The following is a 72,089-nucleotide window of genomic DNA, read 5'->3' on the forward strand; positions in this document are numbered from 1 at the left end:
ATAATACTGTTCTATTTTTTCAGGATCGTGACTAGGGGTCAGCTAAGCAAAGGCTTGCACTACTTTTAATTTGTATTTCCTACTAAGCTACATTACGACGACTACTACCCTCTCAGCAATGCTCCAGAATTCATTAATGTCTGCTACCTCATTATGAATTCGAAATCCTAGCCCATGTTCTGTCATACCTGGGAGACTTGTAGCCGAATAGGTGGCCGATAGATTCACGGCTACGATACTTCAGCGTAAATAAGAGGGACAAAGAAAGTAAGTGCATAATACAGCGTTTGTGTTCTGCACTTCATTTCTTTGTGTCGTGTGTTTTTGCTGAAGTATCATAACCAAAAATCCAACACTCCAAGTAGCTTAATTAGCACTCTTGATTCTAGGTGGCCGTTAGTTAGGACTGCGTAATCCTCACTTTTCAACTAGCAACAGTCGCCCCTCAGTTAGCACTTCATAGGGTACGACACCGCCTCTGCGCCATTAACTAGAGGGTGGCAGGTCTTGTTGTGAAACTTAATAAGAGGTACAAATTGAAGGTAGTACAAATTTACGCCCCTACATCCAGCCATGATGACCAGGAAGTCGAAAGCTTTTATGAAGACGTGGAATCGGCGATGGGTAAAGTCAAAACAAAATACACTATACTGATGGGCGACTTCAATGCCAGGGTAGGCAAGAAGCAGGCTGGAGACAAGTCAGTGGGGGAATATGGCATAGGCTCTAGGAATAGCAGATGAGAGTTATTAGTAGAGTTTGCAGAACAGAATAATATGCGGATAATGAATACCTTTTTCTGCAAGCGGGTTAGGCGAAAGTGGACGTGGAGGAGCCCGAATGGTGAGACTAGAAATGAGATCGACTTCATACTCTGCGCGAACCCTGGCATCATACAAGATGTAGACGTGCTCGGCAAGGTGCGCTGCAGTGACCATAGGATGGTAAGAACTCGAATTAGCCTTGACTTGAGGAGGGAACGGAAGAAACTGGTACATAAGAAGCCAATCAATGAGTTAGCGGTAAGAGGGAAACTAGAGGAATTCCGGATCAAGCTACAGAACAGGTATTCGGCTTTAACCCAGGAAGAGGACCATAGTGTTGATGCAATGAACGACAGTCTTATGGGCATCATTAAGGAGTGCGCAATAGAATTCGGTGGTAATGCCGTTAAACCGGAAACCAGTAAGCTATCGCAGGAGACGAAAGATCTGATCAAGAAACGCCAATGTATGAACGCCTCTAACCCTACAGCTAGAATAGAACTGGCAGAACTCAACAATAGACCATATTCACACTATCAATCAGGTGATAGAGAAATGTGCGGAATATAACCAACCCTTATATATAGCCTTCATTGATTACGAAAAAGCATTTGATTCAGTCGAATCCTCAGCAGTCATGAAGGCACTACGGAATCAGGGTGTAGATGAGCCATATGTAAAGATACTGGAATATATCTATAGCGGTTCCACAGCCACCGTAGTCCTCCACAAAGAAAGCAACAAAATCCCAATAAAGAAAGGCGTCAGACAGGGAGATACGATCTCTCCAATGCTATTCACAGCATGTTTACAGGAGGTATTCAGAGACCTGGAGTGGGAAGAATTGGGGATAAAAGTTGATGGAGAATACCTTAGCAACTTGCGATTCGCTGATGATATTGCCTTGCTTAGTAACTCAGGAGACCAATTGCAATGCATGCTCACTGACCTGGAGAGGCAAAGCAGAAGGGTGGGTTTGAAAATTAATCTACCGAAAACTAAATTAGTGTTTAACAGTCTCGGAAGAGAACAGCTGTTTACGATAGGTAGCGAGGCACTGGAAGTGGTAAGGGAATACATCTACTTAGGGCAGGTAGTTACCACGGATCCGGATCATGAGACTGAAATAACCAGAAGAATAAAAATGGGCTGGTGTGCGTTTGGCAGACATTCTCAAATCATGAACTGCAGGTTGCCACTATCCCTCAAGAGGAAAGTTTGAATAAAGGGAAAATCAGACATCCACCAGTTTGTAGCAATTGCTACAAAGGAAACCCAAGCGGGTTCCCCGAAAGGAAGGCCTCAAAGTTGAAGAAAAATTTGTCCTGGTACTGGACTCGAACCCGGGACCACCGCCTTTCCGGGGCAGCCGCTCTACCATCTGAGCTAACCAGGCGGCTAGCAGATGGCAGAGCGAAGTCGAATTTGTCGACAACACGAAGCAAAGGCAAGTGTTTGACGTAGTAGTTCCGCGGAAACCCGCAAGGTGGAGAGAAGTAATGAATAAAGGGAAAATCAGACATCCACCCGTTCGTAGCAATTGCTACGAACGGGTGGATGTCTGATTTTCCCTACAAAGGTTTCCTTTGTAGCAATTGCTACGAACGGGTGGATGTCTGATTTTCCCTTTATTCATTACTTCTCTCCACCTTGCGGGTTTCCGCAGATCTACTACGTCAAGAGGAAAGCTTATAACAGCTGTGTCTTACCAGTACTCACGTATGGGGCAGAAACCTGGCGGCTTACGAAAAGGATTTTGCTGAAATTGAAGACGACGCAACGAGCTATGGAAAGAAGAATGATAGGTGTAACGTTAAGGGATAAGAAAAGAGCAGATTCGGTGAGGGAACAAACATGGGTAAATGACAGCTTAGTTGAAATCAAGAAAAAGAAATGGGCATGGGCCGGACATGTAATGAGGAGCGAAGATAACCGATGGTCATTAAGAGTTACGGACTGGATTCCAAGGGAAGGGAAGCGTAGTAGGGGGCGACAGAAAGTTAGGTGGGCGGGTGACATTAAGACGTTTGCAGGGACAACATGGCCACAATTAGTACATGACCGGGGTAGTTGGAGAAGTATGGGAGAGGCCTTTGCCCTGCAGTGGGCGTAACTAGGCTGATGATAATGATGATGATGAATCCTCACCAGTACTTCTAACCTACTAAGGCGAATAATATCTCAGGCAATGCCTCATAATTCTTCCAACAGCCCTGATATGTTAGCCTCAATTGAGAGGGCTCGCGTGCTAAACGTTGCCAGGTTCAACTTCCAGTAGCGGCCTGTCTGGAATCAGAGATTCTTAGCCCCCTCTGCCGCGCCACAGATCGAACCACCACATCCGCTAATGCTGGGCTGCCGCTGGGGATCTGCAGTGCTATTAAATCCACTGAATATTATCTGAAGTGCGATTCACTGCAAGCTTAGAATAAGTATTCAAGCTATTAGACTGGGAAGGCTTAGCAGTGACGATCAACGTCGAACATGTCAACAACCTTTGCTTTGCGGATGAAAACGTCCTGTTCCGCAACACTAAGGGTGAATTGCAACAAAAGATTATGTACCTCAACCGAGAAAGTATAAAAGTAGGGTTGAGGATTAGCATGCAAAAGACAGATAATGTTTATAACCCTGTGAAGGGAACAAGAGTTTATAGTCGCGAGTCAGCCTCTAGAGACTGCATAGAGGTACGTTTGTCTAGCTTAATTACATAAATGGGACTCCGAACATGAACGTTACAAAATAATAAAGCTGGGTTAGATTACATACGGCAGACATTACCTCATTCTGAGTGTTAGCTTGCTAATGTCTTGAAAGGTGTACAATCATTGCATTTTACCGATGCTAACGTACGGGACAGGAACTTCGACGTTAACAATGAAACCCGAGAACAAGTTAAGGATCGTGCAAGAAGCGATGGAACGAAAAGTGCTAGCGCTAATGTTACAAGAGGCTAAGAGAGCAATGTGTATCAGAGAGAAAACGGCTAGCGCCGATATCCTAATGCACACTAATTGAAAAAAAAAATAGAGCTGTGTAGGCCATGTAGTAAGTAGGGCAGATAACTCGTGGGCCAACAGAGTTACAGAATGTGTGCCAAAGGAAGGCGAGCACAGCTGATGACGGCTTGAAATTCGGTGGGCTGATGAGATAAAAGAATTCGCAGAAGCAAGTCAGAGTCAGCTAGTGCAAAACAAAGGTAATTAGAGATCACTGAGGGAAGCCTTCGTGTTTCATTGCACATAAACATTGACTGATGACGACAATGATCATTATGACGGCAATGACATCAGCAGGGACGTGAAAACTCTCTCGCTGTGCAGGCGAGAAGGCTGGGTGGTGTCGTAACGTACGCACATCTTGAAATCAAAATCAAGCTTGTTGTTACTCAGCACCTTTATCCTCTGTAACGCGCAGCGTTCCTTGTTGCTGGGACCTGGGGAAAACCGCCCGGTTTGGGCCAATGGAAACCTCTAAAAATTTTGCGTAGGTGATATGGTGGCATTAACATTTTGAGTGGCCTTTGCTATATCAACAAGACAACTTCAGTTCATTTGATCGGCCGACATCTAATGGAGCCTGAACATGCGGAAACAAATATTTAGATGCCGTGCTTGCCAGTATAAAATGCGTTTCGTTATTAGAATTTGTTATTGAAAACAAAGTTATTTGAATACAGTGGCCGATATTTGGTCAAAATTCAATCAGTAAATGTCAAAATTACCAGTGTAAAATCATTTGCGAGAAATAATTTACATGTTATTGCGTACGTGCTAGTATGGATCTCAAGACAGTGGGCGAGAGGAAAATCAAATGCTCAGAAAATGAAGGGGCTGGATGACGCAGGAACATTGAAAATGGTGGCTCCAAATACAGTCGCACGAGTTCTTTTACACAGAATGAAAGAGCTGTATCAAGCAGTGCGCACAACGACGTTGTGTGGACAACCGTCACCATACAAAAAAGATAATCCAAATTGAAACGGTCGATAAGTACACGGTTATCGTGTCTAATAACGTGCGGTGGCCGTGCTGTGTTAGACGGTTTGTCTGTAAATAGTACATTCAGGTTACGCGTGGGAGCCTGTTCAGAGACGCGAGAAACTTAGTCGAGAAGACCGAAATGGAATGTCGTTCTACCGTGCCAAAGCTTAGCGCGATGTGCTCTATTGCGCAAAACCGCGAAGTGGAGGAACAAATCTGCCAACTCACAGGTTGCACCGGAAGAAAGAGGCAAACCTCAGTGTGCAATTCTTATTCTTTGTGGTTGCATGTGTTTGCGCTGTAAACAGTTTTCATGTCAAGTATGCACCAACTCGCCCAGAAAGAAGTTTTAATGACAGTGAACAGACAGTGGCAATACAGGGCTAGGAAATACCTCGAGTAAGAGAACATAAATACCTTGGTATATGGATAAACGAAGGCAATAGATATACGGAAAAACAGGAAAAAACAATAACAGTAAAGGGGAAGAGAAATGTAGCCATTATGAAGCATAGAGCGCTACGGGGACGCAATAGGTACGACGTGCTCCGATGAATGTGGAAAGGTGTAATGATGCCAGGACTTACTTTTGGAGATGCGGTTTGCTTTAAATCAGGGGTACAATCAGGACTCGATGGGAACCAAAGGTCAGTGGGGTGCCTCGCATTGGGCGTTCACGGGAAGACTACAAATGAAGCTGTTTAGGGTGATATGAACTGGACTAGTTTTGAAGTGAAGGAAGCTCGCAGTAAAATTGATTATGAATAACCGTTAAAGAATATGGAAGAAAGTAAATAGGCTGGGAGAACGTTGAGGTATTTGTACAAGAAAACATTGATTCACAGTGCAGGAAGAACAACTAGGAAGCTTACCAGCACGTATGCGGCATGTAGGGTGGGCAACACAGCAACAAAGGACGTCAAGCGGAAAGTCAGAGAGGCTGAGATAATCTCATGGGTGGCGGCAATGGAAAAGAAACCTGTCGTGAGTAACTACTTAAGAGGAAAAAACGAAATCAGGAAATAAACAGTTCATGATAACTCAAAGGGAAGCTCATTACTTTTCGAAGCGAGATCGGGATGTCTTAGAACATGCACCTATAAAGCGAGATATAAGAAGAAAGAAGAAGAATGTGCTTGCTGCGGTAAAGCTAGGGAAACTATGGAGCATGTTTTATTAGAATGTGGAGACGTCTACCCAGCGGTTCACTTAGGCACCTCTGGCCTGCTCGAAGCCCTTGGGTTCAGCAAGAGCAGTGGAAAAGTAAACGTGTCCGCAATAGGGATTAGTAAGAGGCAATTGGAGGATTGGTGGAATAAAAGTAGGGACATGACAAAATACGGAGATGTACAAAAGCAAATTCTCAAGATAGCATCAGAAAATTTGGTTGTGGGAGTCCATAGTGTTTTCTTTTTTTTTTTTCTTGTTTAACCTAGGTTGGACATTAGGCAGTATAATAGCAAGAGCTTGGTGGCGCAACCCGCCGCCTCGTTCCAAAGGGGACGCTTATAACATCCACCCATCCATTCATCCATCCAATGACACGCAAAGCCATCTAGCGGAGGTGCCGCTTCACGGCGCAGCGTGTCAGGATGAATTTGTGAGAGAGGAGACCGGAACAAGAGCTTGGTAGCAAAACCGACAGCCCTGTTCCAAAAGAGACGCTTAGAGCATCCATGCATCAATCCATCCATGCAGGCAGTGCGCGATAGGACAAGTTAGGCGCCCTGCAGCCTGTAATTCTTGCTGCACCGCTGCCTCCCGCCTACTCCTCCCATATAAGATTGTTCGAGTGTATACTTGCATCAATGACACGACTTTGACTTCACCGAGCACCGGATAAAGTGTGAAATGTTTTGTTTTGTCATGGAGGGCAGCACACCCCCTGTGAGGCAAGTTGGTGTAAAAGGGGTGCATTAAAGAAAGGCACATAATTAGTGGCAAAGGTTGGCGCTGAGGGGGCTTATTTAAATGCGGCGATTCCCCCAGTGGCACAAAGCGGGTTGCCCACGTTGGCGTCAAACAGCTTTATTGAAGAATGGCACATGCACAGCGGCACAAGTTGGTATCAAAAATTTTCATTGAAATACCGCAAATACACAGTATTACATACTAAATGAGCGAACTTGGTCCAACTGTTGTTTTTGAACGCTGCCCTCTGAACACAGCTAACGATGCTCCACCCTAACACCACAGACTCGCCAGTGACACAAGTTGGCGGCGAAACTGTCAAAGCCATGTAACATAAGGGACATGGAAGCATACCAGAATATGTGCGAATTATATTAAGAGCGCAACATACATAATAATTTGCTGCAATGGTAATATTTTTCAAACCGCAATACAGCATCTTCAGGTCCCCTAAGCACAAGCGCAGGTAGGCGCTTGCTGTAGTAATTTTACTGTTGCAGCGAAACGCTCTCATGACTGGCTATGCTACAATTGCCTGGGTGTATTGCAACGTCCCAACATTTGTGGTACAACCGCGCCTCTTAACGAACAACGCTAGATGAAATGGGATGTGGTGTCGGTTTCCTAGTCATAAGGAAGTTTTTTTTTTCTGTCACACTCTGTTTCCTGGCACTTCAGCAAGGCGCGCAGTGTGTTCACCAGCGGAGCGTGTTTGGCTGGCTTAAGTGACAAATTGCTCCCCGGATGCGTGGTTATGTCGGTTCAGAAGAACGCGAATACCATGTCCTCGCGCGTTATGAAGGATATAGGGAATTCAAACAAATGGCAGAGGACGGGATGCTAGAATTGATTTTAAAGTCTCAAAGGTCATGTTAAACTCCGGAGGCCACAGGAACGGTGGAGGGCGAGAGCATTGGAAATGTTACACCTACCCTAGAGAAAACAAAGAAAACGCCGCTAATACAACACATTTAAAAAAAACGAAGGTATTTGTGATTGAGCAGATGAGGAAGTTACAGGAGATCAAGGACGTTGTCGGGGTATGGCTGATTATGGCGATGCTAATAACGCGATAGTTCTTCCTAATGGCTGTTATGCAAATCGGCTATTCTTTGTGACTAAATGCAAGTGCTCGCGAGACACGTGAAGACTTTATCTAGCCGCTCTAAATGCTAAGAGAAGCTAGTGGACAATATGACTATTTCTTCCAGCTAGTAAAGCATGTCTTTATTTAGGACGACGAAGTACCACCTCAGTCATTCTATTTAAAGCTATCACGATCACAGGTGAACACGAGTGCGGGAGCGATACAAAGCAGCTGCAACACCCTACGGCCCTTTGTAAGTTAACATGATGCCTTTTTGACCTTGTGTCAACAAGGCCTAAAAGGCATCGTGTTAAATTACAAAGGGTCGTGGGGGGTTGCAACTGCTGTGTATCGCTCCCGCACTCGTATTTACGAGTCATGGAGACTCGCTTCACGCCTTACGTGAATACGTCGCCGATCAGCGGCAGCGGATAGGGGTTTTGGCGGGTAATATTTATTGCGGGTTAGTCAATGCAAACGCGCACTGAGCAACCTTTTTAAAGGAACGGTTTCTTCGCCTAGCTTCCGCGGGCATAGCGTTGGTGCTGCTGGGCCTGGCACCAGACTGTAGCTGGTTCAATGTGTATCTGGGCGGATATATTTGAGGTTGTATAAGATAAGGTAAGAGAAGCCCGTAGCAAAATTAGTTTTGAAAAAGACTCAGTAACATGCATGAAAATAAATGGGCAGCTGATGTGCGCAAGTTTCTGTATTGTAAAGCATGGACACTAAATTAAGGAAGAGGTCAAGAAATTTGGCAGCAAGTACAGGGTAAATGATACTGTAGGAGTCATCAGAAAGGAAGTGAGCGAAATAGAGGCAGTTAATTGGATGCAGAGGCTGAAAACAAAAAGCACCATCAAGATTTACCAGAATAAGAGAAAAGAAATTAGAAGCGAAAACCTGTGCTATAACACAGTGCCTTGCCCAAGCCGGTTGCCTAAGAATGAAATCCTACCGGAGTAAATATTCGAAACTAGATGAGGCATGTGTATGCTGCAGCAAAAATCCGGAGGCCACTCAGCATATTCTAACATAATGCGAAGGGATTCATCCAGCGAGAACTTTAGTAAACGAAGACCTTCGAGAAGCGCTTGGGTTTAAAGTGGACGCTAGCGTCAACCGTTCAGCAGTCCAGGAAAATAACAGTCCTTTATTAAATTGGTGGAAAGAAAGCAGGGCAGAAAAGAGACATAGAAAACGCATGCAAGAACTCTTGATGAAAAGCATGTATAGCATGCTTGATTAGATCGAGCAGGCTAGGTGATTAGTTGTCACCGCCCCGTTTCAAACGGGGTGCCAACAAATCATCACCATCATCAATGCTTGGCATAAAGTCAGTTATGATCGCAACACACACTGTGCGACAGATGCAACAGGCAGCACCCCCAAGCGTGACGCACAGATACATCGCGTGCACCAAAAGTAGTCACGCGCGCGCGCTGCGTATGTGCAGCACACATCCACATTGTTACAGCATCTCCGCCAAGTGCGCGTTACTTATTGAACTAACTGAATTTTTCAAAGTAAATTGTGTGGGAAAATTCGTAAGGTACGACTTACACAGAAGCTGAGGACAATATAGCTTCAGACTGTGATTAGAATGTACGAGAAACAATTCTGTTACGCAGAAACTAAAAGACAAATGACATTTCGAGCTGCCGCTAGAGGTCTGTCTGCGTGACCGCAGCCGCTAGGCGGCGGTACTAATTTTGGGTGAGCCCAAGCCCACGAAAACTGCCGACCGACAATTTGCAGGAGTTAGAAGCCCCCCCCCTAATGCCCTCTCCCGAGGGATGGAGCGGAGAGATCCGAGTGCATTGACACCGCCCCATTCTGAGCCCCACCTTACTCAGGAAAGCATTCTCCTTGATTGAAACCGACTGGGTTTTTTATCACCTTCTAGCTTATTCTTGTTTTCACATAGGCACTTATGGAAGAAGAATAAAACATTAAAATCGTGAGCCATTTAGGGTCGTAGAAATTATACTTACATATCCAGGGCACACCTCGGCAAAATGAACTGGCTTGTGAGCCTTACTCTTCGACAATGCGAGCCTGGGAGAAATAGAAAAAAATAGTCATTCTATCTATTGCGGATAGCCGAAAAATATGCATTGTTGCTGCTATTCAGGATGCACAACGTTCCATAAAACTTCAAAGGCACTAGGGTAAAATGCGCAAATTAATAGCTAAAGAAACACCTTCCTCAGAAATTTGATGCGGTTTTGAGTATGCTATTTCACACAACAAAGACACCAAGGAGTGCACTCGAAACATTCTAGAGTAATTATATTACGTGCCATTCGAAAGATTGCACAAAAGAAATATGAGACGACAAACCATGGCGCGTCTGCTCTCATATGCTGAAGCCCGCACATGAACATAACCAGCTTTGTTCATAAGTTCAGCAGTAACATATTGTTAGCTTAATTTCCTTTTGTCCGAACTCACAACAGGACTGAATGAATTCATTAGAAATTCCAGCTGTTTCTACAACACTTCGGAACTATCTCTGAAGTCCCCATACATATTTTCCTGCGCAATATTAAAAAGGTAATGTGGAATACGGAGTTACGCATACAATAAGGTAACATTTCTATCTTACGATGCATAAAAATTTTGATTGCCATTACATGCCTCCAATTAAATTAAAAATTAAATTATGTGGTTTACGTGCCAAAGCCACATTCTGAATATGAGGCACGACGTAGTGGAGGACTCCTGAAATTTCAACCACCTGGGGTTCTTTAACGTGCTCCTAAATCTAACCAAATGGGTGTTTTCGCCCCCATCGAAATGCGGCCGCCGTGGCCGGGATTCGATCACGCGACCTCGTGCTCAGCAGCTCAACATTATAGCCACTGAACAACCACGGCGAGTGCTCCGCCAACTGAGTATACGAGGCGTTGTATAGATAGAAAATATATTTAATCGTATTCATTCATCGGACGGCGTAAAACACAGCTTTTTACTGATAAAAGTCTTCTTGACATATTGCCACGTGGTGGTGACGGTGTAGAAAACAGTAGCAATACTGTGAAAGACAAAACTAACTTATATTGGGCTAACCTGTACCCAACAAACACAGGCTATACTTATAGCGGAAATATAGCGGCGAATACAGTCGGCGATCGTCGAAAATCTGATCAGCGGGTCAAGCGCGTCGGCTTTCATATATCAGTCGTCGAATGTTCCAGAGTTGTTGCTGGGATCCGCGTGCCTTCCGCAAAGTTCTACGTTATTCGCGTCGCGCACACATGTAATTAGATTACACAAGGTTCGGTCACAGACAGCGGATGGAAGCATCGATAACATTCCAGAAACTTCCTATACATGCAGGCGCGTTCTGCGCTACGTGATAACATTTAGGCTGTGAAACGTGGTCACCCGAGAAAGATAAACATGTACACGTGTCACTACCCCCCTCTTAAAAAGCATCGACTCGATGCTGCGAACGAAAGTAATAAACAAACATATACGTAGGAAAGAAACAACAAACTAAGGAAGTTGGTCAGCGTTCGTAGAAGGGCTGGAGACGCACCACGTGGACCCATTCAGATCGTGCGCGGCGCCGATGTGAATGCGGAATGCCGTCTGGCACGACCTCATAGTCCATTGCGCCGATACGTCGAATCACCTTGTAGGGTCCGAAATAGCGTCGCAATATTTTTCCACTGAGTCGTCGTCGGCGTATCGGAGTCCAAACCCAAACACGGTCACCGGGCTGGTACTCGACATAGCGTCGTCGGGAGTTGTAGTGTCGGCTGTCGGTGCGCTGTTGGTTCTTGATCCGTAGGTGGGTGAGCTGTCGAGCTTCTTCGGCGCACGGGAGATAGGTAGCGACGTCAACATTCGCTTCGTCAGTGACGTGTGGCAGCATGGCGTCGAGCTTCATTGTCGGGTTCCTGCCATAAACCAACTTGAACGGCATGATCTGTGTTGTTTGCTGCACCTCCGTGTTGTAAGCGAAGGTTACATACAGCAGGACCGCGTCCCACGTCTTGTGCTTGACGTCGACGTACATTGCTAGCATGTCGGCGAAGGTCTTGTTTAGGCGCTCCTTGAGATCATTCGTTTGCGGATGGTAAGCAGTTGTCCTCCTGTGGCTTGTCTGGCTGTATTACAGTATGGATTGGGTAACCTCTGCTGTAAAGGCCGTTCCTCTGTCGGTGATGAGGACTTCTGGGGCAGGATGTCGCAGCAGGATGTTCTCGACGAAAAATTTTGCCACTTCCGCTGCGCTTCCTTTCGGTAGAGCTTTAGTTTCAGCGAAGCGAGTAAGATAGTCGGTTGCCACGACGATCCACTTATTCGGGATGTTGACGTCGGAAACAGCCCCAACAAATTCATCCCGATCTGCTGGAATAGTCGGCAAGGAGGTTCAATCGGCAGTTGTAATCCTGCTGGCCTTGTCGGTGCTGTCTTGCGTCAGTGGCAGTCTCGGCATGTCTTGACGTAACGGGCAATGTCGACGGTCAGACGTGGCCAATTGGTTGCTTTCTATATGGAGGACAACGGTGGTTGTGGAGTCGCTATAGATATATTTCACTATTTTTAGATATGGCTCGTCTACACCCAGATTCCATAATGGCTGCATGACTGCTTAGGTTTCTACTGAATGAAACGCTTTCTCGTAATCAACGAGAGTTATATATAAGGGTCGGCAATCTTCCGCACATTTCTCTCTCACCTGATTGATAGTGTGAATATGGTCTATTGTTGAGTAGCCTTTACGAAATCCTGTCTGCTCCTTTTGTTGACAGAAGTCTAAGTGCTCCTTATTTTATTTGCATTTACCTTAGTAAATACTTTGTAGGCAGTGGGAGCTGATCGGTCTATAATTTTTCAAGTCCTTGGCGTCTGCTTTCTTGTGGATTAAGATTATGTTGGCGTTCTTGTACACTCGAAGTCATGAGGCATTGCGTATAGAGGGTGGCCAGTTTTTCTAGAACAATCTGCCCCACATCCTTCAACAAATCTGCTGTTACCTGACCCTCCCCAGCTGTCTACCCCCTTTGCATAGCTCCCAAGGCTTTCTTTACTTCTTGCGGCGTTACTTGTGGAATGTCGAATTCCTCTAGACTATTCTTTCTTCCATTAATTTCGTTGGTGCCACTGGTACTGTATAAATCTCTGTAGAACTGCTCAGCCACTTGAACTGTTTCATCCATAGTAGTAATGACATTGCCGGCTTTGTCTCTTAACTCATACATCTGATTATTGCCTTTTCCTAGTTTCTTGTTCACTGCTTTTAGGCTTCCTCCGTTCTTGTGAGCATGTTCAATTCTATCCATTTTATACTTGCTTATGTCAGCTGTCTTATGCTTGTTGATTAACTTGGAAAGTTCTGCCAGCTCTATTCTAGCTTTAGAGTTAGAGGCTTTCATACATTGGCGTTTCTTTATCAGAACTTTCGTCTCCTGCGGTAGCTTACTTGTATCCTGTCCATCAGAATCGTTTTATACTAAAGGCTATGAACATGTAGCAGCAAGGCAGAGTGTGAAGCGTTTGTTTCGCGAAAAGCAGTTGTAATTGCATTTGCCAATTAGAAGTCAATTGTCTGTCCATCTGAGTACAAATACTGCTGATAATGGTAACGAATGAAGTCCTAGTCAGCTGCTTTTTCTTCCTTTTCAAACAAAACAGAAGGTATTTGCAAGCAAGCAGAGGACATTATCATACTAGTGTGAACATTTCTCCAGTTACTCCCTTATAGTGTCTAGTCACACAAGTGTATTTTTTTCTTTAAAGCAACAATAAAGCTAGCCAGTTATTTAGGTTATGGTGAATTGCTATTTCTTAGGCGTGAATCTGTAGGTGTGTTTTGTGCATGCTACGCAGCAAAACCAAATGCAACTTGACAACAATAACACAAAGCGGAAGCGTTGTATAAGACGATCATACAAGGGGAAGACATGCAAATGGAGTATGTTCAATGTTGTGAGTCCTGTGTGTCATTTCAAGCAATATATACGAAATGTGAGTTTTCCATGAATGCGCAACTCTGCTAGTTTAGTGCACATAATATTACACTGGCATTACCATTTACATAATATCTTAATATCTTCAACACCATTTGTACCTTTTGATACGACGTAGTGTAAAGCTGTAACATTTCGCATGGAATAATGATACTGAAATGGAGGCATACAAAACAAGGCCACAGTGAAAATGAGAACGATGGCGTTCGTTCATTTTGTCCTTATTGTGTTTCCGTTCTATGTGCATTCCTCTCTTTACCATATTCTGTGCGCTTGATGTGGTCCCAGTTTTTTCATTGGTATAGTACCGTTATGAACTGTAAGCATAATTACGGCGGGAATTTTACAAAGTTTTCATTATACTGTTTTTCATTTGAGAAATACGTGCATGAATAACAGTAAACAGTTCTTTCAAAACAAAATAGGACATTTAATGCGATTATCATTCCTAGGGTAATTCGCCCTCATTTCAGGGGCTAGCTTTCCATCTGTCTGTTCATGTCTGTCCCGCAGTTAACTCGGGTCAATGGGAAGTCACTGGGATGCCAACATAGGTTAACACGTATGGGCCACTGAGGATGTGCCGCTCTATAATGAACCTCTTAGTCGCCAACTTATCTCACTGGGTACGTGTCCCTCTTCTAGCATGTGCTTGTGTGCCTCTCCTACATGGTAGCAAAGAGATGTGCCACTCTTCAGTGAAACTTTCAGTGAAACTCTGATGCCAACTGTTCACAGGGCATGTGTCCCTCTTCAATGAACCAATTTGTCGCCACCTTGGTACACAGTGTATACGCTTCCGAAGACGAGCCTCATAGAGCACGAACTCTTGTCGGGGTACAAAGCCAGTCTCCTTTACTAAGGCGATAGCCTTAGATTGCTCACGGGTCAAAAAATGCGCTGTCTGGCGTTATGGAAGGAAGATTAAAGCGAACCAACTTGGACATAAGAGTGAACCCGCCATCTCTCCATGTTGGATTCTAACTGACATGGTGAAACTGAGAGCAAACCCACAACCTTTGAAGGACGTCGAACCCACAATATTTGGTGCTAATTAAGGTGAAATCACTTAAAGCATTCGAACACGCGACCAAACTTGGGGATATGGGTGAACCGGCCATATTTCTAAGCTGGATTCCTACTGACAGCACTAAGGTCGTGCGTCGACCTCACTACCTTTGGTGATAATTAGGGCAAAGTTACTTAGGGTACAAGTAATTAAGATATGGTTGATTAAGACACTCGAACCAATGATCTTGGTGGAAGGAAACAAGTAATAGGAAGTGACAAGTTATTTTCATGAAAACGTCAAGTAATGTTGTGTATCTCTCATCATCTCGCAGGCTTTTACCTTCATCCTCTTTAGCGTATGCTAAACCGACAGTCAACTTTCCCTGCTGTTGCTTGAGTGAATTCGTCTTGCTCGGTGGAAGAGCAGCACCACAGTGTCGTGCAACTGTACAGTGTGACGGGAAGTTAAATAGCAGCACGAAGTACTTGAAGGTGATCTTATCATAAGAAACCCAGAACAAAGACACCAAACACTACATAGGGGAACTTGCATGTGCCTAATAATTCAATTAAAGCAATAATAAATCTACGAGAATGAAAGTGAAAAAAAGACTAACTGGCTGGAGGTGGGGTACGAACTCACACCTTCGCATTACGCGTGAGATGCTCTTACCGATTGAGTTACCGCGGCGCCATTGATAGGAAAATGATGCAGAGAAGCACTAGAACAGGAGTTTGTTCGGATCGTAGAGCAACAGTGACAAACGCAGCACCAGAAACTATGGTCACTGTTGCAGCAACAGCACTGTTGAACAGACGTCAAGAATAGGCGAGTTGTCAGAGCTTTTTGACATGCTGAGCGACCGTAGAAACAGGTGAGCAATCGGCAGCGTCCAGCTGGTAAGGAAGAGCCGTATCAAAGGTGGTAGTGCGCTGGCGGCCGTCAAATAGAAAGAATAGTGAGAATCTGGTAGGGGGGCTTGAGAGAAAGCGTTTCATGCGTATGTGATTACTAAGGCGATGATCCGAGCTGGAGTGGTCTGACGCAACTTACGTAGATCATGTCACTAAGAGTTCTGTTGAAATGTTCTGTTAAACCATTGGTCTGTGGATGATAAGCGGCAGTGGTGCGGTAATTTGGCATGGGGATAGGAGAGACTGCAGGACCTCCGAGAGGAATACGAGACCCCGATCGCTCAGCAGTTCCCGAGGAGCGTGATGGCGGAAAATACTGGTGTTTAGAATGAACGAGGTGACATCTTTTGCTGTTGCGGCAAGTGAGGTGGTGGGTACAGCTTATCGTATGAAATGACTTACTACGACGAAATTGCATCCATTGCCAGCGCCAGTAGACGGAAGAGGTCTCTCTAAATCAATGCCGAGACGGTCAAATGGGGTGGCTGGGCAGCAAAGTGGGTCGACAGGTGCAGTGGAGAGATGCGAGACATATTTGCGTTTTTGTATTGGCGGACGAAGTTGTACATCGCGCACAAGTAGTATCGTAGGTGAAACCATGCATAAGTCTGCGACACTCCGGCGCGACTGCACTGGGGTCACAGTGAAAAGCGGAGCATAAATGATTTCTGAGCTGGCGGGGCCCTACTAAGAGTCATGTGCTGCCGTCATTGTGGTAGTTCGGGCGCTATGAAATCCGTCAGGGTTGGCGAAATGATGCTCCGGCCGACGTAAGGCTCGAGGTGCCGAAACTGCCGGAGGGTTTGCGAAACATCTAATATCATGACCATTCACGGGTCATTTCGCTGCTCCGAGGCCATGTCTAGGATGGGAAGTGGTGAAATATCATCATTGTAGGTAGAAGTACGGGCGTCAGAACTAACTAACAGGGCATCGGCATCAGAGTGTCTGTGTCAGGAGCGGTTTCCGACGTGGATGTCATATTCACGGGTTCAGACGGCCCACCGAATGAGGCAGCCCAGTGGTTGATTGAGGTTAGACAACCATCAAAGAGCGTGATGATCGGTCACCACGTCTAAGAGTCGACCGTAGATATATGGGCGCAATTTTTGATGAGTGTATAGGATGACGGGGCATTCTTTTTTTTTTGTTACCTGGCAGTTCGCCTCAGCTTTTCTGAGGGCACGACTGGCTTACGCGACCACGCATTCGGCATTAGTGCTCTTACGCTGTTTGAGCTCGGCACCAAGGCCGCCACCACGGTCGTCATTGTGAAATTCTGTAGGTGTGCTTGGATCAAAATGACGCAAGATTGGTGGAAACGTAAGTAGTAGGTGAAGAGTCGTAAATGCATCAACAGAGGTTTCTGACCCATTAGAAAGTTCATTGTTGCCTTGGAGAAGTTGGTTTAAGGGTGCAATCACAGTACTGACATTTACAAGGGCTCGTTGAAAATAGCAACACAGGCAATGAAGCTGTGTGGAGCTTTCAATTTAGTGGGCTTCGGTAATTCGGATACGGCACAAAGTTTAGGAAAACAGTTATTAATACATTCTTTGGAGACAACGTGGCCTAATACAGTCAGCTTTAGTGCTGAAAATATGCAATTTCCAAGTTAATCTGGACACCAGCATTCCGAGGACAGGTCAAAAGTTGATATTGTGGCGCCTACCAACGCCGCTACGCGCGCACACTAAAGGTCGGTGCTCTCGGTGGGTACTCCAAGATTTGACAAAAATAAAGTTTGGGTGAACGTACTCTGAGCGCGAGCACGGCACGTGCTAGTCCGTCCTAAGGGCCTGCTATGATGGTCATTTTTTTCTGGCGCTCCATTGCAATCACTTGGTTCACTACGTTAGTGAGTTAGAACTACGACATGACCGACCCCCAGCAGCCTACCGGCGTTGGGCTACCTTCCGCTTAACGGTGCCTCTCGCCCACAGGACATCCCAACTCCACAGCCCACTTTCTAAGACAAGGACCCACAGGTTTCTTCACCCAGGTCGAAGCCTTCTTAGATCTACACCACATCATTTCGGAGACTTCTCGGTATCGCCACTTACTTGCCAACATGGCTTCTGAGGTTGTTCACGAGGCGGAAGACGTCATCGTGGCCCTTTGCAGGATGCTCCGCACCCGCAACTGAAGCGGTGTATTTTGGACCGCACCACGGCGTCTGAGATTGCACGCCTCCGACACCTATTTACCTCCGAGGAGCATGGAGATCCCTGCCCTTTCCAGTTGCTCAACAGCATGCGACGGCTCTTGGGCTCAAGCCATCTCGACGTGGAGGTTGCGCTTTTGAAAGAGCTCTTCCTGCCGCGCTTGCCGCAGTCCACCAGCTTTGCTTTGGTCGCTGCAGGAGACTTGACCATTGGCCACCTCGTCCAGCTCGCTCATCGAGTGCACGACGCGACTTCTCCTGTCGCCGCTCTCTCTTCAACACCAGAGACCTTTACCACTTAGGTTCCTGGATCGACTCCCTTCGGACGTCGTCTCAGGGCCAGCGCAGCTCGCTCACGCCCCAGCAGCCGCCCTTTTTGCGAACCGTCTCCACTCGCGCAGGCCTCGAGCGTCACCTATGTGGTGGTATCTTCGAACTTTTTAGCACCACATCCACCAGTGCTATTTCACATACCGGTGGGAGCAAAATGCAATGTGAGATCACTTACGGTGGCATGTGACTTCCTCTTACAACCCGGCCATTTCCGGGCTGCGTTTGCTTGCGGACACTGATGCTGAAGTCAGAGTACTGCCGCTCTCCAAGCGCGACCGCGCTTTTAAGTATCCAGGCCCTACGTTCCTCGTGGCGAACTCCACCTCCAACGCCACGTATGGTCTACGGTCCGTCACTCTCGACCATCGCCTGCGGCGCACGTTCCAGCAGGTCGTCATCGTTGCCGACTTTAATCAGCCTATCCTCGGCTCTCAATTCCTGATCCATTTCGACCTCAACGGCAGTGCGCACCAGCGTCACCTGATTCTCAGCATGACGGGACTGTCCATCCCTCTAGTTCTGTCGGCTATCGTTCCCACTGGCATCCACACGCTGATCCCCCCACGCCCGTAGTCCCGCATCTTCTAATACTTTCCTGAGGCGATGAATCCCTGCAATTTAGATCAGCCACCCTAGCACAGCGTAACCCTCCACATTGTCACACGTGCTCCACCCATCGAAGCTAGTCCGCAGCGCCTCTACGGTGAGCGTCTGGCAATTGCTAAACGGGGATTCTAGCACATGTTCCAGCCGTGTATAATTCGCCCTTCTTCCAGCAGTTGGGCTTCCCAACTTTATCTCGTGCCCGAGAAATAACTTGGTAATGGCTGTTGGTGCGGCTACTACCGGGTACTCAACACTCACTTTCCACGAGAGCAATCCACTTCGGCACATTCAAGATATCACACACCACTTGGAAGGATGTAAATACTTAGTAAAGTGGAACTTGTCAAGGTTTATCACCAAATCCCCGTTGAGCCCTCTGCTATCAAAATGACGGCTATTACTACACCTTTCGGCCTGTTTGAGTATGTGTGCAATGCTGCTCAAGTGTTCTAAAGATTGATGGCTGAAGTAACGAACGCGTGCCGGCTCTATTTGCCTAAATCAACGACATTCTCTTCACGAGTCGCAATCGACAAGATCATGAGCGTTGCCTCCGGGAACTCTTTCAACGCCTTCTACAATTAGGTCTGCTTCAACTCCCAGAAATGCGTCTTTGAATCTCCCGAGCTTGGGTTCCTGGGTCTCCCGCAGCTCAAGGTGCTTTGAGGGCTGCTAAACAAGCCGTCACCGATTCTGTGCTCCTCAACCACCCGAGAACTAACGTGCCTACTTTCATGATAGTGGATGATTCCAGTGCCGCCATCGGCGCTATTTTCCAGCAGCAAATCGACTCCGAGTGGCGTCCATTCTGCGGCTTCTATAGAAGCTCCAACCTGCCGAGACTCGCTACAACGTTTCTGGCTGCGAGTTGCTCGCTATCTGCTCCGCTATCCAGCACTTCATGCACTTCTTGGAGGGCCAGCTATTTCATATTCTGACGGATCACAAGGCTCTGGTGTATCTCTTCCGTACAGACTATTCCATGTACGTCGCACCAGCACTTCGCCAACTGGCCTATACATCGGAGTTCACAACGGATATGTGGCACATAAAAGCCGCCGTAAACGAGGCAGCTTATGCACTCTCCCGCGTCACTTTCCTCGGCACTTCTACAATAACTGTGCACTGGGAACCTCTAGTTTTTGCGCAGATAGAAGACCCTGAGCTTCAAGCGCTGCCGTGACTATCCTCATTCCTTCCGTCTACAAATAGTTCCTAACCCGTTTGCGCCTGGTTTACTCTGGTGTGACATGTCAGCGCCTACAACTCGCTCCTTTCCGCGTGCCTTCAGTCGTGTGTTGTTCTAACCCCATCACAACTGACATCTTAGCATCCGAGCCATGCAGCGCCTCGTTACACAGCGCTACGTCTGGCCAAACATTAACACCGATGTTCCCCAGTTCGCATGTTCCGGCCTCGCGGGCATGATCGTCAAATGACCCACCACAAGAAGACTCCCACAGATTCTTTCTTGCCACGTGGTTGTCAATTTCACCACGTCCATCTTGGTCGGGCCACTTTCTACCTAACACTACTGCCGGTAGGTTCTAGCAATGATTGACGGCTTCAGCCGTTGGCGCAAAGCCGTGGCCATTCCGGACATCACTGCGGAGCTTTCGCCCAGGCCTTCATTTCAGTATGGGTTTTCCGCTTCAGCTGCCCCGGCATCATCCCCACTGATCGCGACCGGTAATTTCACTGTACCCTCTCATCAACCCTAAACGCCTGCTTGGCGCTAAACACTGCCGTACCACTGAATATTATCCCTGTGCCCACGGCAAAGTTGAGTGGCTCTTCCGCCAGCTTAAGGCAGACCTAACTACGCGCCTGGATCGGGAGCACTGGGTCGATAACCTTGGTATGGTTCTTCTCAGCCTATGCGTTGTCCTTCGTTGCGGTCTGGGCTGTTCTCCCGCTTAAGTCGTCTATAATGCACCCCTTGCGACTTCCTGAAGACTTGTTCTTTCCTTCGTACCCTCGCCTCAGCCGCAGCAGTACGTTCAATGCCTACAAGGCTGTATTGAGCAATGGCACCCCGCCCCGCCTCGATCTTCGGAACACAGCATCTTACTGCGTCCGTACCTTGAGATTTCGACCCACGTTTACCCTAGACGAGACGTTTTAAAGGCACCTCTTATACCCTCCTACGATAGACCATACCATGTCCTCCACAACACGCCGATGTCCACTAACATCGTATTGAATGGTCTCGAAGAGGCAGACTCATGAGAGCGCATAAAACCGGCCTACCTCGAGACGCCTTCTACGAGGCTTCCCGCGGATGCGGCCTGCGTATCCTAGGACCTGCATCTCACAAAAAACAGCACCTTCTTCACTTCATCGACGACTCCATTTCGCTGTTCCGTCTTGATAAGAGGCTATGTAGCGCCCACCGACGCCACTATGCGCGGATGCTAAAGATCACTATTTTCGGTCGTCACTACAAAAGATCACGAAAATAAAGTTTGGCGGCGTGTCCTCACCACGCGAGCACGGCACGGGCTAGCCCGCTCAATGTGCCTGCTACGCTTGTCCTCTGGTTCTGGCACTACACCAAATGTAAATTACGAAGATGGTTCGGAAAATCTGGAGAAACGAAGACACCGTTATCGAGGTAGCCGAGACAAGTATGGTACTTCAGGCCGCGCAGGATGCCGTTGATCATGTGTTCAAAGGTAGAGAGCGCGTTGGAGAGACCAAATGGCAACGCAGTGAATTCGTACTAGCAGTCTGCTGTTACAAAAGCGGCTTTTGAAGAGTCAGAATCAGCCATGGGTACGCACCAGTAGCCAGAGCACAGAGATAAGGAGGAAAGAGCTCCGCTCCTTGCAAACAGTGAAGTGCGTCGTCTGTACGTGGCAATGGTTATACATCCTTTCGGGTAATCTTGTTTAACCTTCGATAATCAACCCCAAATAGTATGCTACGGTCTTCTTTAACTAAGACGACTGGTGGTGACCAGGGTATACTATAAGACTGGATGACATCGCGTTTGAGCATATTGACACGTGAACTCGTTTATCTTTTACGGGTGAGCGCTTTCATAAGAAATGTTATCGCTCCGCAGAGGACGAGCCTACATGTATCGGAAGTTTCTAGAAATTTATCGATGCTTCTATCCGCTGTCTGTTGTCGCCGAACCTTGTGTAACCTGATTGCATGTATGTGCGACGCGAATAGTGTAGAACTTTGTGGAAGGCACGCGGGTCCCAGCGATTGCTCTGCAACATTCAATGACTGATGTATAAAAGACGACGCGCTAGACCCGCTTATAAGATTTTCGACGATTGCCGACTGTGTTCGCCGCTATCATTGTGCTTTAAGTGCAGCCTGTCTTTTTGTCGACGTCTTCGCCGGAAATCTCGACGATCACCTTAAGCGGCTTGCGACAGTATTAGAGGCCATCAAGTCATCGGAGCTTATTTTATAGCCAAAAAAGTGCCGCTTCGCTTACGATGAGCTTCTGTTCTTAGGCCACGTCATCAGCAAAGCTGGACCCGCCCCGAGCCGCAGAAGACAGCTGCCATCACAAAGTTCCCGCAGCCCATCGACAAGAAGGCAGTGCGTAGAATCCTTGGCAGTGCGTAGAATCCTTGGATAGCAGGGTTTGCTATCGTCCACCCAATAATTGCACAAATTTTGCTGCCCATTTACATGATGCCATTGATACTATTATTGCACGTCATCCTAACGCTTTCATTTTTCTCCTGGGAGACCAACTTTCCCAACATTTCCTGGTCTTCTGAGCCCCCGGCTTTGAAACCGTTTTCATCAGAAAGCTTTGACTTTATTAATCTTTGCTCGGTATTTTCTCTTTATCAGCTTGTCTCTCAACCTACTAGGCTATCGCACAATACGGCAAATACGCTTGACCTTATACTAACGAAGTGTCCTGATATGGTCTCTGATTTATGGTATCTGCCAGGCATTAGCGATCATTTAACGCTCTCTTTTGAAGTAAAATATTGTCAGCCGATAAACCGGAGAGTCAAAAAGTCCCTTCGTAATTACAGTAAAGCCAACTTTGAAGCTATTAATAACAAACTGTCTACGTTTCTCAACGTTTTCTTAGATGATTTTGAAAGCCGTACTACCGAAACTAACTGGAATATGTTTACAAGAAAAGTACATGAACTAATCGACAAGCACGTACCTATGCGCACTATTTCTTCGCATACAACAGCACTTTGGTATAACTCGAATGTAAAACGACTTCGTAACAAAAAAAAGCGGCTCTATCGCTCTGCCAAGCATTCCCCCTCCGAGCAGCGGTGGGATGCATATGTGAAAGCGAATAATGTTTATGTCTCCGCACTGAAATGTTCTCGTAATAATTCCCTACAAAATACTCTGCCAACAACGCTCAGTAATGACCCAAAAAAGTTTTGGCGAACCATTCACCCCGACCGCAATAGCGAAATCACGTTACTTGACTCTTCTGGTGATGCGAATCCAGTTGCCGACTGCTCTGTGGTATTAAATGATGTATTTTGCCGTAGTTTTGTTATAACCTCGTCTACAACACTTCCCAACGTGCAGTGTTTTGATTCTCTAACAATGGATCCAGTAATTATACAACGCCTTGGCATCGAAAAAATTATCGAATCATTGAAAGAGTTCTCAAGCCCAGGAATTGACCTTATCAACCCGAAATTCTTAAAAAGTACCAAAATATATTCTAGTATTATGCTATCCAAAATATTCCAACAATCAATTGATGAATCCACACTGCCATCCGACTGGAAAGTCGGAAAGCTGGTTCCAGTTCATAAATCTGGAAGTAAAAATTCACCCCTAAACTACCGCCCGATTTCACTAACTAGTATCCTATGTAAAATCCTCGAACATGTTCTTTACACAAACATTGTTAATTTCCTTGATGCCAACTCGTTCTTTTCGAAGGCTCAACATGGTTTCCGCCGATCTCTTTCCTGCGAAACACAGTTGGCTTCCTTTACACACAAGCTACATACAATTCTTGATCGTCGTTCTATAGCTGACTGTGTCTTCCTAGATTTCGCAAAAGCCTTTGAAAAAGTTTGCCACAGTTTACTTCTCTTTAAATTAAGCAAATTGAACATTGATAGGAAGCATCTCTCCTGGATCGAATATTTTCTAATCGGACGCTCACAATTCGTGTCTGCTAACGCTTATGATTCCCCGTTGAAGCCTGTTCATTCTGGCGTGCCCCAAGGCTCAGTGCTCGGCCCTCTCCTGTTTCTCATTTATATTAATGACTTGCCGCAATGCGTGACCTCTAACATTCACTTATTCGCCGACGATTGTGTAGTCTTCCGAGAAATTATTGACCAAAATGATGTTATGATCCTTCAAAACGATATCAACTGTATATCTAACTGGTGTAAAGTCTGGCTGATGGAACTCAACACTACAAAATGTAAGGTATTACGCATCTCCCGTACAACTTCTTGCCCATTTCCTACTTCCTTGAGAATTCCGATCTCGAATCCGTAACATCCTATTGCTACTTGGGTGTGCACATAACTTCCTCTCTTTCTTGGTCTCTTCATAATAGCAAAATAATTAGCAATGCAAACCGCTCGTTAGGTTACCTCCGGCGCAATTTTTCATCTGCTCCTGTTTCTTTAAAACTCCTCTTTTACAAATCTTTAGTCCGAAGTAAACTCGAATATGCGTCTTCAATCTGGTACCCCAGCACTGCTATATTAACCTCTGCCCTCGAGCTTGTCCAAAATAACTCTGTCCGCTTCATTCTAGGAAACTACAGTCGTACTGCCAGTATCACTTTAATGAAAGAGTCCCTACAGCTTGCGTCACTCGCCTGCCGCCGCAAGTTTTCCCGCCTATGTCTCTTCCACAAGATATACTACAGTCCCGCCCTACGCAACGACCTTATTCTTCCTCCATCATACATTTCCCCTCGTTTCGATCATGCACAAAAGGTGGGAATGATGTCGTGCTTAACGCAAACATGTTATCAATCATTTGCACACCGCACCTCACAGGACTGGAACCACCTTCCTAGAGCAGTCACGTCCACTGTTCAATATTCCCAGTTCCATAATGTTTGAAACACAAGTGTATTGCAATGTAACTATCCAACTATGTAATTATATTTGTTATTGCTCAATTGCTTGAATTTTTGTTGCTTCCCGCAATTATCTCATCGTTTTAGCTAACATTGTATTAGCAGAAGAAAAACCTGTATAGTGTCTTTTTCCGTATGTTCCACTCCCCTCTGTAATGCCACTGGACCTGAGGGTAATACTAATAAATGTGTGCCTACTACAGGCGCTTTGTCAAGAATTTTTCACGCACCGCAGAGCCGCTAACACACCTAACCAAATGTGATGTCGAGTTCAAGTGGCAAACGCTGCAGGCCGACGCATTTCAAGAACTCAAACGATGCATGCAGTCGCCGCCGGTACTTGCACACTTCTACAAAGACGCCGATACCGAAATCCACATTGACGCCAGTAGCCTAGGCCTCGATGCGGTCCTAGTCCAGAGGAAAGACGGACTTGAACGGGTGATATCTTGTGCTAGCCGGTCACTGTCAAAAGCGGAAGGCAATTATTCTACGACTGAAAAGGAATGCCTCGTTATCATTTGGGCTACAGCAAAAATCCGCCCTTACTTATATGGCAGGCCATTCAATGTCGTCAGCGACCATCACGCGTTGTGTTGGCTAGCCAACTTAAAGGAACCTTCAGGAGGGCTGGCGCGGCGGAGCCTCAGACTGCAAGAATATGACGTCATGGTAATCTACAAGTCCGGACGAAAACACTCTGACGCCGACTGCCTATCACGCGCCCGCCTCGATCCCCCGCCGCAAGACCACGAGGACGACGAGGCCTTCCTTGGAATAATAAGCGCGGAAGATTTCACTAAACACCATCGAGCAGACTTGGAGCTAAAAGGCCTCGTCGAGTACTTGGAAGGGAACACCGAAGTTGTCCTAAAGGCATTTAAGCGCGGATTATCTTCGTTCACGCTACAAAGAACATACTCGTGAAGAACTTCTCACCAGTGCGCGCCAACTACCTTCTTCTTGTTCCATTAGCGCTGCGTCCAGATGTACTGCGCGCCCTACACGACGATTCAACCGCTGGGCACCTCGGATTCTCCCGGACGCTGTCCAGGATACAGGAAATATATTACTGGCCGCGTCTGACCGCCGACGTCTCCCTTTACGGCAAGACATGCCGAGACTGTCAGCGACGGAAGACACCCCCGACAAGGCCAGCAGGATTACGGTAGCCGATTGAACCTCCCTGCCGGCCATTTCAGCAGAACGGGATGGATTTGTTTGGACCGTTTCCGACGTCAACATTTGGAAATAAGTGGATCGTCATGGCGACGGACTATGTCACCCGCTTCGGCGAAGCTAAAGCTCTACCGAAAGGAAGTGCAGCCGAAGTGGCGAAATTTCTCGTCGAAAACACCCTGCTGGGACATGGTGCCCCAGAAGTCCTCATCACAGACAGAGGAACGGCCTTTACAGCAGAACTCACCCAAGCCATTCCGCAATACAGCCAGACAAGCCACAGCAGGATCACTGCCTACCACCCACAGACAAATGGTCTCACGGAACGCGTTAACTAAACCCTCGCCGACACGCTAGCAATGTACGTCGACGACGAGCACAATACGTGGGACGCGGTCCTGCCCTACGTAACCTTTGCTTACAACACGACGGTGCAAGAAACAACACAGCCCACGCCGTTCAAGCTGGTTTGCGGCAGCAATCCGACGACTACTCTTGACGCCACGCTGCCGCACGTGTGCAACGAAGAGAATCTTGACGTCGCCACCTTTCTCCAGCGCGCCCACGAAGCCCGACAGCTCGCCCGCCTGCGTATCAATAACTAGCAGAGGTCCGACAGCCGACACTACAGCATTCGACCACGTTACATCGAGTACCAGCCCGGCGACCGTGTTTGGGTTTGGACCCTTTACACCGGCGAGGACTTAGCGAGAAACTTACGGCGCTATTTCGGACCATAGGAGGTGATCCGACGCATTGGCGCACTCGACTGTGAGGTCGTGCCAGAGGGCATTACGCTATCACAGCGGTGACGCTCACGACCTGAAGTAGTTCATGTCGTGCGACTTAAGCCGTTCCACCAGCGCTAATGAACTTGCGGGGCTTCGCATAGCTCAACTTTGGACTTTTCAGAACTGTGTCGCCTTGGACCTTGTTTTTTTGTTGTTTTGTTGCTTTGTTTATTAAGTGTCCTTTTGTGTTTCACTCTTCTGTTATGTTTGTACCATCGGGACGATGCCTTTTGAGAGGGGGGAATTAACACGTGAAGTCGTTTATCTTTTACGGGTGAGCGCTTTTATAAGAAATGTTATCGCTCAACGCAGGACGCGCCTACATGTATCGGAAGTTTCTAGAATGTTATCGATGCTTCTATCCGCTGTCTGTTGTCGCAGAACCTTGTGTAATCTGATTGCATGTATGTGCGACGCGAATAGCGTAGAACTTTGTGGAAGGCACGCAGGTCGCAGCGATTACTCTTGAACATTCGACTAATGATATATAAAAGTGGATGTGCTTGACCCGCTGATCAAATTTTCGACGATCGCCGACTGTGTTCGCCACTATCGTTGTGCTTTAAGTGTAGCCTGTCTTTGTGGCCACAGGTTCGCCCAATAAAAGTTAGTTTTGTCTTTCACAGTATTGGTACTGCGTTCTTTAACGTCACTACCACGTGGAAATATCGTTCTACTGGTCATCGCCTGCGTGTCTGTCGTTCGTCGATACTAGGTAGCTTGCTGCCGAATGGGTGCTTGGCTCCCAATGTCGATAGTGTGCGAAGGAGACCTTGTACGGCCGAGTGACGTTGCTTAACAGTACAAAGAGCAAGCTATCCCTTGTGTCAAGTCAAGAACTTCCTCTCGATTCGTCCTCGTAAGGTCAGTGGCAATACCTGGCGTAAGATAACGCGGTAGTGGCTGAGGAGACGATGGGCTGGAGAGCGGCAAGATAAGAGGAGGCGTCCGTTGTTTCAAAGATTAAGGTGAAGCGGATAGCTCTGCTCTTTCCATTATTTCAAAAAAAAATTGTAAAGAAATTGGTTCAGCCAATGGGTTTGAAACGCACATGAGCTGAGGGCCACTTTTCAATTTCAGGACGGCGAACGGCAGTGGTAGTGATCGGCGGTGAACCAAGAGTTCATAAGAGCAGAAGAGCAAGCAGGTATAACGGTGTCTTCTGAAATGGTGATTTTGCGAAGAGGGCTCTTGTCATTGATAACATCTTTCGAAAACGGAAGGAGCCAGATTTCGGCGCGGGCATAGTCGATGATAGCATGATGTGCGGAGAGAAAATTCCTACCTAATGTGCCGCCTTGAAAACATAATGGGAACACAGTGAATTCGATGGCATGCAAAACCTCCTGAATCACGACACGAATAATGGAAACGCCGGATGGTTCGACGTGCAGCGTGTTCGCAGTCCGAAGGAAAAGTCCAGAAAGCGCTGTCATCATTTTTGCAATTTAGCGACAAATACAGGCATCTGTCGCTCAAGTCTATGGCCGGTGTCGGCAAGTGCAACAATCAATGTTCCTTCTATCGCGACTTGAATAACGTTTTTCGGGGAACAACAGTCAGGCCTTATAATTTTCTCTGACACTGTAATTTTTGCTTCTAGAACTGCAATTTTTACTTTTCATAGTGCAGAGGGATCCGCCTACCTTGCATGGAAGAGAGGGAGCGGCAGTGAGGAGAAAGTGAACGGCGAGCACAGAATGCGGTCTGGCTGGTAGGAGGAGATTAAAGCTATCCGAATAATTGCGGCTTCGTTGGAAGCGTGGCGCATATGGCCGCACGTTCTTGGAGATATTCGGTGTAAGTAGACGACGAGAACTGGCCACGTGTCCAACCTGGCCACAATAAAAACAAATCGGATGGTTGTCTTCCGTGTGCCAATGGTCTTGGGGGTGTGCGTACTGGACCATTGGTCTGGTGGGAGCAGATACTGGCGGGCGCATAGGCGTGCGAATGGGACCGTAGGTCTGCGGGGCAGGTTTCGTACCGACTTCGGCGAATGTCAGGGGAGAGGGAATCGGAGCCTGCTGCAAAGAAGGCTAAATATGGTAGGCTCCCTGTTCCTTGGTGACATATTGGAGAGAGGACGCCAATGGAGAGAAAATTCTACTAGCCGGGTGTAAGCGGTATCAGAGAAAGCTGACGAGCAACCTCTTCACGGATGAACTCCTTGATCTGTAGCAGAAGCGAAATGTTATCCGGGGCCACAGGCAAGCTCCGCATTGAAGTGGCCTGTAGAGGAGATTGGCGAGTGGCTACGCGTTGTTTGCATAGTTCATCGAAGGTTTGGCAGAGACGAATAAGTGGAGAAACTGCTGCCGGATTTTTAGCCACAAGCATCTGGAAGACCGCATCGTCTTCAATGCCTTTTAGGATAAGCCTCATCTTCTCGGCATCAGCCATTATGATGTCAACGCGGTAACAGCGGTAAAGAAGATATCCTTTATAACCTCTAGCTGTCGCCTTGCACTATTGCTTACGACCGCGCAAACCTTCAGCGCGAAGCTTGGGAACGGCGGGGGGACGGAATACCTCCATAACGTTAGTTCTAAAGGCCACCCACGCCGTCAGATCGCTTTAGTGGTCAAACCATCACACGCTGGCCAAACCGCTAAAACACCTAATTAAGTTTTTTGGTGCCGTCCCAGTGGTTGTCCATGCTCACCCGGTCGTAGTCAGCGAGCCAGTCTTCTACGTCATGGTCTTCTACACAGCTGAGGATGGGTCGGTCGCGTTGACGTTACGGGCCAGGGCAGACCACGGTAGTCACCGTGGCAGCGGGTTGAGGTTGAGGATGTGGTGTTTTTTGTTCCGGCATACAGGAGACGGGTTGTAGTGTCCGATTACAAAGTTGCATATTTCCTGTTGTACCCGGCACCTCCACCAATTTGTAGAGCAGCAGCAACAAACGCAGCGCAAGCAGTTAAAGCGCAGAGAGCGAACTGAGTACGAGCCACACGATGGGACAATGGGGCTTTTCAGCATGCCGATCTTTTTCCTCACAAAGTAAACAACTTCCTTTGAGGTCACTTTTTATGGCCATTACGACAAACAACGGGTTCCAGTCACTGACACTATATCTCGGAACTCGTGGATAACCCGCGAAATTATTCATTTAAAGCGGAAAATTAACCGTGAGAGGCAGAAGTCAAACAAAGATCATAATAAAATTTCGGCGCTAAGCTCTATATTGCGCACAAATATGGCTGCTGTTAAAACAAATTACTATGACGTGACATTAACAAATTTTATGAAGCACGATCCGCACCATTTTTGGTGCCATTTGTCGCATAATAACGAAGGTCCAAGTGTCATTGTCACTAATGGCGAACTTGTGTCGGACAACTCGCGTATGGCAGTATGTTTTAATGATTTTTTTTTTCAATCTGTCTTTACTGACACTTCTGCAGATGATCTTTCTCCCCTCTCTCCTGAATCCCCGTACACATCACCAATGCCTAATATTCAGGTTTCGCATGAAGGCATTGTAGCTCTTTTGCTTAAAATTAACGATAAGAAATCTGTAGGTCCAGACGGCATACCATATGCCTTTCTGCGCAGATATGCGGAATGGGTAGCTCACTATCTAGAAATCATTTTTAATTCTTCGCTGAAGCAAAAACGGGTCCCAGATGACTGGCTGGTCGCAAAAGTGGTTCCGGTCCACAAGTCTGGTGAAAGGCAACATATTGGAAACTATCGGCCAATTTCACTCACGTGTGTATGCTGCAAGCTACTTGAACACAGTTTCAAAGTCAATCTACACCTACCTTGAAGACAACAAAGCTTTTTTTCCTAACCAGCACGGGTTTGGACAGCACCTTTCGACTGTTACACAGTTAATAGAAACGATCAATGATTTTTCAGCTTCCTCGAACAATAGAAAGCAGGTCGACGCTATATTTTTAGATTACTCGAAGGCTTTCGATCTGGTCGTACTTAATGAATTAATTAAAAAACTGACGTAAATGAATATAAATTATGATGTTGTTAAGTGGATCCGCTCATATCTTACAGATCGGACACAATACGTTGAAATAAAGGGTAACAAATATAACCAATTAAATATAACCTCACGTGTTCCACAGGGATCCGTTTTAGGACCACTTCTTTTTCTAGTTTACATAAATGATATTGCTCTTAACATAAGTAACGACATAACCATCCGGTTGTTTGCAGACGATTGTTTATTATATCGTGAAATCAATAACCAAAACGATCAGGCGTCACTTAGTCAAGCCCTTAAAGCTGTAGAAATCTGGGCCGCAAAAAGTAAAATGAAAATTAATGAATCTAAATCAGTCATGCTCAGAGTTACAAACAAAACAAACATGTTTTTGAGTGTAATTATGAGATGAACTAAACAATTCTAACCGAAGCTGAAACGATATAATACCTAGGTTTAATAATTTCGAAAGACTTAAGTTGGCAATCACACATAGACAGAATTTGTGGAGCTGCAGAAAAAAAAGTTATGGTTCCTTCGCCGAAAATTAAAGCTAGCAACTACACCCATCAAACTACTTAGATATTTAACTTACATTAGACCAACGTTAGAGTATGCCAGTGTCATTTGGGATCCGTTTCAATCAGTATTAATAAACCGCATTGAGAAGATACAGAGAAAATCTGCAAGGTTCATTCTTTCCCGGTATTATCGTACTGACTCTGTTTCCGAAATGCTTCGGTTGCTTTATTTGCCTCCACTGGCTCAACGGCGGAAGTTGGCTAGACTTAAAGTTCTTTTTTTGTTATCAAAAGGCCACTTCAATATTGAAACCACACCCTATCTTGCTCCCAGGCAGGCTAGAAACGTCAGATCAAGCAATCATTGCATGTTCTCAATTCCAAAAGCATATCTGGACATGTACGCTTATTCATTTTTTTCCGCGATCGATTAAGGAATGGAACAGTTTGCCGGCGTCTGTTTTGCAGTCGAGTAGCATTAAAATCTTTGAGGAACGCGTTAAAAACCTTTTATGAAATTGAATCTTAGTGGTGCCATGCAAACATTGTCACACTATTCTAGAAATACATACAATAGTCTTTCTTTTATGCTGCTTCCAATATCACTGTCACAATGTTAGAAACATGTATTTCTTAGCCAAACTATTCTATTTGTATTTCGTTATTTGTTTTGCATTGTATTTCCAACATTCATTGCTTTCTGTCCTATTTACGTTTGTAAAGTGTTTACATTTTTTACGCGATGTGCAAACCTGCTGTACCCACCCTGTTACGGCCAAGACTGCCTACAGTATTTGAAAATAAATAAAAATAAATAAAATCTCGCTGCGCACGAATCTGCACTCATGGTCGTGTAGCCTTTGCTCTGCTACACGGAACTACTGAAACAGAGTATAGAAACTATGGAACAGGAACTCACCTCACTGATGCATTGTGGAGTTCTACTAGCTTTTTAACCAATTGTCCTTCTTCAACCTGCCAAAAAGTTCAGAAACTTGTTTAGAAAGGTTACCTTCTCTATTGGGTTCACAAGATGCAATTTTCCTCATATGGCTGCCGTAAGTCAAATTTTGTGCAATCTAACGCTAGCGTTTCTTCCTACACACGGTAATAAGTGCCGCTACAGCATGCTGCACTTGCGAGCCTTTCACGCACATTGTGCATCCATTTAAAAGCAAAGAAACATCATAGACGCAGGCTGCATTGAGAACCGATAAGTGTACTCACTTGGAGCGAATGGATGAACTGAGTGTATTTTATATATTTATCCCAATTTCATTTCTGTGGCATAACATACGTGCGGTTAGCATTATTGTGGTTTACCATGCTTGTCAACCTGCAAACTCAGGTTGACAACTATGGTAAATTCGAAATAATCTACATGAGAGCAGCAGCAGCAGCAGCAGCAGCAAAGTTTGAACAGCTGACTGACTACGTTGCATATCTCGCCTGCTTCAGGATTTTGTCTATACCAACTTGTTCGAGGGAAGCGGCGCCTTTGCCCTTTTTCACCATAAGAAAACTTCAAACGTTAGAGTCGACAAACGACAAGCAGAACTTTTTCTCGAAAAGCACTTTTCGTTAACATTGACGCAACATTCGTAAAATCGCAACACGGTCGCAAATTTGTAAAGTTTACAGAAAATTCCAGAGCTGTATGGAGTTTTCTACCAAAGCATTGTACTAGCTTCCTCACTCATTCAAGTTGTGCCTGGAACAGGACATCGCTGGCATGAGAGGTTTTTAACTAAATTGCTTACAGGCTGACAAACTCACAGACATTGTCTAGGGCCTCACGGAAAATCCTAAACTGCTTCCCAAAGTCGGGGGCCGCTATGCAATATGTATACCATGTGCCCCATAATAAAAGAACGTGGAAGTACTAGCAGGCACATGGCCTTACAAGAACTACACAGCAGCTATAGCCATAGGTATAGTTCCGATTACCCGTATGTGCTTACGAAAATCTACAGGCAAACACGCATGCACACACACATACACCGAACGTTTTTGATGAAGACGAATAGGTGTGAATCCCGTGTCATTAACTATTAATCACTCATTGTTCTTGTTCGCGCAGTGATCCAATACCAGAAGTAGCTGACGCTCAACAAAAAAGTGCCTGCAGCGACTTGAACACCATCCTGTTCCCGTGAGTTAAAATAAATTGCGAGAGTGAATTGTACGCACAAGTGAAAGTGCAGCAACACAATTGATTCAAAGCCATGAGTGAGATCCTCTGAAAAAGGTTTTTCTTCATTTTTACGAAAATTGCTACAGAAATTCTGCGAGTTGCCTACGAATGCGTCAGCTTTGTTAGGCTCAGCCATTACTTCATGTTTGCTTACTTATGTTGCTAGCTTCTGCATGTCTATCCATCGCTCGTTCAGGAGCCATATAATCATTGCGGATTAGTACAGAATTATCACAATTTATGTAGCATTTGTTGTTGCTTATCATGTCTATCCTGCTAGATCATATCGAAACGTTCCAAGCACAGTTGCAATCCATGCAATCACAGCGATTATAATCTCCGTTGCTGCGTTCTGTACAATGCTTTATTCTGACTCAGACAACCTGCATTTCTTTTCTGGAGGCTGGAAACCTGTTTCTCCTATTTGAATGTCTCGTTGCTCCTGGGTAGCCGTAGCTGAAGAAACAGTTGACGAGCCCTTCAAGGCGATCGTATAAAGTGAGCCTAGCTGCTATCACGATGCTATTTTTTGCAAACCACATCAATCAGATACACTTATGAATTTATACTTTATTATTGCATCTAATGGCCCCCTTTAGGTGACGGCGACGTGACCAGACTTTTTTTTTAACGATTCTAAAGCTACCGATTATCTACATTTACATTATTATAAAGAATAATGTCTTAGCTTGACCAATTACCATCAATTTCTTGATCCCACGGGACTGCATTAGCTTTAACCCTTCACTCGAAGTTTAGTGGCCTTCTCTTCCCGTTTGCGCCGATGTAATGCGTGAAGCATTTTCATTATAAAAAAAGCAGATGCGAATTTATTCATGCCGTCATTTTTATGCTGAGTTTTTCTTTTTTCGTCATGTCGAAGAAATCTGTACCCTGTACAGGTTTTTTATTGCGAGTTTCACGCACTGTGTACATAATTTATCGCCTACGTTGCTTGTGTGGCTGTGTATTTGTCAACCTAACTCCGCCTACGTTTCGTTTATTATTTTTGTTCTAGTTTTATGGTTTTCTGCACTACCGTGCGTCACCATGTAAAGGGTGTGCGAACCTTAGTCAAGCCACTACGGCTTTTTGTCGGGCCATCCCTGTCAAAGAAAAAAATTTACTTTGAATGATTGCTTTACTGATTGACTTTTTTATCTTCTCGCGTTCATGCAGTATATTCCTCAGTTGCTTTTCGGACTTTACATTCTTCGAAAGGCTACTTCCCCCTCAATCGCAAAAAAAATCTTCACGAAGATTTATTAACGATGCTGTTCCCGCCATTATTTTATCGCTCAGTTGACAACTTATTGCCAGGACATGATATACATGCAATAGTTCATGAAGGGCCTCATTCTTTCTCAAGAAACACTTGGGTTTTAACAAGTTATACATTGAAACTTTAACTTTACATCGTCGCTCCATTAAAAGAATATTCTTGTGTCATCTTCTGACGATTGTCTTTGCAACACGCCTGACTATACCGACCACCGCTTGATAAAATGTAAAAATGCCTCATAATTACGTGCTGTTCTTCGTGAAAATTTGGAGAAACAGCTTGATATATAATTTCGACATCTTGTTGCGCAGTGTGAAGATGTACCAATGGACGTGTCAAAAGGTTGTATAGCTTTAGTGAAGCTCGTACGTAAGACTGAAATGCAGAGCGAAAAATTTCCTCAACAGTAACTTTCATTAAGCTAATTACGTTATGAAATGACGCTGACACTCAAGACATGCGAAAGCTGGATTCTTGTTCGGTTTCAATTACGTATTTACCTTCTCCATTCTGGGCATAGTATGATAGAGTTGCTTCGTGTGGCGCTAATTCTTCTTTTGACTTGGTGGTTGCGAAATCCGGCAATGAGCACAGTTCGTTTTTTTTTTATTAATTTTCTCGCCACTGGCATCGCGGCACGCTGGCACGTAATGACACGGCACCTAACGCATTTCATCTGCTATGAGTTATGTGCGGAAAAATTTTTATACAATGCGTAGCTTGTTTAACGGCACTGAATGCCATGTTTTAGGACGCAGTAACAGCCTTTCTACACTGGGTCATGCCATTCAATAAAAGAAACCAAATATGAATAATTAAGCATTTTAATTAGCCGGATGATCATTACACAAATCTTGTGCTAGTAACGGAACACGTCTGACGACAGTACGCCATAGGTTTTGTAATCGTATACCGTACCTGTTGTTTTGACACCTTGGCTAACATTAGCCGGGACACCCCTTAAGATGCCACTCCGGGTTTTTGCGATAAAAACTGCTGCACGATTTGTTGAGTACCATTGTTGAAGGGTACTAGTTTCCCTCTACTTACCTCGCAATTGCTGGCTTCAACGCCTGGACTGTGGTGATATCCCATCCGTAAAGCACCTCTATGAAAAGGTAAAAAGCAATCGCTAGAAAAATGTCGCGAACCCTTATACTTATTAGAAAGAACTCCAAATAAAAAGTTCGACAGCATGTTACACTCCTTTAACACGTGAAGACGGAAGCCTGCTGCACACTTGGTAATGTGCCGTGTCACATTGTCGCATTGTTGCTTTCGCAGTTCAGCTTCTTCGGCTCGTTTCCGACGCTTAGTTGCGGCTTCGCGCACTCGTACAGCGGGGTCAGACTCAGGCCAACGATGTTTCTCTTGTAATTTACATTGCACAACCTCAGCGGGCGATTGAAACGTATGGTGCTGTGTGAACCTATGCGCTGTTCGTGTCACTTCGCTGAGCTGTTGTTGCCGCAGCCTTACGGCCGTATGAACAATTAGCTTTTTTGCTTGATTACAGAGGTATAAGCCATCACTAACGGGTGTATGACTCATTGAGAAAGTAACGTGGTTCCTTTTGTACCAATAGACTAGACGTGGAGTTGTCGTACGTTGTATGCGTGATCACAATGAATGCATGTATTGTACGCTGCACCCTGCTGAGTGCTTGCAGACTCTGCACTACGAGAGGGATGAGGCATGACATGTTTTGCTTGCTTAGAGAGTATGAATCATTGCTGGTGATGACAATGTTTTGTACCATTAGAATGGACGATGCGTTTTCTTCAAGGACGTCAGGGGTATGAGCCATTAAACGCTTTCGCTTTAAAATATAGGCATGATTTCCAAAAGCAAGCTTTGCTTGGCACAAACAATGATCCTTAAAACCAGCCCTATTGCGCAGTTTTTAGCGATAGCTGTGCAATCTGTAAGGATATGCGTATGGCGAACGCTTGCCTCCTACAACCAACAAATCATTGGGCATGGGCAGGGAATTAAGATCAAGTATAGAAATTATGCAGATCCGACGCACAGTGGGAATCAATGAAAGAAAGCTTTCTGTAATGGTTGCTTAAATTCACAATAACTAGCGGTGGTGTTGAAGGCGAAAGCTTATTTTCATCAACGTTTTTGTTAACACGAGAGGGGTGAGTTGATAAGTGTTACCTTACGTGCCCCACTGCTTTCTGTCTGCGTAATACGCAGAACAAACAGGGAAAGGTGCTTGCTTGAAGCGTTGATGCGCGCCATATTTCGTAACCTCTGAAAGAATTGCGCATTGCCATTGCCTCAATTGGCACATCGCATCGTGCCTAAACAATTAAACATCGCTTGGATTATGAGGCTGTACTGGCCAAAACCACAATCGGATTATGAGGCGCGCCGTAGTGGCGGACTCCGTATTAATTTTGACACCATAATGTTCTTTTACGTGTCCCCAAATATAAGTGCACGTGCGTTTTCTATTTTGCTCCGTCGCAATGCCAATTTCTATTTTGCCCCTGCCGCGGTTGGGATCAAATCCACGACCTCAAGCAACGCCATAGCCGCAAAGCTACAGCGACGGGCACATAAGTATTGATTTTATCGTCCACCGCTTCGGTTGTGTCGGCTGACACTGCAGTGCGGTTTACATATTGCGGCTAGGCTTCTGCACGCCCTGCCTAGTTTTGGCCGCTTGACATATTTCCATGGTGTTTATTTTAAGAAATAGCAGCAACGTACGTTAGAGTATCTTGAACTTAAGCATATCCAGTGTCCCCGCAACCACTGTCGCTTAGTAGTGGGGTTTCCTTGCTTTCTCACCTCACCTTCCGCCACCGTTGCATGGGAACGGGATCTTCTCCCTACTATCTATAGTTCTACGTCCCCTCTTGACTAGCGTATTAACAGAAAGGGGAGATACGAAGTTTCTGCAATGCTTTTGAGGGAGTTCACGGATAATTACGGCTGTCAAGAGGCTAATGTGGCGAGCCCGGAGAGATCCAGAGGGCATTGTGCACGTTCGACACGGTGGGGTCAAATGCCTCAAAGTGAGGTTCACTCGTTGCCCTTCCTCTCCGTCTTGCTCCTGTCATGTATACACAAACTCCGTACTACCCCCCGATGCAGCGAGTGAGACAGCAGCAGCCACAGCAGCAGCTGTTGAAGGAAGAGTCGAAGGAAGAGGCAAAGCAAGCTTCGTTTGAATATACGCCTAGGCAAGAAACTATCATTCTTATTGCTGCCATCCTGTCATCTCAGCGCTTCTGCAGTTTGATACAGTGCGCGTCTTTTTGTCATCCTACGAGTCGACAGCAAAAGTGTCACAGCCAACTGGCTTGAACCTGGCGCTCTTGCGGTCTTGACTGCGCAGGCACACTGCGTAGCCTGCGTTGCCAGTTTTTCCCGTAGTCTGCATTGCGACCTGCCGCCTCGTGGCGTTGCTGCAGGGGTACTGCTGAAGTGCCTTCTTTCCGTGGTCCATTCCATGAATTATTCCCAGTTCCTGCTTTAAACTAAAATTACGGTAGAACTCATCCCCCGACGCTTGCCAACGGTACTACGGATTAAAATCAAGCCACAGAAGATATATTTGAAGTGACTTTTATTTAACACTTGTAGTGGTAACTCCGAGACCATCATTTCTTAGGCTACATGCCACATACTCCAATATCGTACCATTTCGCTATGGCAATCGCATGCCAAAGTCACCCGTAAAACATGGAGTACGAAGGCTCTATGACGCCGATGCAGCGACGACGGATTTACGAAGAAGGAATGACACTGATTTAACAACAAAAGCCTACAACGACGACGGCTTTACGACACTGAGATGCCGATCAGTAAATTATGACGATGGTAAATTCACGACAAATTGATGGCGACGGCAAGAGGACAATGAGATGACAATGGCTGTATGATGACGGTAACGTGACGGTGACGGTATAAATAAAACAGGACGGAAAAAGATGGATTGGTAACAATACATTGATCAAGACGGCAAGACAACGACGGTAAGACAACGCATTCATCGTAGCGCCCATGTAACGGCGACGCAATGAAGACGATTGAATGACAACGACGGCATAATGAAGAATGAATGCCTCCAGGATGATGCGAAATAACGACGAACACGGATGACGTCGACTAATAACGATGACGGCATCAGGAGGACAATCGAACGACGATACTGAAGTGATCACGACGTTGGAGTGACAGCGTAAGGATGATGGCTTGACGAAAACAGTGCGACGATGTCATGAGAAATGTTGTATGACAAAGCTTCAATGACCGTGGTGCAATGAAAATGATGGCACCACGACCACGAACGGGCTCAAGTTATTAGACAACTTAGGCCACTGGGTCGAGGTAGAATGCATTATGACGACGGCATGACGAGACAGATAACGAAGTTGGAATGAGATGATTGAACGACCGAGACGGCGTCAATGTGGCAGCGTGACAAGGAATGCATGACGACTGTATGGCGACAATTGGGAAATTTGCGACACAGAAGGGATCGCTCAAGTGCATGGTGGAAAAGCGAAAGTCATGCTGTCCAACTTTAGCCAGGAGTTCAAGCACGACAACAAGGGCCACGACGAGCGCATACTTCGAGGAAATTGTGGAAACCAGCAACGCGCGTGTTCTCTCGGATTCTGCCGCATCTACCCCGACGACCATAGTTCTGAACCAGTCTTCAAATTAAGCCCAAGCCTCGCCTTGAGTAAGCAACAATAGCTTGAATGTCTTCTCCGCGGATACAACGACTACATTTCGACGTCATTGAAGATTCGTAAAACACCAGTTGCAAACCATCGCACAATAACAGAGGAATCCGCTTGACCATGCCGCCAGAGCCCTTACCATATATGACGCGAGAACGAGAAGGTATAAGGCAACAAGTCGACGTAATTTTGCGCGACGACATCACCTAGTGGTTGGAAAGCCCGTGGGCGTCTCCTGCGGTCTTAGTGAGGACGAAGGATGGAACTGCGCTTCTGCGTCAATTATCGCCGCTTAAATTATCACCAAGAAGGACGTATGATACCTCCCACGGATAGACGATGCATTAGATCGACTCTGCAATGGTAAGTACTTTTCATCGACGGACCTCAAGACTGGTTATTGGCAACTGAAGTTGACGAAAGAGGTCGAGAGAAGAACGCGTTTATCGCGCCATATAGTCTCTTCGAGTTCAAGATGGTGCCATTCAGACTTTGCGCCTCCAACGCTCCAGTGCGTGATCGACACACTCTTCGCAGGACTTATGTGGCAGACTTGTCTCGTCTACTTGGATGAGGTTGCAGTCTTTGAGACAAATTTCGAAGATCACCTAAGGCGAAGGTGGCCTCATGCTGTACTAGAGGCAATCAATCTATTTGCACTGACCCTGAAGCTCCGTTTCGCTTATGAAGGACTTCTGTTCTCACGCCACGTCATCAGTAACTCTGGAGTTCCCGCGGCCCTTCGACAAGAAGGCAGTGTGCAGATTCCTTGACTCGTGTACCTGTTACATGCGCTTCGTAGAAGACGTTTCAAGAATTTCAGAACTCTTAACTCATATCAGGACAGCTGACGTCGATTCTGCATGGCAAACACGACAGGGTGACGCATTTGAGGAGCTGGAAAGACGAATGCAGTCGCCACCGGTCACGCTTCGATGACGACGCTGAAACAGAAATACACACCGAGGCAAGTAGCGTAGACTTCGGTACTGTGCTAGTCCAAAGGAAGGACAGAGCTGAAAGCGTAAAAGCTTGCCCTAGCCGGCCACTGTCACAAGCGGAAGCAAATAGTTTTGTGACCAAGAATGCGTTCCTTCCGAACATTTCGGCTACGGCGAAATTTCGGCCCTACATATACGGCAGGCACATCTAAGTGGTAAGCGACTGCCACGCCTTGTGTTGGCTGGCAAACTAAAATAATCTTTCAGGTCGCCTAACCGGATAGCAGAAAGCGTCTTGTCCTGTCTGTATTCCTTCTTGTGTGTTGTCACTATTGGCGCTTCAACTATTGAAAACAAATTGGACGACGACGCCTTCTTAAGAACAATATCTGTAGCAGACTTCACCGAACAGCAGCGAGTAAACCCGGGATGACGAAGCCTTCTTGAGTACTTACAAAGCAAACCGACATTATCCGTAAGGTATTTCGGCGTAGAGTGTCTTCGTTCTACTATAGCAAGGACGTTCTCATATATAAGAACTCGCCAGTCCGCGCAAACTGCCTCCTCATTGGGCCAGGAGTACTTTGGCCAGAAGCATTGCACGCGCTACACGACGATCGGACCGCCGGGCTCCGCAGGTGTTCCTGTACGCTCGTAGTAATGCAAGAGAAGTACTATTGGCCAAACCTAACAACAGACGTCGCCCGCTACATCAAGACATGACGTCACTGCCAGTGACGCAAGATACCACCGACAAGGCCAGCGGGTTTACTACAGCTGATCGGGCTTTTTTGCCGACCGTTTCAGCAGATAGGGATGGATTTGTTGGGATCCATCGCCACGTCAGCATCGGGAAACAAGTGGATGGTCGTGGCCATCAACCACCTTACCCGCTATGCCTAAATGTAAGCCCTACACAAAGGTAGTGCAGCGGAATTAGCCAAATTTTTCATCGATAACATCCTGCTACGACATGGTGCGCCAGAAGTCCTCATTACTGACAGAGGAACGCCTATCATAGATAACCTTACTTAAGTCATAGTGTAGTATATGCCAGATAAGTCACTGGACGACCACCGCCTACCGACCACCGAGCACGCCCGCGATGTACGTCGACGCCGAACACAACACGTGGGATTTGGTCCTGCAGTACGTAACCTTCGCTTACAATACAGCGGTGCAAGAAACAACGCAGATCACGCCGTTAAATATGGTTTACGGCATGAGCAATACCCCGACTCTCGACGGCATGCTCCCGCACGTCACCGACGAAGAGAATACCGACGTCACCCCCTATCTTCAGTGTCCCGAAGAAGCCACACCGTTCGTCTGCCTGCGCGTCAAGAACAAGCAGTGGACCCATCCCCAACACTACAATCTTTGGCGACACTACATTGAGTACCTGCCTGGCGACCGTGTTTGGGTTTGGACACCAATACCCTGACGAGGACTTAGAGAGAAGCTTTTCTGACGCTATTTCGGACCCTACAAGATAATCCGACGTATCGGTGCACTGGACTACGAGGTCTTGCCAGAGGGCATCTCGCAATCACGGCGGCGCCGCTCACGACGTGAAATAGTTCATGCTGTGCTGCATAAGCTTTTCTACCAACGCTAACTAGCTATTTGCTTGTTTGTTATTTCTCTTGAGTGCATGCGCTCTAAATTCTTGTGCTCCTGCTTTTAGCACCGGGATAATGGGACGAAGCTATTAAGAGGGGCGCATTGGCACGTGCTCTTATTTAACGTTTCATCGCCGACTCCATTTCAGCCACTAACGATTTAGCTATCTCTCCGCGCGCGCAAGACGCGCGTGCGTGTTTGCAAGGTACTGAAATATTATGGATAGTTATAGAGGTTGTCTATTGTCACCGAAGCTTGTGGAATCTGATTGTATGAGAAACACGAGTTGTGGGGTACTTTCTGGAAAACATGCGGTCACTACCAATAATTCTGGGAACTTTGATGACTCATGTATAAAAGAAAAAAAACTGCTAGAGTGGAGGGAGCGCCCGTCAAGTGAAGCCGCCGCTTCGCCATGTTGTGGGGAACGGGGGGGGGGGGGGGGAGCGTAAACGCACGCCAGTCGCCACAGCTTATTTTTTCAGGTCATCGTCTCTTGCCGTCCCCGGATCCCGAAATGTGCTGGCGCGCTCGTGTGTTATTAGAAAAATTGACGTGCAAGCAGTGGACATATTAGCATTATTTTTCTCATTTAACCAAAGATTTAGAATAACGTTACTATTCTCTAGAATAAAGGAACAGTTTGTATCTCAAGGTAAAAGGAAGCAGCCGCCACCAAAGTTCCGAGACCCTCCATGCAGTGAAGATGCTAAAGCACCTGCAACATATGATGGTAATGAAGATAATAGTGACTACTTATGTCTGTCGCACTTACTGCTATTTCCCATGGTATGGTGTCATTACTTATTTATTTAGTGTTTTATTAAGGTTAAAGCATCTCTAGGCTCATGGTGAAGTTTGTGTCAGCAGACATGACCGCTGGAGAATCCGCCGAAGCGTCGTCACGCCATGTGAAGACAGATCAAATAATGAAAAATTATTGATAGTGACAGTTAGTGAATGATAACGTTATAGTAGAGATTGGTAGAGGTTAATAATGACAAGTAATGACTAATAATGACTACTAAGTACTTGTAATGACTACTAATGACTCCGAAATTACCAGTATGTCTAATGACGGCTTGTAATGACCACAATTGATTTCAAATGGCTAAAAATGGTTAGTAATGACCAGTAATAAGAAATAATCACTGAAATGACTTGTAATGACTACGGATGACTATGATATGACCAACATGTCTAACGATGGCTTCTAATGACTACAATTTATTACAAATGGCTAACATGCTTAGTAGTGAGCAGTTATAACTAATAATGACTGAAATTACTTGTAATGACTAGTAATGACTACGAAATGACCCATATGTCTAACGACAACTTGTACCGACTTCAATTCCTTACAAATGACTAAAAAGGCTTAGTAATGACCAGTAATGACTAGTAATGACTGAGATGACTTGTAAGAAGAGAAAGAAAAGAGGCAAAGAGAAAGAGGCGAATGATAAAACGAGGAAAAATAGGTTTTCTCCGTTCACCCCTTAAGAGAGATCTTAAGAGACCCTGTAATGCTTGCGCTGTCAGCTTTTACGATTGGTCAATTTCTACACTGCAATAAAGAAGGAAATTAGGCGCTAATTATTGCGCGCATTTTTTTTGCCTTTGCGTCAGCTGCATGTTGATGCATATAAAATGACGAAATGCACCAGTACTCGGATATCTACTCAACTGATACCTGCAATATTGCCCGCCTAACAGCCCACAGTTTCGCGTGAGAACTTGAGAATCTGTTAACCAATTGAAAACTGGTCAGGGAACGACACTGGGAAGCTCTCAGCAGGCAGTTTCATGTCACCGCAACATCTTTCGCACGGCAAGATCGGGGCGCAAGTTTCTTGCCCCCCGAGCCCATTGGCCGGTATAGGCGACTGCCACTCCAGCACTTTTTCTTTAACCTCCTCCATAAAAGCCGACGCCCCCGGTCGGCAGATCAGATTATCAACGATCGCCGGCTGTGTTCGCCGCTGTCGCTGTTATTTGAGTGTAGCCTGTTTTTGAGGGCACAGATTCACCCAATAATAAACTCACAGTTTTGCTGCTTTCTTCACCGCCACTGCTACGTGACAATATATTAAAGGCGGTTGATTACGATGGTCTTCAGATGCTGTTGGCAAAGTGCTCCAGCACTGTGTCTGAAGTAGTAACGCTCCTCCAGAGCTATTATGATTTGCGCAAGCAGCGTCTCGCCACACGCAATTCACTGTTGGGCTTTCTTTGGCTTCACTGTTGCGTTGCGGCCGATGACTCTTCTCTAATGGTGCAATTTAAGCCGTTTGTTTGCGATGAGGTAGCCCACCAACTTTCAGTGGTGTCTATGACGCAAGAGACGGCCTCCTCCTCGTTGACGCCCACGCCATCCAGGAACAAGTCTCAAAATGCACACCCCCTCCCTTTCACGACAGTCCAATCAGCTATGCGTAGGTTACTATGATGCCTTGAATGCCAACCCAACGAGCGTTTCATGCACCAACGCTGACGCTACCGTCTACACTCCAGTTAATGCCACGATATCCCTGCGTGCAAGAACCATGGCGCACACCATACAACCCGTTGATTTGTTACTCCTGCAGAATTGCTACCCACGTGGCGCGTTTCTTTCGGCGCCGGATGCAACTAAGTGCTCGATTCTGGTAACCAGCTTGCAACTATCCGCCAAGAGAATTTCAACGTAGTGCTTCACCTGATTCACCTGTCAGTTCTTTAAACCCATCAGATAAATTCGCTTTCGCGAGTCGTCGACTGCCTTCCCTTCGAAGCAGCTCCATTTCGCCCATGTGGCGTCGGCCTACCACTCGTCCCCAGGATAACTAGTCAGCGCAGTTCGAAAGGCGGGAACTGCGAGTCGTGCGAAGAGTTCGAGTCCTCCGATTAACATGATTGATCAGATCGGGGACTTAGTAGAGTAGCACTTATAGACACAAGAGCCTTAATTTTGGTAAGGCATGTCAGCCTCTTCTGCGTTGTTCGGAAAGTGATGATGCCGCTTTCAGGACTTTCGCTACACACACCTCGCCCTCAACACATTGATCCATTAGGAGCCTACAGAGCCCAAGTCGTCACTGAAGAGCAGCTTTGCGTTATTTAGTTTTCGTTCTCACCTCTTGTACTCATGACATCATCGTCGGATAGAATTTTCTTTCAAGCCATGACGCCATCATAGACTGCGCTCCTTCCTGGTTGTGACACGCCATTTGAAGAGCAGCCTCCTGCTAAGCTTGCGTCACAGAAGACGCCGACATACTTCCATGGTCGTCTGTGATCCTCCCCTTCTCGTGCGGCTTCCTGTGTGACGGTAGTGTGCTTTTTGTGCCGTCTGGCCTCTACGCCCGTTGCCGAACAGTGTCTTTTCCACTCGCTGTGTTTTATGTCCGTGCTGGTGCCATTTCCATGTGTAATCGTAACTCAACTGCACTGCGGCTTCATTTGCTATGCTACGAGTGCCTCGATCGCACTGAGTAGATGCACTATTCAACACGCCGGGAGACTTACATCGCATCTGTAAAACTTGTGCCTTCGAGTTCTTCACTCCTCCCCTTTGCCGCATAAATCGAGCCTGACGTTACCCCGACGCAGCAAGACGAGATTTTCAACACGTGGCTTTCTACGCCACTGTAAAACCTATGCCTTCGAGTTCTTGACTCCACGCCTTTGGCCTATAAATCGAGCGTAACCTTGCCCCGATGCAGCGAGACGGGCTTTTCGGTCTTCTTCATCAATCCAGCTCTTTATTTGACCGCCACTACACTTTTTTTGGGGTAGAGCGACAGCTGTCTCTCACACCATCGGCACTGGCTCTCATGCACCTCTGCGGCAGCGACCTTAACGGGTTTCGGCCACAGAGAGGCCCGTTATTTACTAGCAGGTGACCCACATGCTCACTCGCGACGTTATTCAGCCTCCAAGTGGTCCATGGGCATTCGCAATCGTTTTTGTTAGAAAGAAAGACGGTTAAATCCGATGCCACAACGAGTATCATCGTTTGAATAAGATCACGCGAAATGACGTCTATTGTTTACCGCGCTTAGAGGACGCATTTGGTTTCGTACACAGAGCCAATTTTTTTCTTCCTTTCATCTTCACTCTGGATACTCGCAGGTCACATGGGCGAGACTGATCGCTGTACGAAAGCATTTCTCACGCCAGACGGCTTGTAGGAATTTAATGTCATGCCCTTCTCTCTTTTTAACGCGACGGCCACATTTGTACCGATGACGCACGATATTTTGTGTGGGCTGAAGTTGAAAACATGCCTGTTAATTAGACGACGATGTGCTATTTCAGCCCGACTTCCAGACATCTTCAGCGCTTGAATTAAGTTTTTCCCTGCCTTACGTATGTTGGCCTGTTCGGCCTGCTGTTTAGGCGCTGCGAAACAACTATATTAGGCCATGTTGGTTCTAAGCATGGCGTACTTGTTAATCCCAGTGCGCTCTACGCTGTGGCCGAAAATACTTAGACCGACATTACATAGGCTTTTGTTCCTATTTTCGCACTTTTGTACGAAATACTGACACCATCACTGCAGCCCTTCCACCGTTTCTAGCCGTTACCAGCGACCTTTCTATCTTGTCAGAAAAGTGTGACCACGATTTACCAACTTACGTCGTCTACTTACCTCTCCACTAGTTTTACTTCACATGGATCAGAATGTTCCGACAGAAAATCACACTGACGCCAGCGGCATCGGTCTGGGTGTAGTTCTAGTGCAAGCGAAACCTAGCTTTGGCGAGTACCGTTGTAGCTTACTCCAGCCGAACTCTAACCAAAGCTCAAGCGAACTACTCTGTTACTGAAAAGGAATGCTTAGCCATTGTCTCTTGTTAAATATCGCCCTCACCTTTCCGTCGACATTTGGCGTCGTCACAGACCACCATGCGATTTGCTGATTGTCGTCCCTCAAAGAACCACTTGGCTGGCTTGTTCGACGGGCTCTACGTCTAAAGGAATAGGACATTGGGTTGTCCAGCGTTGCAGCCGTAACCATTCCGACGACGACGCATTTTCGCGTCGGGTGGTATCGGCCGATAGCACCCGACTTAGACAGCGTTTCGCCCCTTACCTTTGCTCTCTTATCTTTGTACATCACCGACTTAGCTTCAGAACAGGAAAAGGACCCATGGATAACCACTCTTCTGAAGATTCTGACGAATTGTCTTGAACTGAACTACGTGTGTCTCATGCACTGCGTCGTCAATCACCACATTTGGCAGTTCCATACAGACTTCTCTGCCACTAAAATTAGCATTGCCACGGCCGCAAGTGCCTCCTGGTAGTTACACGCCACCTTCGTAGCGATATCTGGGCTTCATTTCACGCCGACTAGCAGTGTGGCCATGGCCATGTGTTGAAAACCTACACATGCCCTCAATTCGATTTTAGTGGCGGGGCATGTACAGTTGCGTCACCAAATGTATCCGCTCGTGCCCTGATTACCAAGGTCGCCAATTGACTCCTCATCCAGCCGCTCTGTTGCAGCCACTTCCATGCCATGTGCGTCCCGTTGAGCGCGTTGGCATTGATTTGCACGGTCCTCTCCCACATACGGCTGCTGGCAACTGTTGGGTCATAGCCGTCGTCGATGCCCGGAATCGACATGCGAAAACCAATGCCCTCCCTGCGGCCACAGCATTCGACGCTGTTTTCACTCGTGCTCCATCACCTCATTCTGCACCATGGCGCTATTCGTGAAGTATTGAGTGAGCGAACACACGCGCTTGCTTCTTGAGTATTAAAGTCTCTCGTTCATCAATGCAACATTAAACACTGCATTACCATCGCGTATCACCACCAAACAAATGGTCTGACGGAACGGTTCAACCATACTCTCGGCGATATGCTCTCAATGTATGTCGGCTCGGATTATTCCAACTGGAACCTTGTTCTACCGCTCGGAACACATCACCTACAACACCACCAAATAAGCTGCAACCAGACTCTCTTCCTACTTCATTTCCTAGGACCGTCAACTTTCCTGCACAATGCACACAGTTTTTCCATCGCATCCAGATGTTTAAAGCACAGTCTGGTTTCCGCTGCCGCTAACTATACCGTGGAATGTGTGCAGCTCGCCCGCTCGCTCACTACAGCAGACCGGTCCCCCGAAAGTTTTGGTGTGGCGATGGCCGACCTTCCCACCTGACTCTCTCATATAGCCCTGGATCTCACCTACGAGTACTACGAGTACGAGTACCAAGCTACTTCCGAAATTTGATGGTCCTTATTGCCCAAACCTCTACCGTCTACTACTTCGTCAATCCATTGACATCCCCAAGTGACCACTGCCGCCGGGGACGTGAAATGGTTCATTAAACAGGTTCAAGCTTAATTATGAGCCCATCGCTTTGTCGTCGCCATAGGTGGCCGGGATGGCTCCTTTTTCAGCCGAGCGTTGATTTTCAGGAAAAAGAACAGCACTAGAAAGTTGCGTTGCTATAACGTGTCTCGGAGCGAGAAGAAGATCGACACGCAAGGAAGCGACGTCACCTGATTATGCGGTAGATACATCATATTTACTGCGAATATTTTTCGAAGTATTCACCCTACTTTATTTCAAATACGCTACGCAAACGTAAAAGGCAAAATAGAATTTTTTCAATATATCGTTTCATGAAAGTGTGTAAAAAAATACTTACTGCCAGAAAAGAACTAAAAATAAGAAACTCACTGCAGACTTCATAACCAGTGTCTAGAGGGTAACTTCTACAGTGATGACAGCTAGGATACGTTTAAGCAGTCAGTGGAGTTCAGAACCTGCAAATGGTTTCATAAAAACATGAAGAAAGTAAACCAGGTAGTGTTAATGGCTCACATTCATATTATTGCATGTTTGCCTTTCCTGCGAAATGTAAGAAACAGCTCGGATATCATGAATAATAGTTTTATATAAAAGCAGGGACGTTTGCGTATTGCCTCCTTTGTGTTGGCCTTTATGCTGAGCATCACTAAGTCGAGTGTATTGATTTATCAATGGTTGCTGCAGGTGCCTAAATTAGTACTCAAAGGTTTAGCTTCAGTTCATCATTTTCAGCAGCAGCCTATTTATGTTCACTGCACGAGGACGGTTTCTGCCGGTGATCTCCAATTATCCCTGTATTGCGTTGATTACACTTTGCGCCTGCAAATTTCCTAATTTCATCTCCATATGTAATTTTCTCTCGTATTTTCGCTACCCACCTAACTAAAGTATAGGCAATCCTAGTTTTCTATGAATTACACCGCTCTCTTCCTGTTTCTTAACTTTACGCCTTGCATTTTTCGTACCATTGCTCTTTGCGTGGTCCTTAGCTTGTTCTAGAGCTTTTTTGTTAACCTCCAAGTTTCTACCCATATGTTAGCAATGACTGAAACTTTTCATAATTGATTAAATAAAAATGCAATGATTGTACAGTTTTCTTCTCTACGACAGCGGTAAGCGTCCAGTAAGGATTTTTAATGCCTGCCGTATGCATTCAAACCCCTTTTTTTTTTAGATTTCTTTCTAATGATGAGGGTCCGCTGTTAGTAACTGACCTAGATAAACGTACTATATATATAATATATATATATAAATATATATATAATATGTAATAATATAATATTATATAATTTAATAATATATTATATAATATAATAATAATATAATATATAATAATATATAATATAATATATATATAATATATATATATATAAACGTACACAGACTCTAAAGGCCGACGGGTGGTCATAAATTTTTGTTTATTTGCTAGGCTATTTCACATTACCTCTGTCACCTGTTTATTAACCAATCATTTGCTGCAGTTCATCCCCGAATTTGCTCAACAGGACAATGCCATCTGCAAACTGAAGGTCGTTGAGATATTGGCCGTTGATCTTCACTCCTGAACCTTCACATGCTTGAATAACTTAATTACTTTTTGTTAGCATGCAGTGATTCAAGTTAGGCCAGTTTTTATTAGCCGATTCATTCATGCGCTGGAATTGGCTTCTAAGCATGCTTCTACAATTAGGTAAACGAACCTGAAAAAATAACAAGTGGTAGATATCGCTCCGGCAAGCTAATAAACGGTAAATATGCCGTAAATGTAAACATGCACAGAATAAATTCAGACGGTTTCAGCCTGTTTACTCACGCCTTAAGAGTTCGCTGTGCTATTTACCACGGAGAACGTCAACGGAGAAGGATGGTAAGATGTTCGTTCACCGCACTTTATTTTTTAAAACCACTCTCGCATATCTCCACCTTTATACTTTCCGGCTGTGAACCGTCACGTGGCTTTACTAGGCAAAGTGACTGGTTTTGACGTGCAAAGAACTCTCTAGCCAATGACATTAGGTGCATATTGCAAGCAGGATCACGTGCTGCTGTCGTGGTATTGTCACCGGGTCGGGAAATGTAGAGGTAAAAGTCTAACAAAAATTATGACCTTCTTGAAATGTACTGACGTCTTCAAGGCTGAATTTAGAAGTTCACGTACTAATTTAACAAACGATGTCTTATTAAGCTTTGAATAGTAATGCCTCATGGCTCTGCAGAAGTCAGAGAAACGGAGCAGGTGGCGAATATGGAAATTTAAATCTACGGGCGCTCTCCCAAATGCAAAACATAAATCCATGACACTACATGTGTTCTACTAGCAACAGGAGTGCTCACAAATTTTGCTCATGAAAAACTGTTCAATAAGGCCTCTTAACAGCACAGTGCACGTCCGGAATTTCAATTCCAGTAAAACCATCGGCGAGCGCAGAGATACCAATTTGGATCTGGAAGTGCATGCAACTGAAGCGCTGGAAAACGAAACGTAAATTATAGAACCTTAACATCAGTCCCTGCAGATTTGACAATTATAGGGAAAAGAAAATGGTGGCGAGTGAACCAGTGCAAGAAAAACTCTACGAGTGAACTTCGGGTGCGTGGCATTCATAAAAAAGTATTAAGGGACGCCCCGAGTAATTCTGGAACCATGCGAGGGCAAAAGTTAAACTAACTAGATATTCAAATACCTCTAGACGGGGTAAAAATTGTAACAGTTGCGGAACACACCACGCGCTTCTGTACGTAAGGAAGATTAGAGATGATAAATTTGGCAAGAAATTATGCGTGGTGCGCATTCGAACAAACCCAGCAACATCATTGGGTAAGGCGCCAGCGCGTCTCTACGCTAACACGAATGACATTGCCTTGCTATTTGAGGCTCGTGCTGCTTGCCTAAAGACAAAAACATACAGAACCAAATATTCACAACAATATGAGCGTGCCACAGCGGAAGTTCGGAGGCCGCTCGGCACATCCTAATAAAATGCGAAGAGATTCACTCAGTCACACCTGTAGGTAATGTACACATGTACGGTGACAGGTGACATGCCATCAGGCATGGTTGCCGTTGAGACCAATTCGACGAAGGTTAGGGCTTTTGTAGGTAAGCAAACAAGCGCTGCAGTGCAGATGCTGTTCGGTGGTTCGGGGCGAACGTCTGAAAGATTAGGAAGCTCGAGGCACAGAATGCCGGTGGAACAGTCCATGACGGCAGAATGCGTCGCCAGAAAGTGCAGCCGGAAGATTAGGGCATGTGGGCAACTGGTCAGCACGGTGAACAGGATTAGAACTTGGCGGCCAGCAATTCCTATGCGAGCAGTGCACATACCCCTACCGGCAACAGGGGCGCCATTGGTGACACGCATGGCTCGAGAGATGGCAGGCGTAAGAACTTTTTTGAGGTTACGAAATAGGTTAGCTCTCTTTATGGACACTTGGGTTCCAGTATAAATTAATGCCTTCAACGGAACAGCATCTACGTCTACTTCAATTAGGTTCGTGTTGCTGAGGAGCGTCAGCGGATGATTTGGTCAGGACGAAAGTGATGCAGCACTACCTCGAAGAGCTGCATGGCCTAGTTTTCCGTCCGTCGGTTTGGCGAAGAAAATTGGCGACGTTGAGATGATGGGAAGCGATGGCGTTGAGGCGACTGCGTTCGCGTGGAGGAGCGGCTGTGAATGGCATCAGAACTAGGGTACAGACGGCGAGGTGAATAATGGTAAGCGTCGGCGTATGGGCGAGGAGCAGGGAATGACCTCCAGTACGGCGGCATCCAGATGGTGCGGCAGCGGCGGGATACATGACCAGCACGGCGGCCGCGGGAGCAGATCGGTTTGTCATCTGCGGTTCACCATTCAGCAGGATTACGTGGTCTGGGAGCGAAATACTGGGCATTATAGGTTGTTGACATGGGAATGGATGCCGAATCAGGTCGCGAGTCAGAACAGGCGGTAGGGGTGGTTTACAATTTCTTGCCGCACAACTGCTTATATAACGGAAACAATTGGCAGTGGCTTATCATGGCTATACCAGGATATACGTAGCGAAAGCTAAGGCATAGCATGGTTAGCTTTGGTTAGTCTTTATTGCAAGTCCAGGTTAGTCTGGTTGTCTAGCTATGTTGCGGCATTTAGCTAGTCGTTCGCGCGCTGTTCGTCTGTTTCCTGGGCGATTCCTTTCCTCTTCATCTCGCTCCGATGTCGTTTCCAAACATCCTCCTACTTATCAGAATTGTCGCCGTTCATACTGCCGCCTCAACTGTGGTTGTGGCACATGCGAGCTCTCCTTTTCAATTCTCCGACACGTTATCAGGCAAGCGAAGCAGCTGGTGAAGCGAGCGGAGGCGAACGCAGCGACGAGGAACGCGTTGTGACGAGGACCGCAGAGTGACATCCTGTGCCTCCTCGGAGCACGGCCACGGCGAAATCGCAAGTTCACGGCCAGTAAAGCTTTCGCTTTAATAGTGGCGGCCCCTTAGTGAAAGGTACCTTCAGGGGGTCGTGGATGAAGGGGGACCGGACTCACCGCTTCAATCTCGCGGCGAACGATACGTGTGACGTTCTCTTGAAATGGTCGTGTGGCGGTAAGGGCGGAGCAGTAGGAGGTGGCAGGGATGTTTGGGAGCCGGAAAAACTGTGGGACGATGCGGCGGCTTTTGGCTGCCTCGAAGCGGCGGCATTCCTTGACGATGGCGTCGACAGTAGGAACGTCGTTATAGACGAGGCGTCGTCCGCGATGCCTTTCAGGATATGGCCCGCCTTGTCAACATCGGTCATGTGCTCGACGACTTTTCGCCAAAGTGCGAGCACCTCCTGTATCTGGGAGACGTACGATTCGGTCGACGACTGAACACGGGTGGCAAGCTCTTTTCGCGCAGCCTGTTGGCGACCTGACGAGTTTGGCAAATAGGTATGAAAAGCAGCTCTTCGAAAATGTCCCAGCTGGAGAGCTGGATCTCATGGGTACGTAACCAGACACGCGTTGTCCCGTCCAGTTAAAATATCACATTGGCAAGCATGATGGTGGGGTCCCAGTGGTGCCTTTGGCTAACACGCTCATACATGCTGAGCCAGTCGTCGACGTCAGCGTCATTTTGGGCCGAGAATGTCCCAGGATCACGGAGACTTGGCACCGTTTTGTACGTTGTGGTTGTCGCCGCAGGTGTAGGTGGCGACGGGGTGGTCCCATCGGAAGCCATGGCTAAGAAGACGATGGTGCGGCCGCTATGGAGCTCCGTGGCGAGGACGGGGAACGTTCCACCTCCACCACATTGTTTCACGAAGGAGCAGTCAGCAAGACGAACAACTATTTACATGTTATATTTAAAAGAGCGGCTGCAGCGCGCGCCGGTTAGACTCACAGTGCGAGCCCCGTTCGTTCACCCTCCTCTTTACTCGAGTGATGGTGCCCACGCTCCTCGTTCAAACAATCAAATACCACACGCGTGTAGCCATATTTCTATAGGCGCCGACAGGGGGGGGGGGTTCCGGGACCCGAGGCTTCTGCGGAGTTTCCCCGACTGGGAAGCGAGTGTCTCAGCTCCTCGGCGATGCCGAAGGCTCCTCCACTCCCCTACCAACCTAAAGTATATTTGCAGAGTTTTGTCACTCACATCATTTGAGGTTTCTTTTGAATTCCCTCCACCTTTTCTCCTAAATTTTTACTGGGGCTTAACAGCTCACTGTATCATTGTTGACATGGTCATGGATGGCTTCTAATTCATAATTTCGCTTTATTTCTCAAAATCCTGACAAGAGGAAGACAACCGCATTAGAAGCATCAGCGGCAACTAGTTGATCCGTATTTTCTCACTTCAACATTATTTTAAGTTTCCGCTGCAAACACCATGCACCAACCCAATATATTTAAATGCATGCGCAGGACATTGTTTATTATAATATGGAAAGATGCGGAGTTAGCCGATTTCCAACAATTTCTAAAGTTATGGATAGCCTATGCCTAGAGAAAGAACATGTTGCTGTATGTTCACCTCGTTTCAAATTTCCTTGCGTCCTTTTTTCACTATGAAAAAAAAAAAAGACTCGCAGACTTCATTGACTCCATCGGCACAGTCTCTTATAGATAGTGCGTTAGATGCACGTGAATGAGATGTCTTTCAGTACTGCTTCTCTTTCTAGTAAGCAATGGTAACGACTGCAAAAAAAAAGAGGAAAACGTCTCCCAATAAGGTACAATATTTATTAGGGATGGTAACATCGTCGCTTGCATGCACTGGTCATAAATATTGTAACGGATACGAAAGGCGCGGACAAGAAGAGAGATGACGAAGAGGACGAGGAGTTTGGGAGGCCGAGCTGCGCTGCGATCACGCTACGATCATCGTCCATCGCCTGTAAATAAAACCATTTCCTCGCAACTCTTCATTACAGTTGTGGTGGAAGGTGCGGGGTAATCGACACTCGAAGACGGAGGCTGAACGACAAGTTCTTTGACGGAGCCGTCGCCTTGCTGGACTCCCACCGAATACAGCAGAGTTGTATATGTTCACCGACGCAGACGAACAACGGCCCATTCGAACTGCTGCGCCGACAAGTTCTGTTCTGCAACTGAGAGATGCGCTTCCCTTCGCCAGAAGATCGGACGAAGACGTCGAGGAATGGCTCATCCATTACCACCGGGTGAGTGCCGCCAACAAGTGGAACAGCGCTTCTCAGCTTTCGAACGTCGTGTTCTTTCTAAAGGATACGGCGTTGTTGTGGTTCGACAATCACGAGGAGACGTTCACAACATGGAGAAGATTTGTTTCGGAAATCAAAGAGCGATTCGGTGACTCCTCGATGAAAAAGAAAAGGGCAGAACAGACGCTACTGCAACGTGCGCAAGCGCCAGGCGAAACCTGCACGACGTACATCGAGGCAGTAATAAAGCTTTGTAGGACGGTGGACTGTGGAATGTCCGAGGAAGACAAAGTCAGGCACATCCTAAAAGGAATTGCCGAGGATGTATACCATTTCCTCTTTGCAAAAGACAACCTGGCTTCCGTCGCTGACGTCATTCGGCACTGTCGCACTTTCGAGCACCTAAAGACGAGGCGCATCACGCCGAAGTTTGGTAGGCTAGCCAATGTGACAACAGTTGCAAGCGTGGACAGCAACCAGCCTCTCGATCTTACATGAACGATCCGGCAAATAGTTCGGGAAGAGCTCAGCGTGCACGCGCAAGTGACACATCCAGGCACTCATAGCTTCCGCCTACCAAGAGATTTTGAGTCAAACGTGGCATCCTTCTCTCCGTATCCTGCGTCAAGGGGCACTGAGGATTATGAACTCGCGCCTCGACAGCAGCGACGTCTCTACGACAGAGGCCCTGCTTATGACGCTCGGCCACAACGAGAGCAGCCGCGTTTTTAACCCCGAGGCCCTCTGACTTCTGTCAGGCCGCGACAAGAACAGCACCGACCCTACTACCACGACGTGACTTATGAAAGATACAACGGATTTCAGCAAGCAGCAGGGTCATGCTATCCACATGACAACGAACTTTCTCGCCGCCCGCAGCCGCCTACCATTCGTTTCGAGAAAGACGCTGTGAACCGCGACCCTCCCGTGTCCTACAACTGCTGTTCCACAGGCCATATAGCTCGGTATTGTCGCCAAGGCCGTCAATCACGTAGGACACCACCAATGTTCTCGTCACCCAGAACCCGTACTTCACATGACTTGCGGACGACCGATTTCCTTACAATGAACCACTTCTCACACGAGCCCAGACGCAGCGATTCGCCAGCATCTGAGCGCAGTTTGACGCCACCAAATAACCGTCCCCGCCGCTCTCCGTCTTCTCGGCGCCGTTCTTCCTCACCGCAGCCGGGAAACTAGCATCCGCGGCCAATGGAGGTGTGGTCGCCGGACGGTCTTTGCCAGAAATGCCTCTGCCTGTTGTGATGCTCAAAAACAAAGTGAATGTCTCGATTGACGGAATACCGACCATGGGTTTAGTTGATACTGGGGCGACTGTGTCTGTGATGAGCCTCGCTTTCAAAAACCGTCTAGGCCACAAAGTTATGTTTTCTTGGAACGACGGTATTACCTTTCGTGGAGTAGGCGGCGAGTGGCTTCATCCCCTTGGTGTTTGTGCTGCGAGAGTTTTGTTGGCTGGGAAAGTGTTTGTGTCGGAATTCCTTGTTCTTTCTCGTTGTTCGCACGATGTTATCCTTGGGATAGATTTTATTGAACAGTGCGGCGCTTCCGTGGACTGTGGTTGTGGCGAAATATCATTGAACAAGTTATTTATATCAGCACATTCCGAACAAAGGTCGGGTGGTGAAGACAGGGACACAGACACACTCAGTGCTCTTGATGAAGTGATTGCACCATCGTGGTGCCTGACGCCCGTTCGTGTTTCTGCAACTACTGTTGATGCTGACTGTGTTGACCTTGTAGTTAGGCCTCTCCGCATAAACTGTGCTAAAAAAGATATACATGTGCCCAGCTCTGTCGTGTGCATGACGAAAGGAGTCGCCACATTGTGGGCGCTGAACTGTTCCGCCACGCCGGTTGTCCTTCCTCGCGGTATGAAAATCGCTCTTTTCGATAAAGCCGCGTGTAGCTCAATAGCGGCACTAACTACGGACGTCTCTACAGCTTGTTCTCCTTGCGATAGTCGCCATTCTGAAGAGGTAATGCTCGGCATGATCAGCAAGGCTCTCGGTACATGGGAACGGCAAGCACTGGTACAGGTCCTTGCCAGGCATGAGGCAGCACTCGACTTCACGCATGGTGATGCACCCCTTCATTTACTGTCGTCCCGCGCTCGTCACAGAATAGATACCGGCTCAGCACACCCCATCCGCCGGAAGCCCTACCGAGTGTCATCATCCGAACGCAAAGTTATTGCAGAACAAGTCAAGGAGATGATGAACAAAGGTGTCGTTCAAGAGTCGTGTAGTCCATGGGCAGCCCCAGTAATCCTGGTCCGAAAAAAAAGATCGCTCCTGGAGATTCTGCGTGGACTACAGACATCTAAACGCAGTGACGAAGAAGGATGTATATCCACTACCCCGAATCGATGACGTCATTGATTGCTTACACTCTGCTTCTTACTTCTCAACACTTGATTTGCGATCGGGGTATTGGCAAATACCTATGGACCCTGCCGACAAGGAAAAGACCGCTTTCCTGACTGCAGATGGCTTATTCGAATTTAATGTTATGCCTTTTGTCGTTTGCAATGCTCCTGCCACCTTTGAAAGATTCATGGACACAGTACTACGTGGTCTAAAGTGGGAGATATGCATGTGTTACCTCGATGATGTTGTAATCTTTGGCCGCACGTTTGAAGAACATAACGAACGCCTCAGCCTCGTTCTCGACTGCATTGAGAAAGCTGGACTGGTTCTAAACTCAAAAAATGGCTGTGGCTTAGCTAAGGTTAAGCCCAGGATGCGAAGCATACTAGCCTTTATTTTAGTTGTTGAACCACTGTTTAGCCTGGTGAACTGCTGTTGCTTGGATATATTTGGTTCGGCTAGACGAAGAAACAACTCATGCGTTACTCTGCTTCGCCTTCAAGAGGGGAACGCGACAGCGTTCCCGTCGACCCGCCAAGGGGTGTAAGACAATGGGCTACGGAGCAGCGACTACGCGCCCCGCATTGGACGCGGTGAGCGTCGAGCAACGCAGCGTTCGGCGCGGCAACGAAATGTGCGCCTGAGCAAGCGACGCACGGCTGAGCCTTAGAAACAGCTCGTTTCTAAGGCAACACCGCATTCACTAGAGGCGCTTTTGTACCGCTTTGAAGCATCGTACTAGTGGCTCAGTGGTAGCGTCTCCGTCTCACACTCCGGAGACCCTGTTTCGATTCCCACCCAGCCCATCTTGCAAGAGTTAAGCCAAAGCCACCTAGAAACAAGCGCAGCTGCTTATATACCGCCGCAACGCCGCGAGCGACGGCGCGAGTTGGAGCCCCGTTTCTCCTCTGTCGTGACGTCACGGTGTCACGTGGTCAGCCTTGAAGGCGACGCCGCGAGCGACGGCGCGAGTTGGAGCCCCGTTTCTCCTCTGTCGTGACGTCACGGTGTCACGTGGTATGGCATGGGGTCACTAAAGGTCATTGAAGGCGACACCGCCGCGCCTGAGGAGCTGCGTTGGGCTCTAGTAATATGCTTCGCATAAAAAGTGTCGGTTCGGCGAACGTCAAACACTGGTGCTGGGACACTTAGTCGACAAGGATGGCGTCAGACCCGATCCTCGTAAGATTGAAGCGGTGAGCTCCTTCGAGCCACCGCATTCTGCACGAGAACTCCGCTCATTCATTGGCCTATGTTCGTATTTTCGTCGCTTTGTTCCCCGGTTTGCCGACATAGTTCACCCGTTGACAAGTATTTTGCGACAAAATGCATCCTTCAATTGGAGACCAGAGTGTGACGCATCATTCTCTCAACTGAAGTTTGTACTAACGTCAGCACCCCTCTTGCGTCACTTTGATCCATCTTGCCCGACTGAAGTTCACACTGATGCTAGTAGAATCGGGATAGGAGCGGTGCTTGTACAACGTCACAGTGGCGCAGAACATGTTGTCGCATATGCCAGCCGTTGCCTGAGCAAATCTGAACGCAATTATACGGTTACGGAACAGGAATGCCTGGAAGCCGTTTTCGCTATACAAAAGTTTCGGTGTTATCTTTACGCTAGACCATTCAAGACTATCACCGACCACCATTATTTATGCTGCTTGGTCGGTTTGCGTGATCCCTCTGGTCGTCTCGCACGTTGGGCGCTGCGCCTCCAGGAATACGACTTTGTGGTATCGCATAAGAGTGGCCGTCGTCACGCTGACGCAGACTGCCTCTCTCGGATTCCTCTTGCGACTACCGACTGCGATGCAGAGAATTTTGACGACTGTCTCGCTGCTGTTACTTCTACGTTCCCTGACGCGGCAGACTTTCAGCGAGAACAACGGAATGATGGTACCTTCGATCCGCTTTTTGTCGCCGCCCGTACTTCTAAAGGCAGCGGTCGCTTTACTCTCCGTGATAAATTGCTCTACAAAACTAATTACTCCGGGCACGGAGCGCGTTTTCTGCTTGTTGTCCCCGAGAGTCTCCGCTCCGACGTTCTACGCGCCATGCATGACGATGTGACATCCGGCCATTTCGGCTTCGTACGAACGCTGCACCGCACGCAGGAGCGCTTTTACTGGCCCAAGATGTACGAAACAGCCAAGCGTATGTCGCTAGTTGTGAAACGTGCCGACGTCACAAGCGACCGACCACCGCAGCCCCGGGTCCCCTTCGGCCATTGACACCGCCCAGTACGCCGTTCGAGCAAGTAGGCATTGACCTTTTGGGTCCATTCCCGTTATCTAACAACAAGAACCGTTGGATAATTGTCTGCGTAGACCATCTTACACGGTATGCAGAAACTGCAGCCATACCGTCTTCTACCGCTGCTTGCGTGGCGGTCTTCCTGCTGCGTTCCGTGGTCCTTCGTCATGGCCCACCACGTGTCATCATCAGCGACCGTGGTCGCCAGTTCCCTCCTGATGCCATTGAAGAGTTACTTCATTTGTGCACTTCACAGTTCCATCATTCCACGCCGTATCATCCATAGACCAATGGCCTCGTTTAAAGGAAGAAAAGAACGCTGACCAATATGCTTGCCATGTACGTCTCCTCCAATCATAAGAACTGGGACGATGTGCTGCCCTTCATAACTTACGCATACAACACGGCGAAACACGATACCACGAACTATAGCCCATTTTATCTTTTGTATGCAAGGTTACCGCGAAGCCCTCTCGACACTTTCTTACCCTTCGTACTGCACAGTGACGATTCTGTATCGAAGACTTTGTGTCTTGCCGAAGAAGCCCGTCGAAAAGCTCGTTTCGTACTCTGGCCTCGCAAAGTCGTTCGAAAGAGCAATACGACGACCGTCACGTACAATTATCGTTGGAGAAAGGTGACTTGGTCATTCTTTGGACACCGCAACGCAAGCGCGGACTGCGCCAAAAGTTATTGTCACAATATTCAGGCCCATTTGTAGTCGTGGACCGCCTGAGCGAACTCACTTACGTCATAGCTCGCCTCCTGTGCAATGGTCGGCAATCAAGCAGAACTCAGCTGACTAATCTTGCTCGCCTGAAGCCTTTCTACCCTGCTTGTCCATCCTGACTCGCCCCACGGGCTTCGTCTGCTTGCGGGGAAATGTAACGGATACGAAAGGCACGGACAAGAAGAGAGAAGACGAAGAGGATGAGGAGTTTGGGAGGCCGAGCCGCGCTGCGATCACGCTACGATCATCGTCCATCGCCTGTAAATAAAACCATTTCCTCGCAACTCTTCGTAACAATATATGCAAAAAAAAACCGGCGTATTCAGCATGGTATGGCCGATGGCAACAATATATGCAAGTTGTCCCAAGTATACCAATATATACAGTGTGCATCAAGAATTAAAAAAAAAAAAGTTACTTTTGCCTTACTACAAGAAAATCTAGTTCACATTGTTTCCAGTAGAGTGCAGCAGACGCCAGTAATTTTTTTCGGTAATGAGATTTAGTTAATGAACGGTAAATAATTATCTCACACAAGAGGTATTATCCTAATTAAAAAGTCTCAATGAGGCATTTGTAGGCACAGCCAAGGGTCATCTAACTGCGGTATTTTCAGCCGCGTACTAATTGCGTACAAATTTTTTGCTACGGATAAGTAAACCCCGCGGTATATGAAATCTACAACATGATTGCGCTCCCAGCCGCATCATAAAGCAACAACTCGAAGAGGCCCCCTTTGAGTTAGCCAGAACGACCCGCCGTGGTTGCTCAGTGGCTAGCTGCTGTGCACGAGGTCGCGGGATCGAAGCCCGGCCATGGTGGCCGCATTTCGATGGGGGCGAAATGCGGAAACACCCGTGTACTTATATTTAGGTGCACGTTAAAGAACACCAGGTGGTCGAAATTGCCGGAGTCTACGGCGTGCCTCATAATCAGAAAGTGGTTTTGGCACGTAAAACCCCATAATTTAACTTTTTAGCCAGAACGAAATAAAAGAAATAAAGAAAAACATCGTGATCGAGCTAGTGCCTTATCTTCCGCGCCCCGGCCGTAGCAACCCGTCGCGTTCGTTGTTAGTTGGAATCAAGCTGTGATACCTGTTGTGGTAGCGTAGACAAAGTGTACGAATGGCTTTTCTTTTTTATTGGTCAGGAAACATATCACCACAAAAGCGAACTGACAGCGTCAGTGCAAATGTTCAAAGGTGCGTTTTTTTAATTTGTCCCAATCTTCTTGTCGTTCTTTATTAACCAGTAGGAAAATATGATCCTTGCCTTGAGACCTGCAAATAGCAACGACTTGAAGGCCGAAAATATACAGGGTGTCCTACGTAATTTGAGCCAAAAATTTTAAAATGAGAGGCGCGTTGGAAGCGAATTGAATCAAATGCATACTATTCGCAGTAGCCTATAGAATCTCAGACTTTTTTTTTCCGTCAGACTTCAGACTTCACTTATTCCGTCAGTTTAATTAACAAACTTTTTAATTATTGGCTGAGGACACCAAGCATGATACCAAGATTTGTAGAGCACCTTCAGAAACCACCGATCGAGTTGTTTCTTCTGCGATACTTCTCCCGCAGTTTTTTTTTTTCCGGGTTGCAAAGAAAGCCCGCAAAATATGAAAAGAAAGATGCGTGACGGAGCGTTTGCGCCGTTGTATTGTGCTGCTCTCAAGCGGGCGCTCACTGAACAAGGCCGGCGGCATCGTGACTGGCGACAGTGAAGCAGCAGAGCGTTCTTGATCGCATCGGCAGCGCCCGGCCAGCTGCATGCATTTACGCCGTCACCCGATGAAAGCCGACCTTGTTGACCGAACGCACGAACCGGGAAAGAAGGACTACGTGAGACACATCGTAAAGAAAACAACTCGATCGGTGGTTTCTGAGGGTGCTCTACAAATCTGCGTATCATACTTTGGGTCATCAGCAAATAATTGAAAAGTGGGGAAATAAACCTAATTAATTCGTGAGTTATGGCGAAAACAACAAATTGATGAGTTATTATAGTCTATTGCGGATTGTATAGCTTCGGATCAATTCGCTTCCGATGCGCCTTTCATTTTTAAATTGTTGGCTCAAGTTATGTGGGGACCCTTTAAATCAGTCATGAAATTGAGGTGACATAACAAACGCGTCGACTATCATCAGCAGTTATGAAAACCTGACAGAAATCGGCAGCTCCGAGAAACAGCGGCTGAATAATCTGTCTTTGAGTCGTAGCCTACACAGTGATGTTGGTACATTTACGGCCTCAAACCTTTATGCTAGCGTGCGGGACATATCCGCCCAGGTACCGATTTCCAAGCCATCGTTTTGGAGGATTCTAAATTTCTCGGCCTTTCACCCATGCACCTTAAATCGCATCAGTGCTTGGAAGATGGGAACCTGCAGAATCGACTAGATTTCTTGAACTGGGTGCTCGCAAAAACCGATGGGTCACTGGACTTTACGAGCGACATGTGCGGGGATGAAGGCAATCTTTGCAGAAACACCCTGGTAGATTTGCATAATGCCCACTTTTGGAGTAACTCCAATCCACACTGGGTTAAGTACACTCCACACCAGTACCAGGGGTCTTCAATGTTTGGTGAGGAATTTACGCCGGTGCTGTAATCAGTCCCACCTTCTTGGATCCCACACTGACTGGACAGTGTTAGCGGACGAAATCCTTGAAGGAGTGGTGGATGAGTTTCTCAGCGAAGTCCCGCTGTCGCGTCTTCCAGCAAGATGGGGCAGCCGCACACAGCAGCAGGCGACAACAGCAGCCGACAACAACCGACTAGCCCAGTAACATGTAGTTCTGGAGCACGAAACTGGCTGGATGCGACATTACATTCTCAATAGATTGGAAGGCACGGGCCTGTGAATTGGCCGGCTAGGTCACCTGACCTCTCTCCACTCGATTTCTTTCTTGGGGGTTATCTGAAATATCGCGTTTACATGATCGAGACAACGACATGATATAAACTTAAGGCAGGGAAATGGATGTTTGCCGTAAAATTCTAGCGTCGGTCAACAAGAACGCCACTGATTAAGTGGTAATGCGGACTCAGTGCGCCGTAGCTGCACAAGGACACCGATTCGAACACACCCTGTAGGCAGCAGCTGGTGTTCAACTGCGCTTACGAATTCAAAGATAATAAGGGTGACTGAAATCTGATGGCTTTCTTTTTCTCTGGTTTTTGTGGAGACTTTTCGATTCCCAGATCGGCTCATTTAGAAGTGGTACACATTTACTTAGTCGAACGCATCGGTTTTGCCATTTCTCTACAATTGGCCTCTTACCTGTCTGCTTATATCGCTTTTATTTCTTGCCGCGAGCTTGTCTATGCAGCAGCTATATATATATATATATATATATATATATATATATATATATATATTGTAACGATGTTAGTGAAACAACGGTATTTATTAAAGGCGAACTTGTGCCCACAAGTAAAAGTCACTGCGGTCGTGAAGAAGTCCGCGACAGTCGCGTTCGCAAACTGGGCTCGAACCGTCTTCCTCTTCTCCTCGCGTGACACCTCGTGCGCGTGGCGCATGCGAGCCGGGTCCAACTGGCTGCCCGTGCCACGAAGATCGCTGCCTGTTGTTGCTGAACAACACCACTGTACGGCGTGCACAGTGCCCAATGCAAAGGTCGCGCAACTTGAATGTCACCAAGTTTCTCGTGGCATTATCCCCCTCCTTACCGCGTTGCCCGATGCATGAGAGGAAGTAGGGGTTCCTGTGGGCTCTCACTTTTTTTTGTTGTTGTTGTTCATGACGTCTCCTGGTAGGGTTTCGTGCGGACAACATGCACAACTTCCGTGGAGTTGCGCCGTCTTGGGCTTTCGTGTCCAGCGGATTTCACTTCGTAAGTGACGTCACTTATGCGACGAAGTATTTCGTAAGGGCCGAAGTATCGGTACAGAAGATTTTCAGACAGTCCACGGCGTCGCACTGGGGTCCATACCCACACCTTGTCACCGGGCTCGTAATGAGCTTCACTACGGCGCTGGTTGTACCGGCTGGAGTCGATGCGTTGTTGGCGGCGTATTCGGTACCCTGCCATCTGTCGTGCCTTCTCGGCTCGTTGCAAGAAATCAACTAGGTCAGATGAGTTATGGTTTTCTTCATATAACGGTAACATAGCATCCAAAGTTGTGGTTTCTGCTCGGCCGAATACAAGTTCAAACGGGGTGACTCGTGTTGTTTCCTGAACGGCCGTATTATATGCGAAGGTGATGTATGGCAAAATTTCGTCCCACAGCCTATGTTCAACGTCGACATACATCGAAAGCATGTCGGTCAGTGTTCTGTTGAGGCGTTCAGTTAAACCGTTTGTCTGAGGGTGGTACGCCGTAGTTTTCCTACGATCAGTATGTGTCATTTGCAACAAGCATTTCATTAGGTCCGCAGTAAAGGCTGTTCCAAGATCGGTAATAACTGTGGGAGCGCCATGCCTGAGCACGATATTGTGGACAAAGAATTTTGCAACTTCGACAGCCGTTGCATTGTACAGGGAATCAGTTTCTGCGTAACGGGTCAGATAGTCCGTGGCCACCACTATCCACTTTTTGCCTAAAGATGATGTCGGGAAGGGTCCAAGGAGGTCCATACCGACTTGTTGGAATGGGGCTTTTGGTGGCTCTATAGGCTGGAGGAGGCCGGCCGGTTTTACGGAGGGAGTCTTGCGCCTTTGACACTCGCGACAAGTCTTGACGTAGTGCTGCACTGATGCTAATAACTTGGGCCAGTAGTATTTCAGACGAATCCTGGCGACTGTACGGCTCACGCCCATGTGTCCAGACGTCGGCTCATCGTGACATGCATGCCAAATTTCTTCTCGCATAGATGTGGGTACGACAAGTAAAAACTTTGTCTCGCTGTTCTCGAAGTTTCTCTTGTAGAGGACACTTCCTCGCAGACAGAACGAGGATAGCCCTCTAGAAAAAATACGCGGGAGTTGAACGTCGAGTCCCTCCAGGCGCTGTATAAGTGGAAGCAATTCCGGGTCATCTCGTTGTTCTTGACCAATTTGTGACGCGTCAACAATGCCAAGGAACGGGAAATCCTCTTCCTCTGACACAGTTGTCTCAACGGGTGCGCGTGACAAGCAGTCGGCATCGCTGTGTTTCCTCCCGGATCGGTATACGACAGTAATGTCATACTCTTGACGCCTAAGGCTCCATCTTGCTAGTCGGCCGGATGGATCCTTGAGATTCGCCAGCCAGCAAAGCGAATGGTTATCGCTGACTGCTCTGAATGGTCGACCATAGAGGTAGGGCCGAAATTTACATATTGCCCAAATGACTGCAAGCTACTTTTTCTCGGTTGCGGAGTAGTTTGCCTCTGCTTTCGAGAGCTTACGGCTGGCATAAGCAATTACTTTCTCCTGGCCGTTATTCCACTGCACTAGTATGGCACCGAGGCCGACGTCACTCGCATCGGCATGAACTTCAGTGTCGGCTGTCTCATCAAAATGGACAAGGATTGGAGAAGCTTGCAGGCGTTTCCTTAACTCGTCAAATGCGTCTTGTTGTTCGCTTTTCCACATGAAAGGTTGATCTTCTCTTGTCAGTATTGTAAGGGGCACAGCAATGTTTGAAAAGTTTTCCACAAATCTTCTGTAGTATGCGCATAAACCCAAGAAACGTCTCACTGATTTTTTATCTGTGGGTGTCGGGAACCTCGCAACAGCTGCTGTCTTTTCGGGATCTGGCCGTACGCCTTCAGCACTGATGACGTGTCCGAGAAACCGAATTTCATCGAAGCCGAATTGACATTCTTCCGGCTTAATTGTCAAGTCTGCTGCGCGAATAGCTTCTAATGCTAGTCTCAGGCGCTCTAGATGTTGGTCAAATATATATATATATATATATATATATATATATATACAGAATCTTATGAAAAATTTGGCCCTGGTTCGAAGCAAGTTTCTTTCGCGAAATATAGCTGCGCGCGCACTTTTTCGACGTGGTGCGAGCAAAGCCGAGATATTCAAACCTTCTATACCTATTCCATTGCTTTTCGCCTTTCGTGCATGGTCAGATGGGAACTTCGGCCGCGTTATTAAGGGGCTTTTGTTATCAATGTGATCAGCCGTCCTTGAGAGACAGATAATAAGTGTGACGTAAGGGCGAAGCGTGATGAGAGGAAGGAATAGCTGCATTGTCACGAAACCTACTTTTGTTGCCCCTTCAGTATCATTATAATGGTGATGCACTGTCTCTTTCTTCGGATTAGAGAAAGGCAAAGCAGTTCTTCAAATCAACTGATTTGAGGGCGCTGTTTCAGCATGTAGGTGGGAGCGCAGTCACGTGGTATTTTCTTATATTACGTGGGGTTTGTCTTGCAGTCGCAAAAAAAAAAAGTGAGCGCAAATAGTACGTCGCTGAATATGCCGCAGTTAGATGTCCCCTGGCTGTGCCTGCAAATTCCTTATTGACAGTTCGATAATTAGGAAACACTTCTCTATTTATGTATTTAGCTACAATTACGCAATTAAACCTCGGTAACAAGGAAATTACAGGCGCAAACTCCACTATACTGGAAACAATATGCACTATGTTCTCTTCGAGTAACGCAATTTCTCTTTGGTGGATGATAATTGGGACACCCTGTATAATTCACTTATTATCCGAAATAAGGCCAAGCCGGATTCACTCCAAATGAGAAAAAATTGCAGTCATGCGCTGCTGATACTTGGACTCACAGTAAAACAAAAAAGGAGTGTGAGAGGGACAAAAAACTGTGTCATGCTATGAGGTCCTGTAAATCCTCCCATAAGGCAAGCACATCCATGAACAATTCTTCGAGGTCACACGACGTTTCTTCAAGTTCAACTGCTAATTCAATTACACACACGCACACAAACACACACACACACACACACACACACACATATATATATGCATACATGGGGTTCGGAAAGCAGAAAACTGACAAGCCGCAGCAAAGTGAAAAGCAGCGGAAAAGTGACACTCCGGAAAAATGACAACTTTCCGCCTATGGACATTTCATTGCGTATTTCAATGCATGTTAGACTGTTTGCAGATGATTGCGTTGTGTACAAAACAAGAAGGAGTGAGAGTAACGTTACCGAACTTCAAATTGACTTGAGACGTGTTCAGCATTGGTGCTCTATGTGGAAAATGAACCTAAATATTGCAATGTGTGTCCACTTATCTTTTACAAGGAAACGGAAGCCAATAGAGAGTCAGTACATCTTAAACAATGAGCCTCTAAAAAAGCAATTATGCATAAAGATCTAGTTGAAGTCTTTTTATTCAATTGCTCACGGAATTCGCATGCAAGCGTCGTTGTTGGGAGAGTTGGAAGGGCACTAAACATTATACAACACAACTTAAAAACTTCGGAACTGAAGTTAAAAAAAAGTACCCTATTTAACATGTGTTCGACCTATACTAGACGGTGCCTGTGCCGTATGGGTTCCTTCGCAAGTTACGGTGATTGATGACATAAAAAAAGATACAAAATTGGGCAGGTAGGTTTGCCTTGGGACGGTACAAGAGGGGGGAGAGCTGCACTCAGATGAAAAATGAACTTGAGTGGGCAGTGCTTGTCTCCCACCGACAAGAACTGAAGTTCTTTTTTCAGATATTTGATAATAAAACAGGAATTAACCAAGAAAGTTACTTTAAAGAACCTTATTACTGTTCATACAGAACTGACCATATTTTAAAGATAAGGAAATTGTGTACCAGGACGGACCTATTTCCAAAATAACTGCATCTTAAACTATTAATGAATGAAACGCGTTGTCTGAAGTGCAAGTGTGCTGTAAAATTGAAGATTTGCTTACGTCAGTGCTGGAACCCGCCTGCTGTAGCGCATTCGGGCACTGTGGGGGTACGCTCTGAATACATAATAAATAGAGCCGTTTCGATCATGGGTATTTAGACAAAGTGGGGCCTCTTCCGCCCTTCCTACGTTTCAGGTACCTCCTCGCGTGTTGTTTTGCAGAGGCGACGCCTCTACAAGACATCACGGTCCAAACAGTGGCTGAAGGATTTCTTCCTACGCGGGTGTCGCGGTACGCTTGCCTTTAGCACATAACTACTGCCCGAGGCCGACAATTCCAAAGCGCCCGTTTTCTTCCCTGACAGACTGCTCGCGCCTTCATAGAGCCACGGCTTATCACCGACACGGCAACGACAAGGTCGAGCACCTCTCACGTCACGCCCAACAGAGAACAGTGAGTGTAAATGCTATCCCTAGCAGTACTGCGGCTGCAAACAACAACCAAGCGCGACCACGGAGACACCGCATCCGACCTGCTCTATGGGTCAGCAGTCCGCGTTCCAGGCCACTTTTTCGGCTCCGAGCAAGGCACTCTGCCAGCGGCCGCGCAACACGTAGAGGGACTACATTCTTGGCTCGACCAGCGTCGACCTACGTCCCAACGTGTCGGCCGCGGTCAGCCCTCGTTTAGTTTCACGACAGTTTCGCCCGCCCTCCGACGCATGTCTTTGTGCGACGCGACTATTCAAGGCACCATTGATTCTTTCCTCCCTATGAAGGCCCTTTCCCTGTTCTTTCACGTTCAGAGAATGCCTTAAAGATTGGCGTTCGCGGCAAAGAAGACCAGCCTATGTTGAACATTAACTCCTCTTTCCTTGCGCCGTTCACACATAAGCCTCCGGCATTCTAGGGGGAAAGGGGGGGGGAAGGAGGAAGGGTGCCCTTGCAGCGGCCGTCCGTCACATGGCCGTGGGGTCATTCCCCCCTGCGCCCTTTTGCAACCGATGTTGCTGCCCGATTCGGGCGCCACCACTGCCATTCCACGAACCTGCTTTTACTTTAAATAAAGTCAATCGACTCTCCGTTCTCATCCTGTCAAGACGCCTATTTCTTGCCTCTGCTTGATCGAGCTCTGAACAATTCTTAACGTAGTGGGTGATGTGTACTCATTTAATAAATATGTCAGTTTGTTTTGAAACGGAGCTCGCTTTTAGGTAACCAAGGAAAACAGAAGGTAAGTTTTCACAAAAGCGCGAAATACCGTCGGTTTTGTGCACTGGGCTTCGTAGCTGACCTAATTAGAATTATTAATGTGCTTTTGAAACGCGTCACGGGAAAAAAGGAGGTAGAGGGAACTTGACAGAGAGATGCAAATGATCACTGAAACGGTGTAACGCAATATACGGCTGGCAATACCTAAATTCGATCTACACTGAGGTGTAAAATGTTATTATGGCACTTGGCGCTGTGAAATAACTGAGTCAGTGAAATACCTAATAATATTTGAATGAAATCACCAGTGCTAATTCGTGCCGCCATGCTTAAGGGCAACTTTGGCAAGCGAGTGCTATAAAAATGTGGCATGATATTGCCTGAGTATGTCGAACACACCCGAAAAAAAGAACTCTTTCAATTACCGATAAACAGGTTAAATAAACGTGACTACAGACATAACATATATGTGACATTGGTCGACTGCTTATTGCATCACAATCGACGGTCATCCTTGCATGATTTGCGGCGCCATTTGGGTTTTTTGGTGCAACGAAGGCTTGCGCTAAAATAAGTCATCATCATCATCATCATCATCATCATCAGCCTGGTTACGCCCACTGCAGGGCAAAGGCCTCTCCCATACTTCTCCAACTGCCCCGGTCATGTACTAATTGTGGCCATGTTGACCCTCCAAACTTTCTAATCTCATCTGCCCACCTAACTTTCTGTCGCCCCCTGCTACGCTTCCCTTCCCTCGGAATCCAGTCCGTAACCCTTAATGACCATCGGTTATCTTCCCTCCTCATTACATGTCCTGCCCATGCCCATTTCTTTTTCTTGATTTCAACTAAGATGTCATTAACGCGCGTTTGTTCCCTCACCCAATCTGCTCTTTTCTTATCTCTTAATGTTACACCTATCATTCTTCTTTCCATAGCTCGTTGCGTCGTCCTCAATTTAAGTAGAACCCTTTTCGTAAGCCGCTTCGTAATATGGTGTAGATTTATTCTGCTAGGTCATATAAGATTAATTTGGAAACAAGGTATAGTAGGCATCCGACTATGCGTTTTCTTTTTCTGAACACATGTATATCGCTATTTTTGTCGTTCACTTGCAACTGTGTTCGAGAAAATTTAACATGTTTTTCTGTTCCTTCGTGTTTCGTGCAGTATAGTGTATTGTGTTCAGCTCCGTGCACCTTGCCCACACTCGTATGCCTATACCAAGAGAATCACAAAACGCACATAGGCCGACGACGTAATGCTGAAAGACTGCTAGAGCTAGGGAAGCTAATGAAGCTTGAGTCACCTCATTACAGTAAGGAGGGGAGCCAAACAATAAGATGCACAAACAGAATAGTTGGGTTCCCAGAATTACAGACGACCAGATATGGGCACAATTAGTTGGACATGAAGGACTACTTCGGCAATTAGGGATTGAGATTACAGGCTTGCGAGACTGACGCATGTGCGACGGAAGATGTCTTTGGAGTGCTTCAGCTGTGGTAATGGCCTCATGTTCCTCTGTACTGTCAAACCAGGTTATCGCGCTCTTTTTTGAAAAGAAACCGAATCGTTTTTCTCAAGAAGGTGCGTCATCATTTGGAAAACCTAATGAACGCCGTCATTTGCGTCACACTAATAATGGCGTGAGTGCTGACATCTTGAAATAGAGCCACAAGTGTCGATTATTGTTTCAGGTCTATACATTATGCACACAAGGTGTTCGAGGAACCATATGCAAGGTAAAAAAGAAATTAGGCTACGTGAGTCGAAAAATAGAACCTACGGTGTTTTTGCCACTAACGGTTTTTTGCAGAGTGTTCGCTATTCTTCTTTATTCCTTCAGATTTCAAGGGATTCGCACAAAATGCGAAGAAATGCAAGGGAGCACACGCGTGCTTCGCCAATGCAACAGCTCTATCGGGCTTCTGTGCTACAGGTCTATTGTTCTAATCCAGCAGCTGTTGAAGTGTATTTATTTATTTATTTAGGCAATTTAGGCTTCTCTGTAAGCACGAAACAAAGGATGAAATAAAATGTAACATTTTTGCACAATGTGAATTGCAATATTACCATATGACTTGCAGTAAACATAACTAAGAAAACGTTGGTGGCGTAACGAGACTACACCAATATGGACAGAGACAACTCGATCACCGCGACGAGCATCTGCTAGAACAACAGGTTCGTGCCGGCGTTGTCGCCTTTTGTCGGCCTCGGGTTCCCGTACTGCGGCATGCTCACAGAGGTGGTCATTACGTGCGTCCGCTTCACGCTCCCTAACTACTGGAGGGTTTTTGTCGGTGTTGTAGCTTAGCCACGTCATCCTGTTTCCAAGGCGTCACGTCGAGTCCCACCCTGCGACGAGCCGCAGTGTGGGCCTTCTCGGAGCAACCGATTGTTTCTGCGTACAAGCCAACTATGCGGCCTGGGCAAATATGCGAGCCCTTTTTGGTTCTGTGCGGTCAGCGTTTCATACGACCTTCTCGGCTGGCGTTTTCACAATTAACGCGCGGAGATGTATTTCCCACGTGTGGGAAAGGGATTCCGCAAGCTGGCAGGGCCTGCATAGCTGTTCGTTCCAGTAAGTAAAACTGACTAACTTGTGGTAAATGCAGCTGAAACATTTCTCTGACCTGCTTCTGTCCACCTGTCTGTGCGATTTTAAGACGCACACGCCTAGACACATTTTTCCACGTGGCGCTTAAATTCTGATGCAAAGGGAAAGCGTGCAGGTACAGGTAAGAAATCATATTAAAACGGAAGAAATCAATATATTTATGTGCA

The 72,089-nt window shown here is 46.7% G+C and overlaps 1 long non-coding RNA gene and 1 pseudogene across 1 annotated transcript; both read right to left on the minus strand.

Moving 5' to 3' along the window:
* Nucleotides 1–328: 328 nt before the first annotated feature.
* On the minus strand, nucleotides 329–490 carry LOC126523797 (U4 spliceosomal RNA; annotated as a pseudogene).
* Nucleotides 491–9,739: 9,249 nt separating this feature from the next.
* On the minus strand, nucleotides 9,740–48,773 carry LOC126523452 (uncharacterized). The gene is made up of 4 exons (XR_008610643.1): nucleotides 48,662–48,773; nucleotides 35,792–35,849; nucleotides 32,185–32,240; nucleotides 9,740–9,803 (listed from the first exon to the last, which is right to left on the minus strand). It is a non-coding gene; the product is annotated as an uncharacterized lncRNA (long non-coding RNA).
* Between the last annotated feature and the right edge of the window lie 23,316 nt (nucleotides 48,774–72,089).

Source organism: Dermacentor andersoni, chromosome 6 (assembly GCF_023375885.2).
Source record: "Dermacentor andersoni chromosome 6, qqDerAnde1_hic_scaffold, whole genome shotgun sequence".
Taxonomy (NCBI): domain Eukaryota; kingdom Metazoa; phylum Arthropoda; class Arachnida; order Ixodida; family Ixodidae; genus Dermacentor; species Dermacentor andersoni.